General features: G+C 33.7%; 4 protein-coding genes and 1 pseudogene across 5 annotated transcripts; 1 reads left to right on the top strand and 4 right to left on the bottom strand.

Annotated features, from left to right (window-relative positions):
- Positions 1–31082: 31082 nt before the first annotated feature.
- On the bottom strand, positions 31083–35785 carry LOC129887909 (type IV inositol polyphosphate 5-phosphatase 9). Its single transcript, XM_055963150.1, has 8 exons — positions 35735–35785; positions 34987–35171; positions 34628–34738; positions 34270–34558; positions 33465–33652; positions 32399–32507; positions 31714–31865; positions 31083–31392 (listed from the first exon to the last, which is right to left on the bottom strand). Exons 1-8 carry the CDS (start codon positions 35744–35746, stop codon positions 31161–31163), a joined length of 1278 nt encoding a protein of 425 aa, XP_055819125.1. The 5' UTR covers positions 35747–35785; the 3' UTR covers positions 31083–31160.
- Positions 35786–39460: 3675 nt separating this feature from the next.
- Positions 39461–47755, bottom strand: LOC129887910 (uncharacterized). The gene is made up of 8 exons (XM_055963151.1): positions 47627–47755; positions 47403–47529; positions 46803–46878; positions 46034–46106; positions 43155–43250; positions 42403–42453; positions 40752–41138; positions 39461–40075 (listed from the first exon to the last, which is right to left on the bottom strand). The coding sequence occupies exons 1-8, from the start codon at positions 47687–47689 to the stop codon at positions 39737–39739; spliced, it is 1212 nt and encodes a 403-aa protein (XP_055819126.1). The 5' UTR covers positions 47690–47755; the 3' UTR covers positions 39461–39736.
- A 287-nt stretch (positions 47756–48042) lies between these two features.
- LOC129887908 (dolichol-phosphate mannose synthase subunit 3) lies at positions 48043–54817 on the top strand. Of its 2 annotated transcripts, none has more exons than XM_055963149.1 (4): positions 48043–48148; positions 53045–53151; positions 53258–53365; positions 54536–54817. In XM_055963149.1, exons 2-4 carry the CDS (start codon positions 53050–53052, stop codon positions 54566–54568), a joined length of 243 nt encoding a protein of 80 aa, XP_055819124.1. In that variant the 5' UTR covers positions 48043–48148; positions 53045–53049; the 3' UTR covers positions 54569–54817. The 2 variants fall into 2 exon arrangements, with proteins under 2 accessions (XP_055819124.1, XP_055819123.1); XM_055963148.1 differs by lacking the exon at positions 54536–54817 and adding an exon at positions 53698–54189 and having other exon boundaries at positions 48044–48148.
- LOC129887907 (EP1-like glycoprotein 2) lies at positions 50545–51977 on the bottom strand (annotated as a pseudogene).
- Positions 54818–55899: 1082 nt separating the features above from the next.
- Positions 55900–59492, bottom strand: LOC129887906 (probable xyloglucan endotransglucosylase/hydrolase protein 28). Its single transcript, XM_055963147.1, has 4 exons — positions 59049–59492; positions 58864–58964; positions 57897–58105; positions 55900–56710 (listed from the first exon to the last, which is right to left on the bottom strand). Exons 1-4 carry the CDS (start codon positions 59230–59232, stop codon positions 56197–56199), a joined length of 1008 nt encoding a protein of 335 aa, XP_055819122.1. The 5' UTR covers positions 59233–59492; the 3' UTR covers positions 55900–56196.
- Positions 59493–72089: the final 12597 nt, after the last annotated feature.

Raw genomic sequence — 72089 nt, 5'->3', positions numbered from 1 at the left:
ACCATGAAAGACTATCCACGGCTGGAAAATATGAAATTAGCTATAAAATTTATTGATAATTTTCAGTTAATTCATAGCTAAATATTTTTTAGATAAATCAAATTTTATTATAATTTATTGTTAATTCATAACTAAATAAGATCAACCTTAGATTTTTATTGTTAACTACAAAATTTTATGTGCACTAATTTCTTGTTTTCTACTAGTGATCTATGTGATTCCTATACTATGTTATTCATGATTCGAAAATCTCCACTTCTATTTCTTTCATATTAGATAAAAGATGTGGGGGAATATACGTAAGTAATTAAAAGTAAATAACATAAGTTTTTGAATAAGATAGTCACACACTTTAACATGATATCCGAGCAAACAAAGGTTCTAAAATCGAATTTCACCCTCGCTCATTATTTAAAAAGATTTTTCACCTATTTAATCATGACAAAAAAAAATTTGTGTAATACGCGAAGCAGCTGAGCCATAGTTCTTCGATCGGTCCGTCCAACGCCTCTGACCTTGTTCCAAGAAGATCTCATTTCACCCTTTGCGAGACAAAGATCTCGAACATCGTAGAAAAAATTTGGCGAGATATACCCCATCTAGAGCATAGATGGGTAGAGTTTCTTAGATAAAGTGCTCCAGGTCCAGATATCTCCCTTCGAGATCGCCAGCATCAGTCTAAGTAGCTTAAGTTTTTGAAGAAAAAGGTAGAGAAGGAAGGGTGGTGAATTAAGGAAGCAGTAGCACTCCCTCCCGATGTTTTGCCAGAAGCGAAGCTCATTTTCCGACAGAAAGAGAAAACTGCAGCCCCGGACCGAAAGGTAGGCGTCTCAATCTAAACCAGCCTTGTCTACCAAGAATCGATACATCGAGAGGGCTGAAAAGGAAGCTCGACCTACAGGGAGAGGGAGGTCATTCAGAACCCGCTGGCTCCAGAACGGGGGGGGCGGCTCCAGAGGCGCTGCCGCAGGCGCCAGCACCGACATAAATTGCCCACCCCGCTCCCGATCAAAAAGAGCGTGCGAGACTTCGAAGGGACATTCACATTCTCCTTTAATAGCAAAGGCCTTTTCACGAGCTGGGCTCGAACCTGCGCTTCCCTGTCTAGGAGTGCATTCCGGAAATATAGTTGGAGATGAGTCTGTCGACCAGTGCTTGAACTAAGATTGTTTCAAAAGAGAAAGGGAATGAGTCTGAAAAGACAGGTCGAGAAGGGTTGCGAGCTCAAACGTGTCGGGTTAAGGCTCCACCTCATCTTGGGTTAAGGGCTTAGTTGAACCTAATTTCTTCACTTGTAGTCTAGGGCTTTGCTTGGCATTGGGCTTCGATATAACTTGCTTTCCTGGTCTTCCTTGCACCTCTATTGAGTAATGCCTGAGTCGCAGCATCAAGGTCTGAGCCAATCACGTCAGGATCCGTTGCTCAAACCGAATCACGCCAACGTTATGGAAGTTCCTGGCCTGCATGTGAAAGGGGGTGTTGAAAAAACAAACACATAAATAAAAATGTGTTATTTCCAGTCGTTTAAACTTTTAAATGAAATTGTCATACACTTTTACAAAAAAATGTGATTAGAATGACTTTTAAAATGTTAAACGAGTACAAAGTTACATGTGGTGGACGAGTGTGTCGCAAAAATTTGATCTTACGCTCTATTTGTTGAACGACAAAGAAATAAATATCAATTGAGATCAAATTTAAAAATATATTTATGTATTATGAATCTAAAATTTGTTGCTATAGTATGAAGATAAATATTTTGATGAGATTGAGATGATTATAGAGTACAAGCTGGAAAAGAATGAAGGAACACCATTTTCAATTACAAATAATAAAAATAAAGGTGGGCTGAGGTGGGCATTCTCACCTACTGTACCAAATAATCATTATCAATCATATTGACTAACCAATAGTAGTTCATTTATATATTTTGGACTCGATTAATTTAAATTTACTTTAAAAAAAATATTCTGAAGTATAGTTATCTTTTATAAGAGATGATTTTATTTTCAGAGTTGAAATTCAAAATTTATAACTAGAATAAAAGAATATTGATCGCCCCATTATGATTTTTCATAGTTATCCTTATATTTGGTCACTCAATATATATGAATATAAAAAATCTTGCATTATCAACTAAAATAATTGTTATAGTTATGTTTAGGATTCGATTAATTTGAAATCCATGTCAGAAGTTCCACTTTAAAAGTATAATATATCCTACCAAAATTGATTTTATTATCAAAATTTGATATGAAACTTCTGATTAAACATGACTCGATAGCTTTTTCTTTCACCGCAATCCCTTCTTCACAGACACAAGTCTAATGTTCACACTATATGTGCATTGTTTGACTCTTTCTTTTTCCAATGTTTGACTAAACTAGTTCATTTTTTCAACTATAATACGGGAGACAATTTATGAGATCTACTAACTATTTAGTATACAATATAAAAACAAATTCAGAATTTAAATTTATATTTACTAATTTTTAAAGGTTTTAGCATTAATTAATTATTATCTTTCTAAAATTACGTAGTATGAAAACTTCAATAACTTTTTATATACATAAATATTTTTTGGTCAATAAAAAATATTGAGTTAAAGATAAACTTATCTAATACAAGTTGGGTTCTAATGGGACTGGACTATAATATTATATTTATACCGAGCTAATATTAAAATTCCTATATCATTTACTTACTGTACTTTAGTTTTCTTGTTTCTTATTTCTATTAAAAAATCTTAATCTAGCAAATTAAGTGTGCAAAATTATCTCTACAAACTCAATCGAATAATATATGTGAAGGATATATAAAGTGTATATGAAGTGTATGTTGCATGTATAGTAATTCCAAACCTAAAATGTAACTTTAATGTGTATGTCTAAGCTCAATATTAAAAGTAATAGATTCAGTTGAACCCCTTATTTGTTAGCTATATTTGCCATCAAAAGTGAACCCATCATAACGAGATACAAGCCAAATATATGTTAAGTGTAGGTTGCATGTATGGTAAATCCTACACCTAAAATGTAACTTTTACGTGTATATCTAAACTCAATTTTAAAAGTAATGGATTCAATTGTACCCCTAATTTGTTAGCTACATTCGCCATCGAAAGCGAACCCATCACAATGAGATACAAGCCAAGTGTAGGGTGGAGCTACCCCTTTTCAAGGAAAGTTAATTGACATTACTTTGAGTAATTAAGTCAATCTTTTTATAAATACTATTTTTTAAATTTTCTTGATTTCTTCGTATTTTTTTTTTATATAAACTTTTTCTAAATAAAAATTTTGGATACATCGATAAGTTGACCAATGATATAGGAAGCCCATGGACCATGATATGAATGGCCCATTTCAAATATTTATGAGATTACATTTGGTACTTTTACAATAGGAAAAATTACGCGGATAAACAAATATATACTAGTTAATTAGCTAACATATTTATAGTTTGAATTAATTATGGCTCGGGGTAAACTTCTAGCTGTAATTACAGTTTGAATTTTGTATAATTCGCATGATTATACAATTGAGTTTTGTATAATTCGCGCGATTTATACAAACGTTGTGCGCGAATCGAATTGTATAGCGAAATATACAAACACTACAAATTGTATAGCGAATTATACAAACGTTGTGCATGAATTGTATAGTGAAATATACAAACGTTAGACAAAAACTGCGAATTGTATAGCGAATTATACAAACGTATACAAATGTTGCGCGAATACAAACACTGCTACAACTATAGCTACGAATTATAATTAACAAACTATAGTTATGTAGCATAATTAAGATATTTTTGAGTGGTTATATGCGAAAATTCCCCTTTACAATATATTGACCTTTAAATTGATAAAAAGATAATAAATATATCCAAGAAAAGTACTTCAAAGTAAAGACAGCCAAATGAAAAGTAATAATGTAAGAAAAAAAAATTCTAAGTTAAGTTTTTCATGTTTGGTTGATCAAAATATCAAAATATTTTTCTAGGAAAACGAGTTCTATATATAACTGACATTCCAATTTCCACGCACCTGCCCCATCCCCTTGACTATTCCACCTCCGAACCCCACTCCCCATTTCACTCCATCGATTCCATAGTGCAGGGGAGACGAATAACTAATCTAATACAGTATAACTATGATCGGGAAATAGAGTTTTGCACGATTATATATAAATATTTTTTGAGATAATACACTCTTTTTTTATATACATACTAAATGCTTATTTTTCAAAAAAAATATTTTTGATGAAAAACATTTTCCGTCCTACCATATACACCCTTCTAACTAGTGTCTTTTTAATTAACAGTACAATTATAATTGTCTTTCTGGACAAACTAACCCCATAATTTCGATGGGACACTTTTGTCATAAACTTATATTCTTAAATGAATTCCACCATTTTCACTTATATATTAGCAATACATGAATAAAAATAAATAAAAACAAAACAAAAGCCCTTAAAGTGATAAGCAGTTTCTACATGAAAATCACCACATTATTATCATAGAATAACAACAACAATAACATATTCAGTGTAATTCCATCAGTGAGGTGGGGTCTAGAGAGAGGGTGGTGTATACACAACCTTATCCTTACCTGGTAAAGGTCAAGAGATTGTTTTTGATAGACCATCGACTCTAAGTAAAACATATCAAAAATCAAGTATATATGTAAAACAGATACAATAGTGAAGAAGTCACGCAAAAAACAATGAAAAGGAGACAACAACATCAATAACAAATAATACAGTAGTCGAAGCAAAGAAAACAACAAGTAATATTAAACTCAAATAATAAGATAATAGGAGAGTAATAATAACAATACATATATGTTAACCAGACATCACTCGACTACTTACTAACCTTCTTATCCTCAACCTTCATATCTACCTATCTATGCTAAGTTGCTTAATTCCTCTTGTGTGGCCCCTAAATGCTATGAACGCACTGTAGATCATGCCAGGCTCCACGAGCCACATCGCCTTAATAGAATTAAGGAGCCGCACAAGAGAAATTAAGCGATTTTGCCATATTTTCATTTGTGTTAGCCTATGCATATTTTTGATGAACTGGCTTCCGGTGGATTTTTCTTAGAAATCGATATGGGACCCTCCATAGGTACCCGATGGATCATTACGCGCAACGTCAATACGATCGAAAACGCATGCAAAGCATTAATGGGCCGCACAAGCGAAATTAGGCGATTTCGCCATATTTTCGTGTGTATTAGCCCATGCATATTTTTGGTCAACTGACTTTCGATGGACTTTTCTTGGAAACTGCTATGGGACCCTCCGTAGGTACCCAAGGTATCAGTATGTGTGGCTTCGGCATAATCCACGGCACGTTCATAACATTTAGAGGCCGTATAAGCGGAATTAGGCGATTTCTCCATTTTTTCGTGGGTGTTAGCCGATTATTTTTTGGTAAACTTGCTTCTGGTGGATTTTTCTTCAAACCCTCTATGGGACCCTCATAGGTAATCGGGGGATCACTACGTGCAGCCTCGACACGATCCACAACGTGTTCATAGCATTTAGAGGCCGCACAAGCTGAATTAGGCGATTTTGTCATTTTTTCATGTGTGTTAGCCCATGAATATTTTTGGTGAACTGGCTTCCAGTAACTTTTTCTTGAAAACCTCTTCAGGACCCTCCAGAGGTACCCGAGGGATCAGTACATGCGGCCTCATCACAATTCATGGGGCATTCATAGCATTTAGGGCGCACAAGCTTTTAAGGTAAAATAGATGTGGATACAAACTTAGTATATATGAATATACACATACTATACATAAAGAGTATGCTTGAAATGAAGAAAAAAAATAATGTCAAGAGAATTTATATGTAATTTAACAAAATAATGTTAATTTTCGTAGATAAATTCTTATATAGTATTATATTTTGAGATACATATTATAATATTTATGTTGGACTGTATATTTTTGAAAATCACAAAATTTGTTCATAAATCGCATTCAGTGAATGCGATTTATGCCTTATTTTTCATCTTTTCATTTTTTCCTCCATTTGTTGATATTTAAACCGAGATTAAAGTAGAGTTTGGAATATTGGATTAAAAGACTTCATAATTAATCATAAAAATATTTTTCGGAAGCATTTAGGGGCCACACAAGCTGAATCTGGCGGTTTCACCATTTTTTCATGGATATTTTTGATGAATTGGCTTTCGGTGGATTTTTCTCAAAAACCTTTATGGAACCCTCTGTAGGTACCAGAGGGATCAGAACGTGCGGCCTCGGCATGATTCACAATGTGTTCATAGCATTTAGGGGGTCGCACAAGCGGAATTAGGCGATTTTGTCATATTTTCGTGTGTTAGCCATTTTTGGTGAACAGGCTTTCGGTGGATTTTTCTTCAAAACCACTATGGCACCCTCCGTAGGTACCCGGGGGATTCGTGCGTAGGGGTGGGCATAAAATACCGAAAACCGAATTATCGAACCGAATCGGCTATTTCGGTATTTCGGTATTCGGTATTCGGTACTTCGGTTCGGTATTCGGTATCGAAATTTAACATTTCGATATTTCGGTTTCGGTTTCGGTATTTATAATTTTCCCGTTCGGTATTCGGTATTTACCGAGTACCGAAATTATTTCTGTTAGGCCTCCTAAAAAATGCCTTTTAAACATAAAAGGCTATAGGCCCATTCCTATAATTTACCTATTGAAGTCCAGCCCAATTGTCTAACATACCCTAAGTCCCTAAAAACCTAATTAACCTATTCAGATTTCATTTCAATATTCACCCCTATACTTCACGACTTCAATCTTCAGTTCTGAGTTCAGTTCACCGCTTCAGTCTTCACGCCGCCTTCATCGCTTCACACCGCCTTCACCGCTTCATGCCGCCATCAAATATATCTATACACCACGATTTTTGACTTGTGTGTTCTAAAATCTGCAGCGACACGAATCACGTGTTCTCACCGTGTGCCGATGCAAAAGTACAGAGATCGGATGGATTCAGCTTTGGAATAGCATTTTCTTCAAGAACAACATTCTTCGTCAACAACTCAGTTCAGTTGTCTCCTTGTGATAAGAGGCCATCTCTTTCGTTGCAAAATTCTCAACTTGCTGTGTTCAGACCTAAAGTCGATGAGATCTCTCTTCTTACAATTAACACTTCCAGTTTCTTCCCTGCATGATCTTAAACCAATTTTGACTTTGTCTTTGTTCTCCCGCTTATATTTGAGTTATACTGTTAATTGTTTGTTTAAGGCTAAAAATTGAGATTTTCCTTTTGTTTACTCGGAGAAATATGGTGTAATGGGGTTAGATCTGAAATGGGTTTGTTCTAATTTTAGGTTTGGTTGAGATTTTTGGTTTTGGGGTGGGAGGGGGGGCTAAGGACGAATGCAAAGGGTATAAGGCTGAAAGTTAAAGTTTTTATTGATTAATTGGGGAAATATGTCAAGTGGGGTTAGATTTGAAATTGGGTTGTTTTGTTTTATGTTTAGTTTGGGTGGGGTGGGGGTGGAAGCTAAGTGAAAATGAAAATGGTTGGAATTGTTCTTGATTTTGACCCTTGATTATGTCTTTTGAAGACAGCCACAGTTATTTGGACATTGTAATTCTGCATATTATTTGTGTGTTTTGAATGATTGTTAATTCATGTCTTATAACATTTGTAATCTCTTTTATGTTTAGATGGAAGATGAAATCTTCACATCTTTTATTATCTTTTATTGTTGGTAATGTGAATATGATGTACTAACATATTCCGTGTGTACTTCGACTTCAATATGGGATTACCGAATACCGTAACGAACCGAATTTTAATTTATCGATTACCGAATTACCGAACCGAAGTTTGAAAGTTCGGTATTTGGTATATATTTTGAATTACCGATTACCGAATTATCGAACCCAAACTTTGAAAATACCGAACCGAATACCGAATGCCCAACCCTATTCGTGCGTGCAACATCAAAATGATCCACAATACGTTCATAGCATTTAAGGGCCACACAAGCGAAATAAGGCGATTTAGCCATATTTTCGTATGTGTTAGCACATGGATATTTTGGTGAAATGACTTCCGATGGATTTTTCTCCTAAACCACTATGGGACCCTCTGTAGGTACCCGTGGGATCAGTATGTCTAGCCTCGACACGTATTCATAGCAATTAGAGGTCGCATAAGCAGAATTAGGCGATTTTATCATTTTTCGTGGCTGTCAGCCTATGGATATTTTTGGTGAACTGGATTTCAATGAATTTTTCTAAAAACTGCTATGGAATCCACAGTAGGTATCCAGAAGATCAATACGTGCGGCCTAGGTATGATCCACGGTGCGTTAATATCATATAGGGGCTGCACAAGTGGAATTAGGTGATTTGCCATTTTTTCGTGTGTTACCCCATGAATATTTTTTGTGAACTGGCTTCTAGTGGATTTTTCTTCGAAACCACTATGGTACCCTCCATAGGTACCCAGTTTATTAGTACGTGCAGTTTTGGAATGATCCACAATGCGTTTATAATATTTAGGGACCGCACAAGCGAAATTAGGTAATTTTGCCATTTTTTCGTGTATGCTAGCCCATGAATATTTTTGGTGAACTGGATTTTGGTAGATTTTTATTCGAAAACACTATCGGACCCAACATAGGTACATAGGGGATTAGTACGTGTGGTGTTGGAACTATCCACAATGTGTTCATAGTATTAAGGGGCGCACAAGTGGAATTGGGCGATTTCGCCATATTTTCGTTTGTGTTAGTCCATGGATAATTTTAGTAAACTGACTTCCGATGGTTTTTTCTTAAAACCTATATGGGACCCTCCGTAGGTACCCGAGGGATCAGTACGTGTAGACTCGCCATGATCCACATTGCGTTCATAGCATTCAGAGGCCGCACAAGCGGAATTAGGCAATTTTACCATTTTTTGTGTGAGTCCATTAATATTTTTGGTGAACTGGCTTTAGGTGGATTTTTCTTGGAAACCACTATGGGATCCTCCGTATGTACCAGAGGCATCAGTATGTGTTGCCTCGGCACGATCCATGTTGCGTTCATAGCAATTACAGGACGCACGAGCACAATTAGGCAATTTCGCCATTTTTAGTGGTTGTTAGCCCATGGATATTTTTGTGAACTGGATTTCGATGAAATTTTCTAAAACCTATTATAGGACCCTCCGTAGGTACCTGGGAGATCAGTACGTGCGGCCTTGGTATGATCTAAGGTGAGTTAATAGCATTTAAGGGGCCCACAAGTAGAATTAGGCAATTTTTATGTTTTCGTGTCTATTTACCTATAGATATTTTTGGTGAACTGGATTTTGGTGGGGTTTTTATATGGGACCCTCTATAGGTACCTTGGTGATCAATATGTGTGACATCGGCATGATCCATTGCGCGTTCATAGAATTTAAGGGTCGCACAAGCAAGATTAGGCACTTTTGCCATTTTTCGTGTGTGTTAGCCCTTGGATATATCGGTGAACTAGCTTCCGATAAATTTTTCTTTGAAACCATTATGGGACCCTCCGTAGGTACCCGGGGATCAGTATGTGCAGCGTTGGCGTGAGCCACAGCGCGTTAATAGCATTAAGGGGCCGCACAACTGGAATTAGGCGATTTCACTATATTTTTATTTGTGTTTGCATATGCATATTTTTGCTGATCTAGATTCTGGTGAATTTTTCTTGGAAACCAATATGGGACCCTCCATAGTTACCCAGTGGATCTGTACGTACATCGTCGGCACGATCCAAAGCACGATCAAAGCATTAATGGGCCGCACAAGCCCATGCATATTTTTGATGAATTGGATTTCAGTGGATTTTTCTTGAAAATTGCTATGGGACCCTCCGTAGGTGCCCAGGGGATCAATACGTATGGCATCGATATGATCCACTGTGAGTTCATAGTATTTAGGGGTTGCACAAGCGAAATTAAGCAATTTCACCATTTTTTCGTGGGTGTTAGCCTATGGATATTTTTGGTGAACTTGCTTCCAGTGGATTGTTCTCCAAAACTGTTATGGGAACCCACCGTAGATATCAGGGGGATCACTACGTGCGGCCTCAATACAATCCACGATGAGTTCACAACATTTAGGGGCCGCACAAGCGGAATTAGGCGATTTTGCCATTTTTCCGTATGTGTTAGTCCATGGATATGTTTGGTGAACTGGTTTTCGGTGGATTTTCTTGAAAATCGCCTTAAGACCCTTCGTAGGTACCCGGGAGATCAGTACGTGCAGCCTGCACAATCCATGGGGCATTTAGGGCCACAGTTTAAGGTAAAATAAATGTAGATACAAAAGGTAAAATAGATGTAGATACAAACTTATTATATTCATACACATACTATACATAAAAAGTGTGCTTGAAATAAAGAAAAACAATCATGTTAAGAGTATTTATATGTAATTTAAGAAAAGAATGTTAATTTTCGTAGATAAATTCTTTTGTAGTATTATTTTTGAGATACATATCATAATATTCATGTTGGACTGTATATTTCTAAAAATGACTAAATTTGTTCATACATCACATGCAGTGAATGTGATTTATGCCTTATTTTTCATCTTTTCATTTTTTCTTCCATTTATTGATATTTGAGCCGAGATTAAAGTAGAGTTTGGAATATTGGATTAAAAGCCTTCATAATTAATCATAAAAATATTTTTCGTAAGCATTTAGGGGCCACACAAGCGAGATTAGACAATTTTTTCATTTTTTCGGTGTGTTAGCTCATGGATATTTTTGGTGAATTGACTTTCGATTAATTTTTTCTCGGAAACCACTATGGAACCCTCCGTAGGTACCAGATGGATCAGTACGTGCGGTGTTGGCATGATCCATATCGCGTTCATAGTATTTAGGGGCCGCACAAGAGGAATTAGGCGATTTTGCCATTTTTTGTGGGTGCTAGCCCATGGATATTTGTAGTGAAATGACTTTCGGTGGATTTTTCTTCGAAACCACTATGGGACCCTCCGTAGGTATCTAGGGGATCAGTCTGTGCGGCCTCGACATGATCCACTGTGAGTTCATAGCATTTAGGGGTAGCACAAGCTTTTAAAATGGCGAAACTTCAAACTTTCATAAATTTGGCCATGAATGTCCGTTTTATGTGATTTTTTTTGTTTTGTGTATTATTTTTGACATCTATTTGGACAAACTGCTGCAAGGCGGTTTGGCCAAGCCATATTTCTTAAAACTGCATTTATCTCATTAATTTAAATATTCCCTAATTTGTAGAATATTTTTATTAATTTTTAGTAAAAAATTGATTAAATAAAACCTATTTTGATTTCTAAATACATTGGAAATGTGGGGTTGGCATGATACCTGGTTGTTCTTGTTCTATGGTGCCCAGGGTTACTTGTGCCATTGTGCCCAGTTGCCGGTTCCATGGTACCGGTTGCTCCGATGCACTGATCCCTTGGTGCCTTGGTACTCTGGTTTCCGTGCCATGCTTCCCAGATGTACACGGTGACATAGTTCCATTGTTCCGAGGTGCACACGGTGCAGTGGTGCCATTGTACCTTGGTGACCGGTTGAACACATTGCCATGGTGCCTTGGTGGCCAGTGCATTGGTGTCGTGGTGCCCGAGCGCATCGGTGCCCGGATGCACTGGTGCCATGGTGTTCGGGTGCACCAGTGCCGTGAAGAACTGGTTCTGGGGTGCATGACTGTCGGGGTGATGTCGCCTTGGCGTTAGGCTTTGCTGACGTTGCATGTCACCTGGACGCATTAATAGCATTTAGGGGCTGTACAAGCGGAATTAGTTAATCTTTTTCATATGTGTTATCCCATTAAGATTTTTGGTCAACTGTCTTTCAGACGATTTTTCTCTAAAACTATTATGGGACCCCCTTAGGTATCCAAAGGATCAGTGCGGTGGCCTCAGCACGATCCATAGAGCATTCATAGCATTTAGGGTCGCACAAGCTTATAAGGTAAAATAGATGTGGATACAAAGTTATTATATATGAATATACACATACTATACATAAAGGGTGTGTTTGAAAGAAAAAAATAATGTTAAGAGAATTTATATGTAATTTAACAAAACAATGTTAATTTTCGTAGATAAATTTTTATATAGTATTATATTTTGAAATACATATCATAATATTTATGTTGGACTGTATATTTTTGAAAATCATAAAATTTGTTCATAAATCGCATTCAGTGAATGCGATTTATGCCTTATTTTTCATCTTTTCATTTTTTCCTCCATTTGTTGATATTTAAGCCGAGATTAAAGTAGAGTTTGGAATATTGGATTAAAATCCTTCATAATTAATCATAAAAATATTTTTCGTAAGCATTTAGGGATCACACAAGCTGAATCAGGCGATTTCGCTATTTTTTCGTGAATATTTTTGGTGAACTGGCTTCCAATGAATTTTTCTCGAAAACCTTTTTGGGTACCTTGGTAGGTACCAGAGAGATCAATACGTGCGGTGTCGACATAATCCACGATGCATAAATATAATTTAGGGGCCGCATAAGCGAAATCATTCGATTTTGCCATTTTCTCGCGTGTGTTAGCCATAAATATTTTTGGTACCCTCCTTAGAACCTGGGGTTTTAGAACGTGTCGCTCACATGATCTACGATGCATTGATAGCATTTACGGGTCTTACAAACGAAATTAAACGATTTTTCCCTTTTTTCATGTGTGTTATCCCATTGATATTTTCGGTGAACTGACTTCCGATGTATTTTTTCTTCAAAATGCTATGAGACACTTTGTGGGTACCCAGGGGATTAATACGTGCGACTTCAACATGACCCACGATGCATAATAACAATTAGGGTCCGCACAAGTAAAATTAGGCGATTTTGTTAATTTTCCGTGTGTGTTAGCCCAACGATATTTTGATAAACTGTCTTCTAGTGTATTTTTTTTCGAAGCGGATATGGTACCTTCCATAGGTATCCAAGAGATGAGTACGTGCATCTTCGACATGATTCACGATGTGTTCATAGCAATTAGAGGCCGCACAAGCGGAATTAGGCAATTTTTCCATTTTTCGTGGATCCTCCGTAGGTACCAGGGGAACTGGCTTCTGGTGGATATTTATTCAAAACCACTATAGGATCCTCCGTAGGTATCCGGGATATTAGTACGTGCAACTTCAGAATGATCCACGGCGCGTTCATTACATTTAGGGCCGCACAAGCAGAAATAGGCAATTTCGCCATTTTTTCGTGTGTTAGCCCATTGATATTTTTGGTGAACTGGCTTCCGATAGATTTTTCTTCGAAACCATTATCTAACCCTCTGTAGGTATCTGAGGAATTATTACGTATGGCGTCGTAATGATTCATAGGGCGTTTATAGTATTAAGGGGCCACATTAGCGGAATTAGGCGATTTTGCCATATTTTTGTGTGTGTTAGCGCATGGATATTTTTTGTGAACTGGGTTTCGATGAATTTTTCTCAAAAACTGTTATGGTACCCTCCGTAGGTACCTGGGGGTTTAGTACGTATGTCCTCAGCATATCTAGAGGTTTTATAACATTTAGGGCCACACAAGTGAAATTAGGCGATTTTGCCATTTTCTCGTGTGTGGTGACGCATGGATATTTTTGATGAACTAGTTTACGATGGATTTTTCTTCGAAATAGTTATGGGACCCTTTGTAGGTACCCAGGGGATCAGTATGTGCGGCGTCAGTACAATTAACGGCATGTTCATAGCAATTAGGGGCAGCACCAACAGAATTAGAAGATTTTGCCATTTTTTTCTTGTGTGTTAACCCATGAATATTTTTGGTGAACTGATTTAGGTGGATTTTTCTCAAAAATGCTATAGGATGCTCCATAATTACCCAGGTAATTAGTACGTGCGGCCTCCGCATGATCTATAATGCGTTAATAACATTTAGGGCCGCACAAGCAGAACTAGGCGATTTCACCATTTTTTCGTGTGTTAGCCTATGAATATTTTTGGTAAGTTGGCTTTTGGTAGATTTTTCTTGGAAACCACTATGATACCCACCGTAGGTGCCCGAGGGAACATTACGTGGGGCTTGGCACGATTCACGGCTCGTTCATCGTATTTAGGGGCCACACAGGCAGAATTAGGCGATTTCACCATTTTTTTGTGTGTGTTAGCTCATAGATATTTTTGGTGAACTGGCTACTGATAGATTTTTCTCTAAAACCACTATGGGAACTTCTCTAGGCAACCGAGATCAGTATATATGGCGTCGGAATGATCCACAGTGCGTTAATAGTATTAAGGGGTCGCACAAGCGGAATTCGATAATTTTTCCATATTTTCATGTGTGTTAGTCCATTGATATTTTGGTGAAATGACTTTTGATGGATGTTTCTTCAAAACCACTATGAGACCCTCCATAGGTAACCGCGGGATTAGTATGTGCGCTCATGGCACGATCCATGCCGTTTTCATAGCAATTAGAGGCCGTACGAGCAGAATTAGGCAATTTCTCTATTTTTTTCGTGGGTGTTAGCCCATTGATATTTTTTGTGGACTGTCTTTTGGTGGATTTTTCTTGAAAACTGCTATGGTACCCCCCGTAGGTACCCGGGATATCAATACGTGTGGCCTCAACACTATCCATAGCGCGTTCATACTATTTAGGGGCCACACAAGTAGAAATATGCGATTTCAGCATATTTTCGTGTGTGTTAGCCCATAAATTTTTTTGTTTAACTGGCTTCTGGTGGGTTTTCCTCTGAAAATAATATGGGATCCTCTGTAATTACCCAAGTGATAAGTATATCTGGCGTCGGCATGATTCACTACGCATTCGTAGAACTTTGAGGTCGCACAAGAAAGTTTAGGCAATTTCGCCTTTTTTCGTGTGTGTTAGCTTATAAATATTTTTGGTAAACTAGCTTTCAGTAAATTTTTCTTCGAAACCACTATGGGACCCTCTATAAATATCTGGGGGATCAGTACGTGCGGCGTTGGCATGAGCCACAGCGCATTAATAACATTAAGGGGCTGCACAAGCGAAATTAGGCAATTCCACCATATTTTCGTATGTGTTAGCCCATGCATATTTTTGGTGACCTGGATTTCGGTGGATTTTCTTGAAAATTTATGTGGAACCCTCCGTAGGTATCCGGTGGATCAGTATATACAACGTCAGCATAATCTAAAGCGCGTTCAAAGCATTAATGGGCCGCACAAGCATAATTAGGCGATTTCGCCATATTTTCTTGTGTGTTAGCCTATGCATAATTTTGATGAACTGGCTTCCGATGAATGTTTCATGGAAACTGTAGTGGGACCCTTTGTAGGTACCTAGGGTATCGGTACGTGTGGTGTCTATATGATCCACGACACGTTCATAGCATATAGGGCCGCACAAACGGAAATAGGCAATTTCGGCATTTTTCCGTGGGTGTTAGCCCATGAATTTTTTGGTGAACTTACTTCTGGTGGATTTTTATCCAAAACCATTGCGGGAGACTTCGTAAGTACCCAGGGGATAGCTAGGTGCGGCCTCGACATGATCCACGACGCGTTTATAGCATTTAGGGTCCACACAAGCGGAATTAGGAAATTTAACCATTTTTTCATCTATGTCAGCCTATGGATGTTTTGGTGAACTGGCTTCCAGTGAATTTTTCTTATAAACCACTTTAGGACCCTCTGTAAGAATCTGAGGCAGTGGCGGAACCAGGATTTTCTTCAAAAAAATAAGTAAGCACGCTAATAGTATTTACAAATAAGCGGGTCGGATCGGGTCATATATGAATGGGTGGATTAAATATAAGCAACTAGATAAAATTCAATTTTAGCTCAACACTAACAATAAAATAGAGAAAGTACGCATTTGACATAATATTAAATTCAATATGAGAAAATATATTTTTAAAATTTTAATTATTGGTTCTGTCGCCGTCATTGTTGTATATATACATTATTCAATTTTTGAAACTAAATAAGGAACTCAAAAGATTATACTATCCAAAAAAATATATTAAAATAAGATAAATAATTAAATGAAAGTTTAATAATGAGGATTTTCTTAATTCTTGATTTGTACATTAAAGGCATATTTTCTCTTAAGTTGTGGTCACTAATCTGTAGTAAAAGAATAAGAGAATACTTTCAAAATCCAATCCTATTTATTTAATCTTACTTATAATCATATTATTCCTTAATCAAATAAAAATTAAATTTTTGACTTAAAATGAGTATGAGGTTTTTTTTAATTTTAAATATGAAAACTCAAAAAAAGTTATAACTTTTACTTAATTTTATAAAAATAGAAAAATAATTAATGTAAAGTGTAATTCATTTTATGTTGTGCTCTAAAATATATATGTAAAATAATTAACATATAATACAGTTTAATATTACAATATTGGGGTTGGAAGTTTCATTTATTAAGCAAAGAAAAATGAAAATTGGCTGAAACTAAAATATGAAAAATAATGATGTTACCCAGGCTCGAACCCGCAGAGTTAGCTCCAAAATTTGCAATTTCGTGAACCCCTTTACCGTTGAACTAAGTCTTTGGCTTCTGTTCAGGGGGTTCATTATTAAATATATAGTCATAAACCAACAAATTGATTCTATACATATGGTGTAATTTTTCGACGAAGGGGGTTCGGATGAACCCCTAAGCTGCATGTAGGTCGACCCTGATCTAAGGGATTACTACGTGCGGCCTCGGCACGTTCCATGGGGCATTCATAGCATTTAAGGACACATTTGATTTTACAATAAAATAGATATACATACAAACTTATTATATATGAATATACACACACGAAAACACGATAAAATGATATAATTCATGTTGCGTCGCCCCTAAAATACCCATAAATGCCATAGAATCCCGTCAGGGCTACAAGAGTCGTTCCACCAGGTCGTTATGGATGTTCCTAAAGAAGAATTCAAGAAAATTTGACCCGTACCCTCGGTACCTAGAAAATCCGTGGGCTAACTCATACGAAAAACTTGCAAAATCCACTAATTCCTGTTGCGTCAGCCATAAAATGCTCCTAAACGCCGTAAAAGCACCACCGGGGCTAATAGAGCTGTTTCCTAGATTGTTACAGATGCTACTAAAGAAAAATCTAAGAAAATTCGACCTGGACCCTAGCACCTTAAAAAACCATGGGCTAATACACATGAAAAACTAGCAAAATCATCGAATTTTCGTTGCATCGCCTCTAAAATGACCCTAAACGCTATAGAAGCCAAGTTGGGGCTACTGAAGTCATTCTCTAGGTCATTACGGATGCTACTAAAGAAGAATCCAAGAAAATTCAATTCAAACCCCATCACCTAAAAAAATTCATGGGCTAACACACACGAAAAACCAACAAAATAGTTAATTCATGTTGCATCACCCCAGAAATTCTCCTAAACGTCGTAGACGCCCCACTAGGGCTACTGGAGTCGTTCCCTAAGTTGTTACAGATTCTACTAAAAAAGAACCTTAGAACTTTCGATGCGGACCCCTGGCAGCTAAAAAATTCGTGGGCTAAGACAAATGAAAAATTGGGTAAATCACTTAATTCCTGTTTTTTTCCCTCTAAAATGATCTTAAACACCGTAGAAGCCCCACCGGAGCTACTGGAGTCATTCTCCAGGTCATTAGGGACGCTACTAAAGAAGAATCTAAGAAAATTCGACCCAAACCCCCGACACCTTAAAAATCTGTGGGCTAATATAAATGAAAAATTGATAAAATTGCCTAATTCTTGTTGCGTCGCCCCTAAAATGCTCTTAAATTCTCTAGAAGCCCCTGGAGTTGTTCCTTAGGTATTTACAGACACTACTGAAGAAGAATCCAAGAAATTTGACCTGGACTCCAGCACCCAAAAAATACCTGGGCTAACAAACACGAAAAACTAGCAAAAAAACCAAATTTCTGTTGTGTCGCCCTAAAATGCTCCTAAATGCCTAGAAGACCAGCCGGGGCTACTGTAATCATTTTCTAGGTCATTACAGATGCTAGTAAAGAAGAATACAATCATATTCGAGCATGTCACTGGCAACTAAAAAATCCGTGGCTAACATACACGAAAAACTGGCAAAATCACCTAATTTTTGTTGCATCGCCTCTAAAATGCTCCAAAATCCTAAAGAAGCCACACCGAAGCTACTGGAGTTGTTCCACAGGTCGTTACAGATGTCACTAAAGAAGAATCCAATAAAATTCGATTCGGACCACGGCACCCAAAAAATATGTGGACTAACACACACGAAAAACTGGCAAAATCGCCTAATTCTTATTGCGTCGCCCCTAAAATGCTCCTAAATACCATAGAAACCCCACCGGGGATACTAGAGTCACTTCCACGTCGTTAGGATGCTACTAAAGAATAATCTAAGAAAATTTGACCCAGACACCCGACAACTAAAAAATTGGTGTGCTAACACACAAAAAATGTAACACCCCTCAAAAATTTTCTCCTAAGATTCGGGCCTTCCTTGTACACGTGTGGGGCCCATCGTATTTAGTTCGAAATATGTGCTGGAGTTAAGATGAGTCCCTGAGAAACTAAAGAGCGTTGGAGGTGATGTGGGGTCATAAATGACCCCTAGGACCGAGCTAAGTCTCAAAAGGGTTCGTCTTGGCTAAGTTAGGATGAGTCGTGTATGGGGTCGACTTCTAATGGCCCTATCTTTTGAAAGATGGAAATCTAGGTGGACCACGACTTATTAAATTAAAGGTCGTCGAGTCTTCTTTCCAACGCCACTAAGAATGTGAATTTTGGAGTTCGGAGTTTGAAGATATGACGATCCTAAGACGAGCTAGCACGGCAGGAATTTCATTTTTGGCCTGGGTTGCAACTGCTGGGGAAACGGCCTTGGCGCTGTAAGGGCGTGACGCGCCACTATCGCGCCAGAAACATGCCTCAGTAGTTTGGTCCTTGGCGCGACGCGCCACTAAAAGTTGTGCAGGGTTTTTTAGGCTAAATTTCCAGAACCCAGAAAATATGGCCTTGGCGCTGTAAGGGTGCGACGCGCCACTATCGTGCCAGAAATATGCCTCAGTAGTTTGGTCTCTGGCGCGGCGCGCCACTACGAGGTGTGTAGGTTTTAGGCGTATTCAGCCTGGCGCTGCAATGGCGCAACGCGTCACTATCGCGCCAGGTGCGTTTTTAGCCTATTTTCAGAACTTTTTGAGGAGGGGTAATTTGGGAACTTACCCAAATTATATATATGTTACCCTTGGTCTTTTGGGAACCCATTCTTGCAGCCTCACTCTCTCTCTAAAAAGCCCTAGGAGCTTCTCTCCCTCTCTCTTCTTCTTCTTCTCCATTTCCAACAAAAAGAGTCTAAGAGCTTCAAGATTTGAGTCTTCCATTGAAGACCCAACCACAAGGTTTTCTTCAAGTCTTCACTAAGGTATGTAAGGCTATCCAAAACATAGGCTAAGTCCACCCATGTGCCCTACTCTTGCTTTGAGGTTAGATATCTATGAAAAATGTAGTTTCTTGGTATGATTCATGTTTGAATGAGTTTTGTCCCCTATTTATTTAATGCCATATGCGTTGATGTTGTTGAGCTAAGAAACTCCTAAAACCTTCATGTTAGTATGAGTTGATGGAGATGACTTGTTATTATGTTTTGTTGATCTCTTTAGCCAAGTGATTATGTTGCTTAAGTCATTTTTCCTTAAATGTGTTATTCTACTTAAATTGTTGAGCTAAGGTCATAGAGTTGTGATGAGTCTTGAGGAGATGTCATAAATGCTTACCTAAATGAGGCTTGATTGATTTAATTAGAGGATAGAATTGACGAGTAGACAAGGTCCTAAATGAGACTTGCCATTATGACTTAAATTGAGTTAAGAATGAGGATAGAGTTGATGAGGGGGAAATGTTCCACATGAAACTAGCCGTGAGGGCTTGTTTGAGATGATTGGAGGAAGTCTTATGAGCATAGAGTCATGGGAGGAGTATCGAGCACCGAAGCGGGTAAGAGTATAGTCCATACTCGAACCCCAGAAACTACGCCGCCAACGTACGTAGGGATAGAACCGTTAAAGTCGGATGCTTCCCATGGGATCGAACCGTTAAAGTCGGATGTTTCCCATTTTACTGTCCTGAAATGATAGGACTTGACTAATCGATGGTATCCATGATTAGGGAGGCGTTCATGCCCTAGCAAGGTATGGAAGGACGTGGCAACAACGTCTGATTGTTGTACTATCACCGGCTCATAGGTGATGGTTGTCAGTTAAGAGAAACTCCCATTAGGCCTTGATAGTGCTCCGAGTCAGTTGAGTTAAGTGGCTTATGAGTTAGTCCTGTCTAAACTATTCTTGTTGGACTTAGGACATTTGAGTGAGTTGTCATGTATATATGTATGAGTTGAGATCCTGAGTTGATATTGATATTTTCTTAATGTGGTTTCATCCGGCCATTTTACATACTCGTACATTCCATGTACTGACGCCATTTGGCCTGCATCGTTTCATGATGTAGAGACAGGTACTAGAGATCATCAACCAGCGCTCCGTTGAAGATCCACATACACTTCCAGCTAGTTGGTGGGTCCTCCTAGTTCCCGGAGGATATTGAGCCTTCTTGTACAGTTTTGTTGTCATTTCTTTTATTTTGATTGTTGGTAGCCATGGACTTGTCATTGGCACCTTTTAGACTTGGATAGAGGCTTCACAGACTGGAGTGTGGGGAGGTTGAATGGTTAATTTAAGGAGTCTTATTATATTTGTTGTTGAGTTGATGAATGCTTGGCCTTCGGCCCTCATATTGCGAATAATATTTCATTAATTGAGTTTCCGCTAAGAGAATGTGATTGAATAAATGTGTGACTGGACCAGGTGGTTCGCTCGATGGTCAGAAATGGCCTTCAGGTGCCGGTTACGTCTAGGGTACCCTCCCGGGGCGTGACAAAAAACTAGCAAAATCTCCTAAGTTTTATTGTGTTTCCCTAAAATACTCATAAACGCCATATATAAATGAATCCATGAAAATTCTACCCGAACTCCGACACCTAAAAAATTTGTCGGCTAACACACATAAAATATTGGCAAAATTACCTAATTTCTGTTGCGTCGCCCCTAAAATACACCTAAACGACATAGAAGCCCAGTTGGGGTAACTGCAGTCATTTCCTAGGTTGTTATTGACACTATTAGAAAAGAAACCAATAAAATTCGCACCAAACCCCCGACATCCAAAAACAATCATGGCTAACACACACAAAAAACTTGCAAAATTGCCTAATTCCTTTTGCGTGACCCTTAAAATCTATTAAACATCGTAGAAGCCCCTGCGGAGCTACTAAAGATGTTTTCCAGGTCGTTATGGACGCTACAAAAGAAGAATTCAAGAAAATTCGACTTAGACCCCCGGCACCTAAAATATTTGTGCACTAACACACACAAAAATGGCAAAATCGCCTCTAAAATACTCTTTAAATTCGTAGAAGCCCCACTGGGGCTATTGGAATCGTTACATCGGTCGTTACGGATACTAAAAAAGAATAATCAAGGAAAATTTAACAAATTTAACTCAGACCCCCGGCAGCTAAAAAATTCGTGTACTAACATACTAGAAAAATTGGCAAAATCACTTAATTCCTGTTGTGTTGCCTCTGAAATGATCTTAAATGCCGTAGAAACCCCACCGAAGCTACTGGAGTGGTTCTTTAGGTCATTACAAGCGCTATTAAAGAAGAATAAAAGAAAATTCAAGTCGAACCCCGGCACCTAATTCCTATTACGTCGCCCCTAAAATGTTCCTCAACGCCATAAAAGCGTCGTTGGGCTACTAGAGTAGTTCTCCAGGTCGTTACGAATGCTACTAAAGAAGAATCCAAGAAAATTCAACTCAGAACCTTGACACCCAAAAAATCTGTGTTAACACACACGAAAAACTAGAAAATCACGTAATTTCTGTTGTGTCGACCCTAAAATTCTCCAAAACACCGTAAAAGCCCATCGAGGTTACTGAAGTCGTTCCCCAACGCATTATGTATGCTACAAAATAATAATCCAAGAAAATTTGACCTGTACCCCTGGCACCTAAAAAGTTTGTGGGCTAACACACACGAAAAACTGGCAAAATCGCCTAATTTCTATTGCGTCAACCGTAAAATGCTCCTCAACACTGTAGAAGCCCTGATGGGGCCACTGGAGTAGTACCCTAGGTTCTTGCGAATCTTACTAAAGAAGAATATAAGAAAATTCAACTCAGACCCTTGATAACAAAAATATCTGTGAGTTAACACACAAAAAGTTAGCCAAATCGCCTAATTCCAATTTTGTCAATACTAAAATGCTCTAAAACATCGTAGAAGCCCCGCCAGGGCTACTGGAATCTTTCCTCAGATGCTATGAAAGAAGAATCCAAAAAAATTCTATCCGTAGCCCCGGTACCTAAAAAGTACATGGGCTAACACACACGGAAAACAGGCAAAATCGCTTAATTCCTGTTGCGCTCCTAAATATCGTAGAAGCCTCACCTAGGCTACTAGGGCGGTTCTCCAAGTCGTTACGGACGCTACTAAATAAGAATCTATTAAAATTCGATCCAAACCTCAACACCTAAACAATCTGTGGCTAACCCAGATGTACAAAAAACTAGCATAATTGTCTAATTCCTATTGCATCGCGCCTAAAATTCTCCTAACTGTTGTTGAAGCTCTGCCAGTGCTACAGGAGTCATTGTCCAGATCTTCACGGATGCTACTAATGAAGAATCCAATAAAATTTGCCTCAAAACCCCGGCACCTAAAAAATCTGTGGGCTAATACCAACAAAAAATTGATAAAATCGCTCAATTCTTATTGTGTCGCCCCTAAATTGCTTTTAAATGTTGTAGAAGCCCCTGGAGTTGTTCCTTAGGTCTTTACAGACACTACTAAAGAAGAATCCAAGAAAATTTGACCCAGACCCCGGCACCTAAAAAATATGTGAGCTAACAGACACGGAAAACTGGTAAAATCACCAAATTCCTGTTGTGTCACCCTTAAAATTTTTCTAAATGCCGTAGAAGACCAGCCGGGGCTACTGTAATCATTCCCTAGGTCATTACGGATGCTAGTAAAGAATAATCCAAGAAAATTTGAGCAGGTCTCCAATAGCTAAAAAATTCGTGGGCTAACACACATGAAAAACTGACAAAATCTCCTAAATCCTGCTGCATCGCCCCTAAAATGCTCCAAAATCCCGTAGAAGCCACACTGAAGCTACTAGAGTTGTTCTCTAGATCATTACAAATTCCACTAAAGAAAAATCCAAGAAAATTCGATTCAGACCTCCGGCGCCAAAAAAATCTGTGGACTTAACACAAATAAAAAATTGGCAAAATCGCCTATTTCCTGTTGTGTCGCCTCTAAAATGCTCCTAAATGCCGTAGAAGCCCAACCAGGGCTACTGGAGTCCCTCCCCACATCGTTACAGAAGCTACTCAAAAAGAATTCAAGAAAATTCAACCTAGACACCCAACACCTGAAATGCCTAATTTCTGTTGCATCACCCCTAAAATGCACCTAAATAACATAGATGCCCAACTGGGGTAACATCAGTCGTTCCCTAGATCGTTATGGATGCTATTAGAGAAGAAACTAAGAAATTTTGCACCAGACCCCTGGCACCTAAAAAAAATTGTGGCTAACACATACAAAAAACTGAAACAATTGCCTAATTTCTTTTGCGTGGCCCTTAAAATGCTACTAAACATCGTAGAAGCCCCGCCGGGGCTATTGAAGTCATTTTTTAGGCCGCTACGGATGCTACTAAAGAAGAATTCACAAAAATTCAACCCAAACTCCCGGCACATAAAAAAATCCGTGCACCAACACACATAAAAAACTGGCAAAAATTGCCCTTAAAATGCACCTGAATGCCTTAGAAGCCCCACCGGGGACACTGGATCATTTCCTCGGTCGTTATAGATACTAAAAAAGAAGAACCAAAGAAAATTTGACGCGTACCCCTAGCAGCTAAAAAATTCGTGGGCTAACACACACGTAAAACTGACAAAATCACCTAATTGTTGTTATGTTGCCTCTGAAATGATCTTAAACGTTGTATAAGCCCCACCGGAGCTACTTGAGTCGTTCCCCATGACATTACAGACGCTACTAAAGAAGAATCCAAGAAATTTCAACCCGAACCCCAGCACCTAAAAAATCTGTGGGCTAAAACACATGAAAAACTAGCAAAATTGCCTAATTCCTATTGTGTCACCCATAAAATGCTAATAAACCCTGTAGAAGCCCTGTCGGGGCTACTAAAGTTGTTCTCCAGGTCATTATAGATGCTACTAAATAAGAATCCAAGAAATTTCAACCTGAATCCCTGGCACCTAAATAATTTGTGGGCTAACACACACGAAAAATAGGCAAAATCACTTAATTCTCGTTGCGTCGACCCTAAAATGCTCCTAAACTCTGTAGAAGCCCCATCGGGGCTACTAGAGACATTCTCCAGATCATTACGGACACTACTATAGAATAATCTAAGAAAATTTGAACCGAACACCTAAAAAAATTATGGTATAAAACACATGAAAATTTGGCAAAATTGCCTAATTCCCATTGTGTAGCCCCTAAAATGCTCATAATCATCGTAGAAGAACCTTCGGGTCTACTAGAGTCAATCACTAAGTCTTTACGGACTCTATTAAAGAAGAATGTAAGAAAATTCGACCCGGACCCCTGGCACCTTAAAAGTCTACGGGCTAATACATGAAAAACTGCCAAGATCGTCTAATTTATGTTGTGTCGCCCCTAAAATGCTCATAAACTTCGTACAAGCCTCGCCGGAGTTACTAGATTCGTTCACCTTGTCGTTACGAATGCTACTAAAGAATAATCCAAGAAAATTCGACCTGAACCCCCGACACTCAAAAAATTTATAGACAAACACACACGAAAAACTGGCAAAATTGCCAAATTTCTGTTGCGTTGACCCTAAAATGCTTTTTGATACTGTAGAATCCCCGCTGGAGCTACTGGAGTCGTTCTCAAGGTTCTTAAGGATGCTACTAAAAACAAATCCAAGAAAATTCGACCCAAAAATCCGACACCCAAAAAATCTGAAAAACTAACAAAATCATCTAATTCTTGTTGCGTCGCCCCAAAATGCTCCTAAATACGGTAGAAGCCCCGCCGGGGCTACTAGGGTCGTTCTACAAGTCATTTCGAACGCTACTAAAGAAGAATTCAAAAAAAATTGACATGTACCCCCGGCACCTAAAAAATCTGTGGGCTAACACACACGAAAAACTAGCAAAATCGCCTAATTCCTGTTGTATCGACCCTAAAATTCTCCTGTAGGGGCGATGCAACAAGAATTAGGCGATTTTGCCAATTTTTCATATGTATTAGCCCACGGATTTTTTAGGTGTCAGGGGACCTGATCGAATTTTCTTTGATTCTTCTTTATTAGCGTTCGTAATGACTTGGAGAATGACTCCAGTATCCCCAGTGGGCTTCTGTGCATTTAGGCACATTTTAGGGCGACCCAACATAAATTAACCGATTTTGCTAGTATTTCGTGTATGTTAGCCCATGAATTTATAGGTGGTGGGGGTCCGAGTCGAATATTCTTGGATTTTTCTTTAGTAGCATCCGTAACTACCTGGAGAACGATTCCAGTAGCCTCAGCGAGACTTCTACGACGTTTAGGAGCATTTTAGGAGTGATGCAATAGGATTTATGAGATTTTGCCAGTTTTTCGTGTATGTTAGCCCACAAATATTTTTGATGAACTGCCTTCCGATAGGTTTTTCTCGAAAACACTATGGTATCCTCTATAGGTACCCGTAGGATTAGTACATGCAGTGTCGGAAAAATCCACAGCGTGATCATAGTATTAATGAGCCACACAACAGGAATTAGGAAATTTTGCTATTTTTTCGTATGTGTATTCTTCGAAACGACTATGGGACCCTCCGTAGGTATCCGAGGATTAGTACGTGTAGCATCGGAACGATCCACAACGCGTTCATAGTATTAAGGGGACGCACAAGCGGAATTAGGTGATTTTGCAATATTTTTGTGTGTTTGTTAGCCCATGGATATTTTGGTGAAATGACTTCTAGTGGATTTTTCTCCAAAAATGCTATGGGACCCTCTGTAGGTACTCGAGGGATCAGTATGTGTGGCCTCAGTATGATCCACGCCGCACGAGCAAAATTAGGGGCCGCACGAGCAAAATTAGCGATTTTGTCATTTTTTTCACGAGTGTTAAGCCCATGAATATTTTTGGTGAATTGGCTTCTAGTGGATATTTCTAAAAACTGCTATGGGACCCTCCGTAGTCACCCGGAGATTTAGTATGTGTGTCATTGTCATGATCCACGGCGCCTTCATAGCATTAAGGGGCCGCACAATCGGAATTAAGCGATTTCGCCATTTTTTGTGTTTTGGCCCATGGATATTTTTCGTGAGCTGGCTTACGGTGGATTTTTCTTGGAAACAACTATGAGACCCTCCGTAGGTAACTGTGGGGTCATTACGTCCAGCCTCGTCATGATCCACGAGGCGTTCATAGCATTTAGGGTCGCACAAGAAGAATTAAGCGATTTCGTCATTTTTTCGTGTGTTAGCCTATAGATATTTTGGGTGAACTGACTTCTAGTGGATTTTTCTCTAAAACCACTATAGGAACCTCTGTAGGTACCGGAGTGATTAGTACGTGCAGTGTCAGCACGATTCATTGAGCGTTCATAGAATTTAGGGGTAGCAAAAGCGAGATTAGGTAATTTTGTCATTTTTCATGTGTGTTAGTCCATAGATATTTTTGGTGAACTAGCTTCTAGTGGATTTTTCTTCGAAACCACTATGAGACTCTCTGTAGGTACCCGTGGGATCAGTACGTGTGGCGTTGGCACAAACAACACGTACTGATCCCCGAGTACCTACGAAGGGTCCCATAGTGATTTCAAAGAAAAATCTACCAGAAGTCAGTTTACCAAAAATATCAATAGGCTAATACACACGTAAAAATGGAGAAATATATCTTACCAAGTAAAACATATCTTACCAAAGTTGATTTATTATTAAAATTTAATACAAAACTTCTAATTAAACATTAATATTTTTTATATTTGTATTTTGGGCTTAATTAATTTATCCTTTTTTCCAAGGCCTAAGTCTAATGTTCACACTAGATGCGCAATCTCTTTTTCTTTCTCCAATGTTTGACTAAACTAGTTCCATTTTTTCAACTAAAAGACAGGAGACAATCCACAATTTACTGACTCATATATGATAGATAGACGCAGACTCAAAATTTAAATTTATATTTAATAATTTTTTAAGAATTTTGTATTAGCTCATTATTATATTTTTAAAATTATGCATTATCAAAATTTCAATAACTTTTTGAATACATATATTATTTTCTTAGGGACATGATAGCGGAACATGATAGTATAATAGGAACAAATTACTTGATTGAAAAAAAGAACATAACATTGATAGTCTACTATTATTATGCTTCAGATTGAAATAGCTTGGTGTCGACTATATAAATTTTACATATTTCATACGATCGATGTGTAAATAAAAGTGAAAAGACCTAAAGAGAACCTTGTTGCAATCTAATGCGACTGAACTATAATATTATATTGATTCTGAGCTAATATTAAAATTATTTCTGGTATTATTTACTTAATGCACTATAATTTTCTTCTTTATTATTTCTATTAAAAAATCTTTGATCTAGCAAATTAAGTGTGCAAAACTATCTCATTTCAAACTCAATGGAATTGACATATTTTCCAACGGAGATCGTTTTGTTGAAATATTGACCAAAGTCAACACTTTCCAAAGAAAGCTTTCAATAACGCACAAACGGCGTAAAACTCATTTCGAGCATCTCGAAAACCAAATCAGAGGTCGTTCAAATGACTAATATATGTGAAGTGCATGTTATATGTAGGGTAAATCCTACACCTAAAATAACTTTTACATATAATCTGTGAAGTTCATGAGATTACATTTGGTACTTTTACAATATATATATATATATATATATATATATATATATATATTGACCTTTAAATTGATAAAAAGATAATAAATATATCTAAGAAAAGTACTTCAAGTAAAGACAGCCAAAAGAAAAGAAAAAAAGCAAGAAAAAAATTCTAAGTTAAGTTTTTCATGTCTCGTTGATTAAAATATCAAAATATTTTTTAAGAAAACAAGTTCGATATATAACTGACATTCCAATTCTCACCCACCCAATGTGCCCCCACCCCTTGACTATTCCACCTCCAGGCCCCGCTATCTCCGAACCCCCGCTCCCCATTTCACCCCATCAATTTAATAGTGTTTTGCAACATTACATATAAATATTTTTTGAGATAATATACTCCTTTTTTATATACATATTAGACACTTATTTTCCGGAAAAAATATTTTTGATGAAAAACATATTCCGTCCTAACAAACACACCCTTCTAACTAGTGTCCTTTTAATTAACAGTACAATTATAATTATATTTCTGGACAAACTAAGCCCATAATTTCGATGAGTCACTTCTCGTCATAAACTTATATTCTTAAATGAATTCCACCATTTTCACTTATATATTAGCAATACATGAATAAAAATAAATAAAAACAAAACAAAATCCCTTAAAATGATAAGCAGTTTCTGCATGAAAATCACCACATTATTATCATAGTATAACGAAAACAACAATAATATATTTAGTATAATTTTATTAGTGAAGTCTAGAGAGAGTAGTGTATACGCAACCTTACCCCTACCTTGTAAAGATAGAGAGGTTGTTTTCGATAGACCATCGACTCTAAGTAAAACATATCAAAAACCAGATATATATGTAAAACAAATACAATAGTGAAAAAGCCATGCTGAAAAATAATAAAGGAGAGAACAATATCAACATCAAATAATATAGTAACTGAAGCAAAGGAAACAACAAGTAATACTAAAATCGAAGAGAGTAATAATAGCAATATTGATACATTAACCAGATATCACTCGACTACTTACTAATGTTCTACCCTTATCCTCGATCTTCATATCTTCTTATCTATGGTCATGTCCTCGGTAAACTGCAGTTATGTCATATCTTGTCTAATCATCTCTCTTCAACACTTATTATCATAATATAAGAATCCCCGTATTATTATTTTTGCATAAACAACTTCTACATAATAATTCATGCATTTTTAGTACATGAACCAAATACTTCTTTATGTAACAAATCCACAATTAAAATTGTCTCAATACTGGACAAACTAAGCCCATAATTTCAATGGGCCAGTCCATGTCATTAACTTATATAATCCTCTTAATTTTTCAAATTAAAGCATAATCCACTTGAGGGAACATTGAGGATAATGTCTCTATACATCATCAAACACTTTGAAAATCACAAGTCTAAATTATTTGGCTGAAAAAGAACAAACATATACAAACAAATAATTAATTTTTTTAAAAAAAGGATGAATATTAAGTAAATGGGTGGTAAATTGGAGCTAGTTCTCAATATTCTTTTTTTTTTGGGAATGCTATAAATACTCATGCTTCTAGTGCTCAATTATCAGACTTTAGTTACTACTCATTTAGTTCCAATTTATATAGCATAGTTTGACATAATACAATTTATTTATTTTTTAAAAAGAATTTTTCTAAATTTTGTGGTCTTGAACTAAATATGTGTAATATACCAAAATATCATTTAATCTTGTAATTTTAAACATGTCATGTGAGATATTGAAATTAAAGAGTTATCAAATTAATAAAGAGATAGATACATTTTTTTACAAAAAATAAGGTAAATAAATTAAAATAACATCAAAATGTTTTTTCAAACCAACAACCAAGTATTCCGTACATAAAAATAAAACTAAATTATAAAAATTAAGTGCTGTATATTTTTCTTGAATAAAGAAATTGTAATTGTGACTGTGTGTACATCCAAAGTAATCAAATTCTGTTAATTGATATGTATGAATTTCTTCACTCTAATTGGTTAATTATGTCCAATCAAATTGCTTGAAAGATTCTACCAATCATTTGTAAGTCATTCAATTTGTTTACCAAAAATATTTAATAAATAAAAACAAAAAAAAAAGATGGCCCATTTTTTAATTGAGTAGAAAACAATAGTAAATACGCAAAATCCATAGATAGAGAAAGCATTGATTTGGACACATATTGGTCACTGATAATAACATTGTGAAATAAAATATTCCAACTTACAATATACTACTGATTATCTTGTGCTTTCACTTCAAAATTTTACTACTACTTTAAGTTCTGACATTTTTAGATAAATATTTAGTTTATGAGTTTTTTTATTCTACGACTTACCGAAAATATCCCTAAATAAAAGGATACAGAGGTCGAAGATTAAAATAGAAGGTTAGTAGGTATAAGAGCATTATCTAGTTCTCCTTATCAATATTATTATTATTATTATTTTTATTATTATTATTATTACTTCCTACTATCTTATTTTTTTTATTACTTGTTGATCTTCCTTTGCTTCGATTATCATATTATTTATTGTTGCGTGCTACTCTCCGTTTCTCCATTATTTTTTACGTGATTTCTTTACTATTGCATTTCCTTTTCTGCTTTACTTGAGCCGAAGGTCTATCGAAAACAACATCCTCATCTTCATAAGGTAGGGGTAACACTACATACACACCAACCTTCATATTTTTTTTTGTAGTATCCTCATACCTCAATTTGTGAGATTACGTTGAATATGTTGTTGTTGTGCACTATATTATTTGCGTCCTTGAAAAAAATTATACAAGAAAAAACGTATATCGTCGTAACATGAACTTTGTCAATAGATTCCTAATTTACCATCGATATTGATTAATTATACCTTTTTTTGGTTGAGAGTTATTTTAGGACTGGACGACTAATTTTCTTGTTAATTTGTGTCTCAATCAACTTTTTTCATGTATTACGAAATGCTCTTTTGGCTTTTGAAACTTCGATTTGTGATAATGCTATTTAGAGCTAAAACACTGTAAAAGACACTCGATAATTTAGATATCTCATTTTATATATATATATATATATATATATATATATATATATAATTATGTATAAGCTTCAATTTTTTAATACCCTTATTAAAATTTCTGGCGCGAATCGATATATATATATTATACTACAAAAGTGATCATCAAGATGAGATAATAATATTATTATACATTTATTAATGTGCCACTATACATATGGAAAATCATCATGATCATCTTTTGGTGAGTGAATCTCTAAGTGGCTTGTGATTTTCTCAAATCTTTCTGATAAAAAGAAACTTTGCAATCTCAACTTTCTTGAAACTCTTACTTGTGTGCTGAAAATTGCCTTCACTGGTTTATGATCTGATAATTTTGATTCACCTCTATCATATAATTGTTGTTTTAACCCTTCTCCATACCAAATTATCCTATCACACCTAAAATATAATGTAGTTCCATAAAATAAAAGAAAAAAGTAAGCATTTATCAAACATTTTTTTTTGTCTAGGACAAATGAACAACATATACATACACACGCTACAATAAAAAAGATATTTATTGGCAATAGATTTTTCTTTTAGCAGTTGAGTTAATGTCATTGCATTCAGAATCGCTGAAGCCTTTAGCGACATTTATACAAAGTGTTGATTATAAATACTTATATTTAATTATTATAATTGTCACTAAATCCTTTATTTGTCATAGGTATATGATTTTGTTAGTGTATTACTTGAATTACAAGTAAATAACAAACTTACCATGCAGGAGAGCGTTTCTTTTCCCCTTTTTTCACCTCTGATCTACCATAATAATCACTTGAATTTGGATAATATTTGTATGTAGGGGCAAAATTGATTATTCCTTCTTGCCAACCTTCAAACACTTGTCCATCCATGAGCTCCATCCTCAACTATATTTTATCATGAGAGACATTTTTAAAGTATTAGTTCAATTGGCTTTAAGTAGAGGATAGCTCAGTATACAAAGTATTTTACGTTTACGTTACATATAAGGAAGAGTTGTATTCCAAGAAGGTGTGATGTAGGAAGCCTACCCTGATGCAGACATCAGTGGCTGATCTTCTACGTATTATATCCCTGACTTATAAGTCACATAGAGACAACTTTATCGTTGCTCCAGTGGGCTCATTTTTTTGCTTTCGAACCTAATTAAAAGGCATTCTCGTGCATAAAGAATCACGCGTTCATGCATTGTCTGAGGAATGACTGCACTGTCCGCACACCAAGAAGGTGTCACGTAGGCAGCTGATAACCTACTCTAATGCAAGCATCAGTGTCTGATTCCAATATTTATAGATCACACAGAGAAAACTAGACCATCGCTCGAATGTTGCTCTTTTGACTTCGAATTTCATAATATATTGTGTAATTTACAAAACAATAATTTTTTATTATTATTCAATTCTAATAATAAATAAGGTACCTGGTCATTTTCCAAGAGTGCATTCCATTCTCCTTTTTCCACTAACAATCTTGTAGTTGATTCTTGTAAAGAAATCCTGTAATTCAAATCTCCAAGAAATATCACACGGCTGCAACCAATCAATTCAAAAATTAGGTTAAAATTAATGTCATATATATTTACTTTTAAAAATGAATATACTTGTTTTCATCATGTACAACTAGTTGTGATTTCATGCAGATATTTACTTTTTAAAATGATATTTTGATTATTAATGTAAAAATAATCAACTATTCTACCATTAGTACAGAAAAAAAAAGTATTTTTTTATATACAACTTGTTGTAGGTCAATTCATATGCGATTGACAAATTGCTCAAGTGGGAAATTATTGTCTTTTCTTTTGTATTCTTTTCATTGTTTAGCTACTTATTCAAGACTATTACTATAAAACAAAATTATACTATGTTTAAAGTGTGATTAAATTAATTAAGAATGAAAAGTTCAATTGTGATTCGATTGACGGCTATAACTAATTACAAAAAAATGTTTAACTCTTCAACAACCAATAATTAGTTGGTTGTTAAGCTTAATTTTCTGGACTTAACCCATGTCTTATTACCACAAAATATCTGTCAATTGATTAGAAATTTAACCAATAAAAATTGATTAATCAAAGTAATCGTTAACATATCGTTTCAAACATTTTTTTAAAAATTAAATTAACAATCAAGGGTTGTGGTGCATGTAACATAATTTATCCCTCCACCCTTTACCGGAATCAGAATTATCTAAGTTCGAACTCTAAAAATTAAAAAAAAATCTTGTTAAGAACTGCTTCCCCCTTGAACGGGGCCTTATGCAGCTCGAATCACTACTAAAAAATCGTTAATTTTCGACTGTCGGAGGCTCATTAGTATAGGGTTTCTGACCGAAAAGACAAATCCTTTACTGACGAGCCAATTTTCGACAGATTTCATCTGAAATTTCGTTAAAATTAGTAATTTTTTAGTAGTATGAATTTAAATTTATCGAGAGGAGTATCAAACATCGGGTGAAAAATGAAAATAAAAGATTAAATGACATACTCATGATCAAGAATCTTTCTTGGCAATTGAAGTGAAGAATGGCCTTTTGGAAAAGTTGTTCTTGAAAATATTTCACCAACATTTGAATTTCTATTTTTCTCATCTCCTTCTCTACCACCAGAAGCTAAATGGCAACACACAAAGCATAAACTTGTTTGATGTAATTGAAATCTAACTGATACTGCACCCTGCATGCAAAAATGATAACTTTAAACATAATTAATTACCAAATTAAAAGATCATATTAAGAATATTTTCTCAAGAAAATCAAAAGAATAAACTTTCATTAAAATGTAATATTATTATTATTATTATTATTAAATATGCTAAGGTTAGCCATTTTTCATAATAACACTCCTTCTGTCTCAATTTATGTGATCATGTTTGACAGAACGCGAGCTTTAAGAAAGAAAAAAGACTTTAAAATTTGTCATTAAGAATAAAATGAAAAATTTATAAAGTGAAGTTCTTTCCAAATATAAAAAAATATATCCCTTTTTTTAGGACAAAATTATATGACAACATAAAACGAGATAGAACAAGTAGAAGTTAAAAATTAACTCATTAAACGTAAGATATTTTATAAAACTGCTAAAAATGTGAATTTTTGAGTGACATCTTGTCGAAAATTGGTTCATCAGGAAGGGATTTTTGATGAAAAAATGTATCAAAAATTCGTGTTTTTTAAGTAGTGATCATAGAACTATTTCTTTATTGGAAAGTTGGATTTAATTTGATGATAAAAAACAATATTATTGAATAAAATTTAATTTGGAAATGGAATATAACTAATATTAATACTTACCTTGTTCCCTAAGCAACCCATGATACCACATCCAACACAAGAAACACTAGGGTTTTTAATAAATGAGCATAAATCATTTCTAATCCAAACTGAAATCAATATTCCCACCATTTGTTTACTAATAATACAACTGAATTCTTGTGGAAATAATTTCCTATTATTTCCAATATTATTTTCCTTTCCTTTCTTGTTCAAAGCTTGTCTTATTAATGAATTCCACTTTGCTGAAATCCTTCCACTTTCTGATCCAAGAACATTTGTTGCTCTTAGTGGTACAACTTCTTGAAACCTAAAAAAAAAAAAATATTTTTGAAATTTAAAGAATTATATATTTTGAGAATTTTATAAAAATAAATACCCGAAAACATAGATGTCACATGATGAGGTGTGACACGTGTTGAGCAGATCATCTACGTTGAAGTCATCGGTTGGTACAACTCCTCCAACGTTCCATGTATTAACGAAAACCCTGTGAACCATTCAGTATCATCATGATTTATTTATTTATTTTCGCTCAAATCTGAGACTCTGATTATTCGTAGAAAGATATTCTATATTCATTCCGGAATCATGCTCTTTTTTTAATATGAATTTAAGTAAAAACAATAGAATACATTTGTTTCAAGAATATAATTTTATTTGTTGAGTTCTAACCACTAATATCTAAATTAGTGGTTAAGATGTTGAGCTCTCTACTAATTAATAATAATTAATTACCTGTAGTCTTGAGTTTCTTGGAGATTATGGTTGAAAATAATGTCATCAGAACTTAGGGATCTTTTATCAAAATGATGGGGAATTTCCAATAAATATTCTGAATTATCACTTGGAAAATCTGCAACAAAATTTGTGCTCCCCAATCTCTTTAGGACCTTACTAGCTACCAATCTTGGCCACATAACCTTGAACAAAAAATAGTGAAAAATAAAAATTAGATATTAGTAATAAATATATACAAGAAGAACAAATAATATATTTCAATTATCATATTACTTCCAACATATAATTATAGAAAACATCCTCCACCACACACACACCCCATCCTCTATATCTACAACAATAACAACATACACAATATGATTCCACAAGTAGGGTTTGGAAAAGAAAGAATATTGTACACAGAGAAAGGGTGTTTTCGATTAACCTTCGATAGAAATAGAATTGAAGGTACATATTCAATAAAATTCTATAACTGTTTATTCTTACCTTGTATTGCCTTTGAAAAACATACTATTAATTTAGAATTCAGTAACTTAAAAAAAAAACTTGAATCGAATCCTAAAATCACAAACTTCAAATTTTGAATCCGCCGTCGTTATTAGAGGCTCACAAAGAGAATGCATAAGTAGTGTTAAATGTTGAACTTGTATATATAGGGAGATAGAGAGATATACATATACTGAAAAAATACACACAAATTAATATCCACACACACATAGAGAGATGAGAGAGAGAGAGAACATACTTCTCCTTTCATTCTTGAGAAATGGTATTGTAAGTAATCTGTTGAAGAGAGTGGACTATATAGAGAGAGAGACTATAGTAAAAGAATAAAAAGGGACTAATAAATAATGTACAAGATTAGGACTAAGGAGTAGAGGCAATAGTATCATGACGTTATGATGATGATAATAGATACCACCCTTTTTTTTTCCTTCTCGGTGTTCGGTATCTGCATTAATAGGACTTGGGTCGTAGAATTCCCAGGATAGTATAACTTGACGTTATGACGATGATATCGCTTCTTTGTTTATTTATTTTTGGTTTTTTATTCAATATTTGATATCTAAGTTAGGGCTAGGCTTTTAATATGATTTTTTTTCATTTCAGAGATTTAAGCTTGAGAAAGAAAAGGAACCATCCCTCCACAATTTCACATTACCTACCTACATATATAAATAAAATTAAGTTTTACCAATAAATAAATAGACAAAATTAATACTTCTATATTTTTTTATCTCAATTTATATGATGTATTTTATGGATCACAAAATTTGAAGTTTCTATTTTATAAAAACAATTATGGTCTAAAACACATTATTGATAGGGACAATTATTGTTATACCCCAAAAAAAGAAAACTATTTACCATTGCATATCTCATTACTTTCATACCCCTTATTTTTAACTATTTCACGCATTTGATACCATGAGAATATATAACATACTCTCATGGTATCAAACAGTTTTGCTAAAGCACTGTCTCTTCCTTCTTGATACCATCAGAGTGTAATATACTCTGATGGTATCAAGAAGAAACTGTTTGATAAATTGCTTGATACCATGAAAGTATATATATATATTCTGATGATATCAAGAAGGAAGAGACAATGCTTCAGCGAAATTGTTTGATACATCTGATGGTATCAAAGAGGAGCAGTAATGCTGACGTCAAATGACGTCATGCACAAAATTAAAAGAAAAAAAATGGGGTAAGAGGGTAAATATTTTGGGTCATGAGTCTATTAAGGGTAAATAGTTTGGATTGGGTTCAATTTGGGTAAATTATTTCACAAATGATCTATTAGATGTAATTTTCCCTTATTGATATTTGTTTGATTATAAATTATTTAATTAATTAAGTATAATGAAAATTTTAAAATTAAATTAGTTAAATTAAAATAATCACATAAATTGAAATATAGAGATTTAAATTGTTAACTAAACAAAAAAAAGAAAGAAATAAGACAAGAATTTCAATGCGTAAGTTTAGTGTGAAAGAATCTAAACATCAATTCCAAAATCTCAATTAAGGTTCTTGAGTTTACATGTGAACTGAAGATTTATTTTCTTGAAAATAGAAGAGACTAAAGATGAAAATCTGTAATTCAAGTTAATTAGTTAAAGTATGTTTAAATTAGTATAGAAAAAAATATAGGAATGAAGAAGTCATATTGAAAATAATAATAATAATAATAATAATAATAATAATAATAATAATAAAAAATAATAATAATAATAATAATAATAAATAAAAAAAAAATTATATGATATATAATAAAATTGAAGAATAAGATAACAGGAGAGTGATCTTAATAATAATGATTAGAAAAATTAGACGACACTCATCTACCTGTTAATCTTTTACCCTAATCTTCTACCTTCATATCCTCCTATCTAAAATTATATCGTCCTATAATCACCTCTCATTAATACTTCTTCGGGCTATCTCTACCTCTTCTCAAACCCAAATAGTTAACTTCTCACACTTTCTTACTAGGACATCTGTGCATGTTATTTTTGCATGTCCGAATCATCTGAGCTTGGGCTCCTTAATTTTGTCCATCACAAACATCAATCCCACCTTTTTTCTGAATATCTTCATTTCAAATTTTATCTCTCTTATTATGTCTACATATCCATCTCGACATCTTCATTTTCATTCTACTTTCATTTTCTAGACGTGTGAGTTCTAGACCAGTCAATACCATTATCGTTTATGTTTATTCAACATAGCCTTAAACATTATATTGTTTTCTTGTTTATTTAATTTATGATAGGGCTCCACAACCTTAAATCCTTGTGTTTGTTAGCTGATTTGAAAGGTTTTCTCATGTTTTTTTTTTAATTACTTAGTAAAGCAAGTGGGATGGGGCCTTTTTTTTCTTAATGTATTGTAGGAAATTTTGAAGAAAAAAAACCCATCAAGAACCGTTATGCCCAAATAATAGGAAACACAATTATGCTGACGTGTCAAGACAATATTTGTTGGTAAACACTAGTAAACTATTTGTGCCTTGATAATGTTTAATATTCTAATTAAGCTGAACCAAATGTCCTTTTGCTGTTTTGCTTCATTTTATTAACTCCTAAGTCCTAATTATGGTTTTTAATTAGTTTGTTCCAAAATAATAGTAAGTATTTATATTTAAAAATAATTTAACTTTAAAATTATTTTGTTTTTCTCTTTAAAATTATGATTTTACAGTCTCATATATTTCATATCATATTTGAAATCACATATTTAAAAATTCTTTTATCATTATTTTTTAAATTATATGTCGGATCAAAATACACCACATGAATTAAAAGAGGGGAGTAACTTATGAACCAAGTCCTTTGCAGATGACTGAAAAGTTAAATTTACTCCTAAACTATGCGAAAGAAATTCAATTTACCCTCTGATTCAAAACTAAATAATCTTAATTATAAGAAATGTGGCATCATCGTATGTTAAGCTTTGACGATTTAAAAATAAAGGCAAATTGAAGAATTCCCTGAAATAAATAAAAACTTAAGATCAAGAATCTTTTGTGTTAATTTTGCATGATAGTGGATTATAATTTGAATAGTATTGTCTCTTACTTTGGAATTGTATCACCAAACTTCAAGTACTATAAAATTCACAGAATAATTATTATTTTTTAAATGTAAAACTTACGTGTACATGGAAATATCTGATTTTTTTTCCAACTATTTGTATTTATTTAATAAATCGTGACTTGTATGATAATATTATATTTTCCATAAAACATGCAACCTCCATTATTATCTCCAGAATTTTACAACTTGCTTGGGATTTGTTGACATGGAGGAATATCAACCACATGAACCAAATCTCAAATCTAAATTTTATATTAATTTGGGGTGAAGGGGTGAAGAACACTATAATCCAATTATATTCAACCTTATCACAAATTACCTTTTATTCAGATATTTTCTATTGGAAATCTAAAAGACAGTATACAAGTAGGTAAAATAATAATAATAATAATAATAATAATAATAATAATAATAATAATAATAATAATAATAATAATTAAAAAAATAAAAAAAAATAAAAAAAAATAATGCAGGGTAAAAAGGATAAGTTTGCTTCTGTCCACCCCTATTTTGGCAAATAACAATTTTTAGGTTTTGGTTAAATGTGCTTTTATTGATAAATCATAAATTTAAGTGAAATAGTTTCAGAAATGAACATCATCATTATTTAACATGATGTTTTTAAAACACAAAAAAACCTATCAAAAAGAAAACATTGTAGTGTAATCCTTAGGCACTACTAAAAAAACACAGCGTTTAGCAGCAATAAATATACCCAGTAACAAAGAGTGCTAAAGCTTTTACCGACATTAATTTATTGTCATTAGATCTAATATCGCTATAAGCTTTAGTAGCATTTACGAAGAGTGCTAACATGTAATAGAAAAACATATTTAGCGGCAATTAATTAATGGCAAAGCTTTACAAGTTTTTCCCAAGACAAGAAGTTAGCTAGCACATTCTTTTTATAACCGCAGTGTCTGGGTCAAAAATGTGCATGCCTCAGATAATTCCACAGGTTACCTACTACCTTCTACCAGCACAGATATCGAATAACTCTATCTACCAAAGTTTGGTCAGATGAAAGAAATTACAGTAATATTTCGAAGTAACTCGAATCACTCAATTTCTTGGCTACTATTATATATTAGATAGCGTGCAAATCCTTGAAATATATATATATGAAGCAAGACCAAATAACATATTCAGTCCTCAAGATCTCCTCCTAATGTAACACAAAAGATAGATTGATTAGTTTTCCAATGAGGTAAATGAAGGACCAGTTCCTTATTCAATTTCAAAACATAACATTCCCATTCAAGAACTGCAGCTGAAAAAGTATCCCAATCAAAGTCATACTCCATGTCCATGATAGGTCTCGAATGGCCAAAGAAATGTTCCGCGAGTTGAATATCCTTCAGAAACACGGATTTCAGACGATCTATTTCTGTTTTTTGTGTTTTGGAAGTCGGAGTTACATTTGGAGTCGTTCCTTCGACTTTTGTCTTTAAACTGGAGAACCTCCAGAGATAGAACTGCACCATCTGCCACACAAAGAAGTCGAATATGAAATCAAGGTGTTTGTGTTTCCTACCTAAACTATCACCAACTATTTATCCAAACACACCTCAAAGTTGACCAAACCAAGTATTTGAATACAATCACCAAAAGGTGCGTGACAATTTAATTTGCCCATAAAATTTTGTCCACTTGGCAGTTGACTCATTAATATCCTACCCTCTGGCCTCTGCTACCCTTTCCCTTTCGGGATGAGGAACTAATTACTATAATTATGAAACCCATATGAGAGACAAAGGAATACGCTATTCTTTTTTATAACTGCATTGGCCAAGAGGTGTTGAAGCTGCATAGATTTCAAGTCGTGTTTTGATAAATATTTAGAAAACACAAACACCTGATAGTCTAGGTAGAAAACTCCCCAAAAAAATGATACTTCAGGAGTGATTTTAACCATTATCTCATTAATTAAATCCTAGTATATATGTTTCGAATGAGACATTGGAAACTTCGACTTCAAAAACCCTCCCTATCAGAATCAAAGAATTGATGCAAAACTCAGTAGGATTTTTGAAGAATGACTAAACATTTCACAATTTCATAAAGTTGACTCCGAATTACGAATATTTTTTATGATTTTAGATGATATAATATTGAAAAAGCTATACTAATCATTTCGAGGATAAGATTAAAGGAAGGTACCTGAAGTGCATGCATTAGATTAAGAAATTGGGTCTCGAACATTTTGCTTTCTCGTGCTAAAAGTAGTGGCCCTGACAGTAACTCCAGTAAGTTATAAGATGAATCTAATGCTGATAGATGGCAAATCTCCTGAAACGGATAGATATTGAATCCAAGAACATGCAATCTTCCGCAGCGTATATCAAATCCGGACAAGAAACTTGAAGCTTCGTCCGGTGGAAACCAGTACATATTGATGGATCCTGGCAATGGTATATATGAATGCAACTTGTTTTCCGCAACATCAAATAAATCTGGTGAGAGAGATGAGATGAGTTTAGGATCTTCATCATAAGACGCATCACGGCTGAACCATAAAGTAAGTGTAATTCGCTCCCCTTCAGTAATCTGTAAGGAAGAACCAGTGAATTAGACAGAGACAGGAAGCAAAGAAAGAGGGAAACTGAATCCTACTTACATAATAGGTTGCAGAAAACCATATCGATGTTTTCCAGATATCGACGAGAAAGCTAATATGGAGAAGTACTAAAGAAGATGAAGATTCTTAAATTAAAGAGAGATACATTGAGATGATTCATCAAGGAGAAAGTTGATCTAGTTACAATGAGTATGGAAAAAAGTAATGTCCATTTTATCTAAGGAAATGATCATTGCACACTCTGTAGTTGTTGTCGGCTAACCTGTTAACCATGCTTAAACAAAGTATGGCACGATGACAAGATTACTGCTTGTGTCTGTATCTGTCCAGCATGTCTGTAGTGCCAATTAAAGGCACAATGTATTTGTACAAAATTAGGAAGAGAATTTCTTTATCCAGAAAAAGGAAAAAACAAATGGACACACTGTAAGGAAGTGCAAAAGCCCCTCGAGTCTACTGTCTTTAGTGTGCTTAGGACTACTATGAAACTAGAGATTTAAGTTTGTTTTCCCTGCACAGGAAATTGTGGCCTGTGGCAACTATGTAATAGACTAGTGTTCTAAATGAATGAAATTTCCGTACCGACTTTAAGCTCCTCCATCAAAAATTAAGTAATAACTAAATGCCTAAATAGTTATGATTGTGAGCTCAAAATGATCAGACAAGGCATAAGATTAGGCGGGTCATCTACATTGAGATCAAGGAGTCTGGCAAAACTGATGCAGCACATAGCTGGCAGAGTATTCAGCTCTTTGGTTTGTATAAGCCATAACTTCACCTGTGTGAGCTCGTTCACATTGCCGGTACCAATCCCGGAAAAAGGAGGAGGGTTGCCAAGGGTCGATCAGAAACAGCCTCTCTACCCCATAAAGGTAGGGGTAAGGTTGCCTACACCTTACCCTCCCCAAACCCCACTTGTGGGATTATACTGAGTTTGTTGTTGTTGTTGGTTTGTATCAGCCATAATGGCAGGGCATTAACAATGAATACAAACTAATGCTAACTTGAGGTAACAAGATCATCTTACAATCCACCCCAACACAATAAGACAGGTGCGACCATTTACTTAAAGTGAGAAACAGATTTAAGCAGGCCATCCAGATTGGAGGGTTAAGCTACGGAGCGTACAACATAACAAGCTGAAATCAGGTCCCTAACAAAATAAGAGGAATTGGAGTGAAGTGAAAGACACACAAAAAGGTTCTATCTTTTCTAATAGAAGAGAGAGGATACCTCATCAACAGAATGTATATTCCGGTCATCAGCCGTGTACATGATAACATCCTAATGAGAAAGAATTATCATCAGTAAGGAGGAGCAGTTAAAAGGGCAAAAAAAGTTAAAATGAAAATTGCATGAAAGACCAGAATCAACAACAACACCATACCCATGGGAATCTTAGTAGCTCAATTGGTTGGCTACTTGAACTTTTACCTTGTTGGCGAGGGTTCCATTCTCCACCTAGTAATCCCTTACCCCATTTCCCCCTCCCCTACCCCCCCATTTACAAAAAAAACAAAAAAAAAAAAACATATCCAGTGTTATCCCACAAAGTGGGGTCTGGGGAGGGTAGAGCGTACGTAGACCCTTACCCCTACCTTGGGAGGTAGAGAGGTTGTTTCCGTTAGACCTGCTCAAGAAAAAACAGTACAAACCAGTCCAACGAAAGAAGTAACAGAAGTACAAGAAACAACAGATAATAACAAAAACTGCAGATAACAATAGAACAGAAACTACAAAGATTAATGTAATATCTATAATTAACATATCGATCTTCACTATAGAGCAATACACTATAGGCAGCTAGCAAATTATAACTTGCATCAGAAGCAGACAGAATTAAAAGGCTTGCTCAAGATTTACATTACATTGGAACGGGAAAAGGATTTACACTGCAAGCAACCATACAAAATGCAAGAGAATGTTACATATTCCAGATGTAAATTAAGTAGTCAAATGCACCATCAAGTCCACAACTCACTTACACCAGCCCTGGGCACAATGTCTGCAGGTTCCCCATCCTTGAAGTGAAAGATACCACCTTTGAAATCCGCTTCACAGCTATTTAAATAACACACTGCCTTCAACAAAAGAATTAAAAATTATCAATGGAGTAGATGAATAAGGACCTCAAGATTTCTGGCGTAGCCATGATAAAACATTGTGATTTTTGCACCTCTCGTTACTTAAGTGTTCTGCAAATATCAAAATATCTAAACACCCACTAACAGACCAATATCCATAATGGTTCCCATTTGATTAATAGACTCTGTTACCACATTTTGACCTAATGTAAAGCATATCTTGTAAGAGATTTAAAAAACATATATACGGTATGCCAAAAGTGCAATAAAAATATATTGGAACTCGTTACACTCCAAAATGACCTTTTAATGTCTTGACATTCCCATCTATTTCTCTCAAATCAGTCCCAAAAGGGCAAAGTGGAAGAAAATCATCGTTAACACCTACCTTGCCCAAGTATCAACCACTATTTATTTTAGTAACCATGCACCGTTTCACCGTCAAACAAAGGAGAAAATGAAAGCTCAGAAGTCCGACAAAGGTTGCAACATAGAAACAACAGACACATCTGAACAAATATTTTAACCATAAAACACAAACTTACAACAATCCGTTATCTACTCATAAGATTATTGCTGCTAGGATAGCATTCTAGGTCGCATACCAAGTAAAGAAAGCTAATATATTTGGTGCACACATTTTCAAGACGTGCTTCCTAAGCATTACGTACCACATCCATTTAAAAGAACTAATGAGAAATGCTTCATGTTTGACATCTTCCTAAGCGTCCAATCATCTTATTAACAAAGTAAGAACAGACGGAAATTTTCTGGAAATACTTTATCAGTTCATCCCATTCCTAATCTTGAAGAAACACAACAAAATCATATATTCTAGGACATCTCAAAATTGTTCATCATAAAAAGATTAGCCACCATGACATTTCAGTGATTTCAGAATGCAGACATCACACGTTACACATCTCTAAGAGCCCGTTTGGATGGGCTTAAAAAAAGTAACTTTTATGTATGAAGTGCTTTTAGAATTTTGAAGTACTGAAAGTTATTTTTATAAATAAGCAGTTGAGTGTTTGGATAAAAGTGTTTATGACGAAGAAATGAGGAAAATAATGTGAATTTTAGGGTTAAAAGAATAAAAAGGGTAGTTTGGGAATTTAGTTAAAATATAAGGGATATAAAAGTAATTTCCATGGTCAAAGAAAATGGCTTTAAGCACTTAGAAAAAAAAAGTTAGGAATCCTAACTTTTCATTTTTGGCTGACTTTAAGAACTTTATGGATTAAAGTTAGCATTAGGCAAACACCACAATAAGCTAAAAAGGGCTTATAAGTTGGTCAAACCAACTTATAAGCCCATCCAAACGGGCTCTAAATGCTGGATTCTCAGAGAAGACATCACAACATAATCGAATATTGGTTACTCCCAACTACAAAGACCAACTAATATTGGAACTCTTTCCTTTCGTAATCCCCTTCCACTAACTCACACTAAGTGGGTCTGCCACTTCCTGCAAGAACCATAATCAACAATCCATACTTTGCAACTATAACCTATTTTCATCAAGAATCATCTGCAAAAGCGAGTCTTTATAACCAATTATCCAACTATTCATGGTTTAAAAGTGAGCTTTTGAAAGCCGAAACTATACAGAGGAACCATCTTTTTCACTATACAAGATGATATTTTTCGTCTCCATTTGTTCAATATTCCTACTAGTATCTCCCATTTGTAGAAAATTGATGATAGGATCTAGAATAAGGAGGATTATATGGGTATACTAGAAAGAGAAGACTGGTCGGCACATCCCCTCAAAGTGACTATGGTTTCTTTCTTCCATCCAATATCTCTCAAATTTCTCAATCGCCGCTTGCCATAATTCAATCTCTCTAAATTCTCACCAGAAGGCATCCTCAAATATCTGTTACGTAGTCAACCTACCATGCACCCAAGCATCTGATTCATTCAAACTATGAACATCACGAACTAACCCAACTAGAATGAACTCTTAACTTTTCCATGTTTGATATGAAGTCCATATACTGCTTCAAACCACACAAAGTTTCTGAGGAAGCAAAACTGTCTGGATTATCATACAAAAAAATGAGTTTATACATCCGCAAGTAATAAGTACGAAACTGACACATGGTGTCCCTACCTGTTATCCAACTTAAATCCACTTGTGGAGCTACTCGTACAGGTCCGTCACTACTTTACTGTAAGATTCCCATGATGAAATCATACAGAACGGGGAGAGATGATCCCCTTGCCTAATCCCCCGCCCAAAAGTCAACTAGTGCTTCATTAATCATGAAAAACAGAAATAAACCTAAGTGAAGAGTTTAACTATATAACTTTGTTGTCAACTGCAGGGCCTTTTGGTCTTCATCTCAAGGAAGATACGACACAGCTAGATAATATACATCATATTACTACGTTATACTGGATGAATATGGGGGCAAGCCAACTTTTGTTCTCCAAACCAAATGTGAATAGTGGCTGTCTGCTGTTATATGCCCTGCGTATTCAACAACCAGAGGAAAGGGAAGGGTGTATTTTCTACATTTATTGGCAAACAATTCAAAATCAATAAACAAGTATGCATCACTAAGCATCATGTACAGCTGGCATGAAAATGTTGTTGGTCATGTACAGCTGGCATGAAAATGTTGTTGGTTTTATCAACAAAAACAATTTTGAGAAACATGAAAACTTAATAACAGCGAGCTGCAAGACGAAGCAATACATTGTTGATAACATAAAACTAACAATATGTAGCAAATAACAACGACAGAAGATACAACAACAAGTAAAGAACGCACCGCAAAATCCCGTTGTTTAAGGTAAGGTCTATTATCATCACTGTGCCAACCGATGCTTGCTCCTCTACACCAGCTGTAATTCATACGGAACATTAGACAAATAGCTCCATAACAATGAAGATTTTTATTTCACTACGATCAAAAACAGGAAGGATAAAATCCTGAAGGAGAAATAATGCAATTGATGATACACTGGGGAAATATATCTTCTACTGCGACAAGAAATGTCTTAAAGTTCAAGAAACTCATGTTCTATTACGGTATTACCAAACTGACCCAAAGTCTTTTTTCTAGTTGGACGGGTCATCTCTCTTTATTCTAATGAATTCTCTCGATTATCAACTCTAGAAATTGAAAAGGCATATACAACGATATCAGCTAGTCCTCATTTCAAAATAGCTGCAAAAGCCTGTATACGAATCCTATAAATTCGTTCCCCTTGATCCAAGTCCATTCAGTAGTTAGAGGTAGAGAAAGTTTACAGCCTACCTAATCCTTCTCCTCAGGATTTTAGATCATGGGTTTTGAAACACAATTTACTTTGCTTACCGAATTCTAGATAGATTATTTATACATATGAAATGACTTTTTTTAATACAATACAGAGTCTAAGCCTAAGCTACTCGATTCTGTCAAACCCGTAACCACAATGTTGTCTCTGCAAAGGCTTGAGACGGACTATGCTTTACCAAGCTTAGCTAGGCAGAGTTCATTATAAAAAGGATATCATCATAAATAAGTTTAGAAGGGAAAGAAGTAGAGTCTCAACCTGATTAGACCAGTGAATTCAACAAACAATTCATACTGGCATCCAAAATACTCTTCTGCTTTCTCCCTTAGCCTCTCTACCGCACACCCATAAAGCAAAAATCAAAGATTAAGTAAAAATAACAAAAATATCACCTTGTAAGCAGAAACTACAACAACAACATATGTAATCCCACAAGTAAGGTCTAGGGAGGTTAGAGTATACGCATACATTCCCCTACCTTTGTGGGGCTAGTAAAGGATTGATTTCTCAAATGGTGACTCAACTAATACTCACTCTATTTCGATTTATTTGTCCTACTTACTTTTTTAGTCGGCTTCAAAAAGAACATATTTTTATTTAAGACTACAAGATTCAAACTTTACTCTCTTAAACTTCTTGTCAAGTCAAGATAGACAAACAAATTGAAACCGATGGAATAGTTATTATCTCAAAAAGTAATATATTTTTTTAATTCCAATTTTCTTCAAAAAAAGATAGTGACTTTATAAGATACTAATAACATTAACTCGAGCGACCATCTAAGAAATCAACTCGCCAATAAACATAAATAAGAAAAATTAGAATTTCAAGAATAGCAAAATTAGAGCAAAAAAAAACCTCTGATTGGAATGATGGGCATGATGAAATGAGCAGAATTAGTAGCAATAAGATGAGATAATGTTGTAGAGAACACATTTGGCCTGTACCCTACTGTACAACAACTCTTGTGTATAAACTCTAACTCCTGCAATTAACCCAAAAAAAACTGTAAAATTATCAAAAGAATGAATTTTTTAAACCATTTTTTTACTTTTTTGAGTTTCTAAATCTGGGAAATTGACCTTGCAAAGATGTAGAGGAAGAAAGTTATGGAGAATTAGACGGGGGTGCTTGCTATCTGCCATTGTTGGAACTTCAAGAACAGCTTATTTTAGGGCCATTTCTTAACTTCCCCAAAACTTGTATTTTTGTTTTTTTTTCTTTTAGGGTAAATATTATATTGAAACACCACTAATTCAAATTCTTACTAAGCATTTTATTTTTAATTTTTATTTTTAATTTTTAAATTGTGCACTGTAAAATTCATTCGGAGGTAGCATTTTATGTTATTATTTATGTTAATAATTTTTATATAGTATTAATTAAATAATTTTAATTTTTAAAAAAAATTATACATTAATTAAATTTTTTTTAAAATAAAATAAAAAACATTTTTTTTCCTGAAAATAGGCTCCCCAGACACTACAGTTGGTTGATAAGCTCACCTTAAAATAGTTTAAAAAAAAAAAAAAAAACTGCAAAACCTGTTGGGTGCACAATATCAGCAGTGGGAAATCGGAGCAGGCTTCAATATTCAATATCAGGTTTGTTTTGTGATTGTTCACTATATGTTTTCTTTGTTTCAAACAAAAGATTAGATTTTTATCATCTGGGTGTGATCAAATTGGCTAAAATTGAATTGGGGTTTCTTTAAAAGTTTATGGAATTAGAGTTATTGGTGGATTTTTAGAAGATTTGATGAAAATATTAGATTTTTATCATCTAGGTGTGATCAAATTACCTAAATTGGCATTGGGGTTTCTGTAAATGTTTATGGGATTAGAGTTATTGGTGGATTTTTAGGAGATTTGGTGAAAAGATTTGATTTTTATCATATGGGTGTGATCAAATTACCTAAAATTGGTATTGGGGTTTCTGTAAAAGTTTATGGGATTAGTGTTATTGGTGGGTTTTTAGGAGATTTGGTGAAAATATTAGATTTTTAGCATATGGATGTTATCAAATTACCTAAAATTGGTGTTGGGTTTCTGTAAATGTTTATGGGATTAGAGTTGTTGGTGGACTTTTAGGAGATTTGGTGAAAATATTAGATTTTTATCATCTGGGTCTGATCAAATGTATTGGGGTTTCTGTAAAAGTTAATGGGATTAGTGTTATTGTGGATTTTTAGGAGATTTGGTGAAAAGATTAGATTTTTATCATCTGGGTGGTGATCAAATTACCTAAACTTTGTGAGGAGGTTAACCAAGAAGAAGTCCTTGTGAAGCTGACCGAAAAAGCTCTTAAGATTTCAATCAAAAGAGGAGGAAGAAGATCAAGAAAATCTTGAGGGAAAAGAAGATGAATATCTTGCTTTATTATCCACTTTAAGGAGAAATGAGAAAAGGAAGGGTGTGTTTTAGAGCGACGTAGACATGGAGGATGTGTTATATCAAAGCTTAAATTGTGCGCAAAGTGAGTTAGGGGGTTAGATTTCCGCACAAGAATTCAAGAATGGACAACGAGACAAGTTGTTTTTATCGACTATGAATGAACAACAAACTATTGACAACAAGGGAGAGGACTAGTCACTTAATCTGTTCATCAACAATTTTACTAGCTTGATTGGAGCACAACCGATACCACCCGAAGAAATAATGAGTGGCGATCATCATGGCGAAACATGATTGGATGAACATGGAGATAAAAAGGAGCTTGGAAAACTACCATATTGCACAAAATGCTAATGGAGGATCAGTTGAGGAGAATTTCGAAGGATTTCGGGGAGGCAATGTCCTTGAACAACTTCATTATGGAAACATGAACTTGAATGATACCCCGAAATGAACATCATCAATCTCCACTTTCTGTTGGGGATTTGGCATACGAGGATAGATCGGAATTAAGCTAGATATAGCTAAAACAAATAATTCATGTTCTTTTTCCCTTTCGCGAAGAGTTCATTATATGCCTTGATTACTCGCATTTCATGTTTTAGGCACAGTTTATCGATAAATATAAATAAATAAACTACTATTGTCATTATCTTTTTCTTCTTTGCTCATTTTTTCCCCTTTGATGTTACCATGTGCTTTATTGATCATTTTAGGCCTGGGTTGAAATTTTAGGGCAAACAAAAGCTAGTGTAACTTGATGGATAATAGGGGGAATCCATCTTTGTCCCTCAAGTTACAACATACAACATACCCAGTGAAATCCCGAGGTCTAGGAAGTGGATGTGTACTACTTTGTGAGGATATATAGAGGTTGTTTCCGATAATGTCCCTAGCTCAAGTTACACAAGAAGATTTTTAGAGTTAGTTAGAGTTTGTGTCTCAATAATCATAAAAGCTGTGTCTCTGGAATTTTATCAAATGGAATTTGTTGTCATCTATGATCTGTACCAGTTAGTCTCTTGGGATTAATCAGTGACGTTGCATTTGCAATTTTTGATTACTAGTCTATAGTAGTTTTCATAGTTTATGTTCATGTTTTTGTTCTTAGACTGATTTACTGTAGTTATACATCTTCTTACCTTGATTCTTGTCTCTGATTCATATGGGAATGTGTGAATGACACAGGAAAGAATATATGACTTTAGTCATGTTGTTTTTATTTTTGTGTGTTTCCATTTACTCATATGTAATTACTTTAGTTTAACACTCTGTACCAAATGCTTGCGTTTGAGTTGTGATTGCAATATTTTTCTTTTTCAATGTGGAGTTTGTGTTGCTTGAAATTTTCCAACTGCTTCTGATATATTAGGATCGAGATTCTCTGCTGGTGCAACCACTTGTCCGGTGCAGATATTTTCAATTACTTCTATTGTTTCTTCTATTCAGTATATGCTTTGTCTTTCTGCTTGTGCCTTGTTTTATTTCTTCATGTCAGTACTGCACAATTCCTTTTATTTGGTCATAATGAGTTACAACATTCCAGCCTTATCTACTGGTGTCATTGCTATCTTAATTGCGTCCGACGTTGCCAGTTCTACTCCTTGATTACTAGAAATATTATTTGCTTAAGGAATGTGAGCTCTAGATTGTTCCAGTTTCCTGGTAGTGGAGTTCAATGGTAACATTTCAGCCTCGGAATAGTCCCCATCTTCAACTTCCAAAAGTCTATGGTTCTTTGAATTGTTACAAGTCAGCCTTGTGACCTCAGAACAACCAAGATTAGGCAGCCTAACATTTATCGGTCTGAAAGAGGTAGTTGAATTGGAGCTTATGGGACAATGTAGTTGTCCCATTGTGCAAATGCCATATCTTACAGAGACTGGGGGGTAATTTCATTCCCCACGAAAGTCTGTCAAGAGATCATCCACCTCTCTCCACCGACTTTGCCATCGTACACTTTCAAGTGTCCATTGGACTCGAGTTTCATATATTGAGAAGAGGATGCTGGAGTAATAGAAACCAGAATCCACTCGGTGGTATCACTCGAATTTGTGAATAATTAAGCTTCCATCCAAATGCATAACATAATTGGAGCCTCCACTAGGATTCAATCCATCAACAGATGCTTCATTTATTTTTTTTTAATTTTTTTTATGACAAGGGAAACCCGCAACCGCTGGTAAAAAACACCACTCCTATGCAATAGCTTGCAAACCACACAGGAGAGGTAACCCGCACGCTCGACCCAGAAGGCAAACCCCTTGCTTTCGCTGGCTAGGGGTTTCGAACTTGAGACCACCAACATGGAAATCCCAAGTCCAAACCACTGGGCCACCCCGAAGGGTATCAGATGCTTCATTTTTGTGGAGGATTTGACTCTACGAAAGCAACTAAACCACTATCAGTAGCAGAGAAAGAAAACAAACCTCTTTAAGTCCAGTTTGTTGTTGAAACACTTGCTGTTAGTTTCATCCCGGATACTAACTTCTGCCATGGAACTAAAGCATCAGTTGGGTGATCGAAAGATTGCCAAAAAGTTGTGTTCTTGGAATCAAACAGAACAAGATTCCCCTCATTGGTCAAGCTTAAGCCAACAACAGATTTGCCAGCAGTGTTTGTTGACCAAGACAAAGTACCATCAGCATTTCTGAGCACTAATCCTTCTGCTGTAAGTTGCAAAGTAGAAATGTTCTTAACCGGATTGTTCCGGTTAGCAGACCAAACAGTTTGTGGGAATCTAATCCCGGGAGAAGTAATTTGGGAAGCGCTGTTGGTTTGCACAATGAATATCGCAAAGAGGTAACTATCACAATTATCATTACAGTAGAAACCACAAGCATATTTTAGACTAAAAGTTCCTCTGAGTAGTATGGCCCTTATTCTTGAGCCATCAGTGAAATCCGCTGAATGGGGTGCAGAAACACTGTTGACCCAAGTTGTAGAAAGATTTGCAGTGGGTAATCGAAACTTTGGCCGGATATTAGATAAAAAGAACAACAAAGGATGAAGGCAAAAGGAAAATCTTGAATAAAGCCATTAAGAACACTGGATGATGATGATTTATAATTTAATACCAAACAAAGTGCCTTTGATGAATTGCATTTTCTAATGCAAAATGCAAAATCTATATATAATATGATCAAGAAAGAAAAAAGCACCTAGTTTTCACAACTTGGATAACTGGAAATTGACTAGTAAAAACTAAGCCAGATGGAAGTTTGTTGTATAGAATATGAAATTCAATTTGCAGGTGAGAAAGAACTCAAGATGTTGTCTTTGTCAATGGGTTTGAAGAACATTGCTAGATGGGGTTGACAGTAGGTTTTAGTTCTTCATCTTTTTATCTGATCTTCTGTAACCATACCGGATTTTAGTTGTTGGCTTTCATATAGTGCTCCAGAATTTTGTTAGTTTTTGCATCATCCAGTATTTTCTTAGTCTGGATTTTAAGCTTTTATAACTTTTTGAAAAATAATATGGTGGTCTTTGCTTTCTGTTTTCTTGCGTTGGATTTGATTCTGACAAAGATAAGTAGTTTACTCCCGAAGGAATGATCATAATCAACTAACATTGGACATCCACGTAGGCCGTGAAGTTTAACGTTAACAATGCATTTATTTGTGGCTTTCTACACATTTGGCCGCTTGGCCAAAAATATTTAAAATCCCTAGCCGATCTACATAAATTATACACGGCTACTCACGTATATACATATATTATACATTTGTCGGCTACTTTTTTGTGTGCCGGTTATACTGTGTAATAATCCCTTTTTTGTTTTATAGACGTAGATCAATTTGTCTAGGATGGGGATGCATGGGGGATGAGGGGTGGGGGTGAAAGAATAGGACAGGAAGCTATTTTTGTAGTATTAACAGCAAAGTAACTTTCTCCTTACAACCAAAGAATGGTAAATATTTCACTCACCCCCCAAACAACGGAAAATAAGTAAGAAAACCTCTTATTTTCCTTCATACCAAACATACCCTGAAAGTTTATTTAGTTGGCTTCTTAATGTTTCAGTCGTTGACTTCTATTATATGTTAGTCAATGGAAAGCTTTAGTCTCCTCTAGTACTCACATCAAAGTAACGCATCGCCGCAGATCCAATGAAACATATCGTGAAGATTTTGGCGTTCTTGCTTGCAGTAACTGCTGTTTGGATAGGCTTGTTGCAGACATCAACTATTCCGGAGAGCTATACCTGGCTGGTGAGCTCTAATTGACTGACCATCTTTCTTTTACCTTTGGCAATGGCATTTGGTTAAAGTTTCTTACTTTTCAATGATTCTTAATTTTTTGCGGTCGTTGTTGCAGTTGCCTCTATACCTCATTGTGTCCCTTGGTTGCTATGGTCTGTTAATGGTTGGTGTTGGTCTAATGAATTTTCCCACATGTCCTCAAGAGGCTCTTTTCTTACAGCAGGTACAGTTGCACATTTCATTCAATTGCCTACCTATGTTGCTCAGACTCTTCAAAAATGTTGACGGGCTGGTGCCGGATCCTCCAAAAGTGGAGGAGGGCAGTAACATTTTTAGAGAATCTGAGCAACATAGTTGCATACTATACTGCTAGCTGACAGGGTTATTGTTAGCCAAGATAGTGCCGGGAAAACAAGGGATTCGGCTTCTTGGCATTTCATTGTGAATTAAAGGATCATATAATTGGAAAAAGGGTCCAGAAAAGGATGACGGAATTTGATGGAAACATAACTAGAAGCATATATCATCATTGTTCATTTGTTGTTTCTTCTGTAGGATATTGTTGAAGCCAGGGAATTCTTGAAGAAAAAAGGGGTAGACGTCGGTTCTGATTGAATGTTGTTTAAGTCGCGATCACGGTTATTTAACATATGGAGAAACACAGTTACTGAAGATGAAAAATACAGTCAGTAGTATGCTTCAAGTAGAGGAACATAACTCTCAATCTTCTGATGCCCCATCTACGCCAGTCGACAACTAACTTCCCAAGTTATCACCCGACTCGAAAATGTTTCTTTTTTGTTCAAAATTTTTTCATAACAATATTACTTTTGGGGTTCTGTTTTGAGATAGAACATTTACATCATGATCATGATGGGGGTACCTTTTGAGCCATTAAGGCTTCAAGCTAGTAGTTGAAGTCAAGACCAAGAGAACAAGAGGCATTGATTTTTCTTGGCTCTTTTTTGGTTGTTTTACCAGTCTTTAAGCTTCTATTTTTAGCACTTATGTTTTGGTTAATCCTTTGATTGAAATCCTTGAGCCGAGGATCTATTGGAAACAGTATCTCTACCTATGAGGTAGGGGTAAGGACGTGAGGATCTCACTTTGTGGGACTATACTGAGTATGTTATCGTTGTTATGGTTGAAAGCCAAGTTATTGTGGGAGAGTTACCCTCTCTTTTCTTCTCGTTAGGTGATATATTTCACCTGCTCAACTTAAGGTGGTGCAAATTAACGGTTAAACCAATAACTCGAATCAATTATTGAGTTATTGGGTTAATTGTTTGGATATCGGATGCAGATTTAAATTACTGGTTTCATCTGAACTCAGTACTTTCAACATGTAAAAATCTTCTAAATTACAACAAAATACTAAGCATCTCGCATGCAGGCAGGGTTTGAGGAAGGGTTGCATGTGATGTAGATAACCTACCCTTATGCAAGCATCAGTTGATAGTTCCACGGCTCGAACTTGTCATCAGTTGTTGATTTCATGGCTTAAATATGTGACCTATAAGTTACGTGGCGACAAAAATATTTGCTCCATGGCTCCCCTTCAACTATGGGACTAGAACTAAGTTATATCCAAATGGAATAGCTATGTTATTTGTTTTGTTTCCCTATTTTGTGAGAAATCATATTCTAAAATCTAAATTACCCACTCGTATTGTTATCACATAAAAGTATTGAAGCTTTTTTTTCATTTGGTGTTCAAAATTTATTTTGGGGATTAACTAATTCAAATTCGCGTCAAAAAGGAGCAAGTGCACAAACAAGACACTTTGGACCATTTTTAAGCTTAGTCATGACATAAAAATTTGCAAGCTTAGCCATTTCAGAACTAATTTCAGGCATACGCGATTGAAGTAATTCATGTATTAAGTTTGGTAGCAAATCTCCCACATTTTTACTTGAGTTTTGCTTGTCAAAGACCTAACATCAAACATGTATTTTTGAAGTTCCAAACATATATATTCAAAATTGTAAGTAATTTTTCTGAATCTTGAACTACCAATCTTTATCACTGCAAGTATTTTCAAGTTTTTTTGGCTACACCCACTTAATTTAAACAATTTTCATATTTGTGACTCCAGACACATTTATTCGAGCTTGCAACCATGATAAATTCAAATGTTTGAAGTGGATGTAAAATGTTAAAAGATGACCTTAAATGGCAGTGTGCAAATAGGCTACATGGTGAAATTACTTCAACAAAAAGTTCCGCTTTTGGAGGTAAAATGTTACTCCGAAAGGTGACTCCATTCTCAAAGCTTGAATTCAAGACCTCTTTAAGAATAAAATTTCATTCCTAATGTTAGAATTCAAGACTTCTGATTAAGAATAAATGTGTACTTACTATGCCACCCAACTTTTGGAAGTAAACTATTGAAGCTCACTTTTAAAGGTAAACCGCTAGTCTAAAAAACGACTTCATTTTCAAAACTTGATTTCAAAACCTCTTTAAGAATAAAATTTCATTCTTAATATTACCGCACCACCCAACTTTTGGAGGTAAACTATTGAAGCTCACTTGGCAAAACAAATGACCAAACTTCAAATCCTAATATTCTTCCTTGAAGAATATAAAAATAATAATATGGTCTTTAGATTTCCAGCAGTTAAAATCAGACACTTTGGATTCTTGTAGCCAACCATTTGACAAATGGTCCTCGCAACATGCCAAGAGAGGCCCAAAAAACTTATAATAAGACATCATGAATAGAAACAAACATGCTTAAAGAACACACAAAAGTATAATAAATAATCTTTGTACTATGCATTCATTTATTATAAAGTGTCACAGAAAAAAAGTACACAAAATCACCAACAAGTTGAATTTATAAAATTAAAGGCCCACACAACAAAAAACATCAACTAGAACATGGCTTGGGACCTCTAAATAGGTATGACTTATATACATACCCCCAACAATATATTGAAATCTTCTCCTTTTTATATATCCTCTATTCACATGTGAATATAACAAAACCTCAAATGATCACTCATCATCATGTGACAATATAGAGAAAAACTTATGGCATTGGTTTTTTTTTACCTAAAGGATACATCATCATCATCCTTCAACTTTGATCTGCTCCGACGGTGTCGTTTCCCGTGATGGTGGTGGGATCCTCCAAATGTAATGGGGTCAAATGATCGGAGTCGTTCGGCTTCCTTAGGGTCAATCACACACTCGGGAGGAGGGACCTTATATCGAGTCCTGTCGTAGCAGTAGGAATATTGCATTTGCATCTTTCTGAAGTTCTCCATTTTTCGTCTTTGGTCAGGGGTGATACCGGTAGGGATCGATGGAGTTTTTGGCGTAGTATCGTGACATTTGGATGATAGTTCGATTGGATCGACCGCACATCCGTGGAGGATGAAATCGGAGAACTCAGCAATATACGGGGCGTATTTGTAATTGACTTTGTATTTTCCACCATTTGTAGCCCAATCAGAACCATCCCATATTGTAGCTATCAAAGACATTGGCTTAGACGGGAAGTCCCCACCCATGGCTTGTGTCCTCTTGATCTCTCTTATGGGGACATTATCTACATTAAAGCTGCAACAAGATGCAAAACAACACAAATACAAACAAAAACAGAATCAGGGCCTTGTTTACCAAATACCACAAGTACGTGATGCCGTTCGGTAAGGCACCAGCCACGTTTTGCACTCTTATGAATTAAGATTTTATGATAGCTATGTTGCTCGGACTCTCCAAAAATGTTGCCACACCTGTGTCTGATCCTTTAAAAAATACACTACTTTTGGAGGATCCGACAAGCACCAGGTGGTATTTTTGAAGAGTCCGAGCAATATTACATGATAGTATCCACAAGAAATTTAGCAAGGATAGTGTGTACGCAGACATTATCCCCTACCTTGAAAAGGTAGGGATTCCTCATTGAGGTCGGGGTCGCATGAGCCTGACCAGCCCAAAAGGGCATGGCCAGATCCAAGACGAACACAACCGTCGTCATAATAGGGAATTTCCAGTCCTAAGCAAAATAATAAAAAGAAACAAAACAAAAGATTCCCATAGTCTTATGCCAACAAAAGGGTATGTTGAGAAAGGCCTCGTCACTCTTGTACACTCATTGACACAACATAGCAATCAAAACTCCCTGTCAAAATCTTGTCACACATTGTTCTTATAATTTGGTTCTTAAGCTTAACTATGAAAAACAAATAAATCAAGAAAGATTGGTAAAGACAGTTGAACTTATTACATAATTAGTTAAAAACAAAAACATGTGTATCACATAACACAGACAACCTTACTCATAAAGGAAACCAATTTGACATCATATCAGTAAAAACAGCTCAGAGGACAAAAGATTATTGAGGCTAATAGCTGGATGTGAAAGTAACTCATGGTATGAGAAGCAAAAAAATTGTTACAGCTTAAGTTGCTCGGACTCTCTAAAAACGTTATCGCACTCGTACCCCTGTCGGATCCTCCAAAAATCCACTACTTTTCGAGGATACACTCACCTGATGGCATTAATAAGAGTCCAAGCAACATAGGTTACAAACTATAACAGTGTCAGAACCAAGATTATCATCAAGGGGATTCTAAATATGAAGAAGTAAACACAGGAAGAAGCCAATGGGGTTCAACATCTTCTAGCTCCGCCCATATATAGTGTAATTTTTCGACCTAGCTCAGCCCGTAGACCATACATGATCAAAAATTGGATGCAAACATTAAAAAGGCAGAGATACTAACTACTAGTGTTACTTACATGATTAAATTCTCAGTCCAAAGGATACTGTATTGATGAAAATCTTCAGAAGGATCAAACCAAAGTCCATATCTTTCTTCTCTGCCAACATCTGTGCTACCATTCCCATAGATATTTGTCTGAATTCTCCAGTCTTTGCCTCTAATATTTCCCAAGAACTCAAAATCAATTTCATCATGGTTCTTCTCAAACATGTCCCCATTAGACATCTGCCATCAACCAAATTAAGAAAAAATCAAGATTTTAGTTTAGAGAAATCTCAAAGAATTAACTCTTGGTTCATCATTTACACAATTTGAAAATTACCAATTTCCATTAGTTGGTTAAAAAGCCATTCTTTAAAGGTAAAAATAATTTTAAAATAACTAAGAAAAAAGGTGATAAATTTACAAAAATCTACTAGCATTTAAAAAATCATCAAGAATCCATATGGGTGTGAAAGAAAAGTCTTTAAAGATCAAAACTTTCATCCATGGAAAGCAAAAACTACTAGTAATTTATATAATGAAAAATAAAACTTTTGGCTCATTTCACTAACACAGTCTGAAAATTTACACCATTGGGAGGTTAAAAACCCAATCTTTATAAAAGAAAATTCTACAAATAAATTTAGCATGTGAAAAATCATCAAAAATCCATACGGGTGTGAAAGAAAAATCGAAAAAGATCAAAACTTTTTCACCCATGAGAAGCAAAAACTGCTAATAATAAAAAATTTGGCTCATTTTTAACATAGTATGAAAATTTACTAATTAACACCATTGGGGGGTTAAAAAAATCCAATCTTTACACAAGAAAATTCTACAAAATAAATTTAGCATGTGAAAAATCATCAAGAATTCATATGGGTGTGAAAAAAAAAACTGAAAAGATCAAAACTTTTTCATCCATGAGAAGCAAAAACTTCAAATTTATACAATAAAAAAACAAAAAAAAAATATCATTAGTCAGTTAATAATAAACTTACATAAAATGCAACAACAACACCAGCAGTGTAATCTGCAGGTAACTTAATAGAAGCACTAAAATATCCATGAAGATAAAGATCTTGAGATACAAATCCAGCCCCTGTAAAATAACTCATCCATTAAAACAAAGAATTAAATAAATAAATAAATAAATAAATAAAAATAATATTTCAAAAAAAAAAACCTGTTCTTTTATCAAGAGAAATATGAACTGATTTTCCATCTTTAAGGATCATAAGATTATTATCACCAAATAAATGAGAGTATCCTTCATCAAAAGCTAAAATTGACATATTTCTTGAAAACCCAGAAACCAAAACAAGAATACAAGACAAAAATATGAAAAAAAACAGATGATAGTTCACCATTTTAAAAAAAAAAATTGCGTATTTTTATTTTTTGCCCCTTTTATCAGTTATGGGCACCCAAAGAGTAGTTTTTTGTTGTATTTTTTTCTAGAGTTGTAATGCATGAGAAAATGAGAAGTGAAAAAAGAAAAGTGAGATTTTTCAGTCTCTACAGAGAAGAGTGGAAGAAGAAGAAGAAGAAGAGAGAAAGGGGTAATTTTGATTGAGAAGAACGGCAAAAAGGGGAAGAGAGGCTGCATTTTATGGGGTGGTGAGACTTTTAGGTGCGACGGAATCGCATTTATCTTTATTAGAGAGCGTTTTACCTTTTAAATAACAGTGGAGTCATTTTATAGTAAGGTGGTTTTGTTTGAATTTTTTTTGATGGAAAATTATATTATTTATATATGATTAAAATAAGTTTTTATGTATATATAGTAGATGTCGAATCCCTTTAACTAATTTGTATGTCTAGTTCTTTAGATTTTAAATGCTCTTAGTTAAAATTTTGGCTCCAACATCACTTTCAACGTAAAATATTTTAACATAAATTTAAATTTAGTCAAATTCTAATATGAATACTCAATATAGGATGGCAAAAAAAAAGTATGAGGTGTTCACAACATTTTTGACAAAAAAAAATTAGCAATCAAAAAAGTTTTGGAATTTGAGTTTTGGGTAAAAGAACCAAAAAAAAAAATGTTTGAAAGTGTTTTACTTTTAAATGGAGTTTAATAGATATATGAAGTGTGTTTAATTATATATTATTATTATTTATCGATAAATTTTTAGTAGCTCAATTAATTAATTATTTGAATTTTTTACTTTGGCCGTTCACTTCTCAAACTTTGTAAATTCTTTCCTCCGTTTCTCCTTTACATACTCTTAATTTAATTATTTTTAAAAAAAAAACACTATCATTAGATGATTGATGAGATAATAGTCATAAATTTGGATTATTATTTTTTTTAGCAAGTTTTTCATATTCTACTCATCATTGTTTGTTTTATATATTTGAATTATCACTATTTATATATTTTTACCTAACTGAGTAAGTGAGATGGTTTAGATAGAAAAAAGGAATGATTGAGAGTTGATTTAATCAACTTTAAGGTGTATTTTAATACATATATGATGGTAATTCAAGTAGAAAAAGAGAACATTTGTTCAATTAACTTATGAAACTGGAAAAAAAATTGTTCTAATGTGCTTTTGATCATTAACGCATAATTAATTAACAATTATTCAGCTTCATCAAATTACTCTTAAATGGTAAGTTGAATTGATTGGTATAATATCTGATATGGATAACTATTAATTGGCTTTAAATGAATTTTACATGATATAAATCTAAATTAGTTGGAGTTCTAATATGCGTACGAGGAAAAAAAATAGACAAATGTCATCTGGAATTTTTAAATATAAACTTATCTTTTATAAAAATATCCCTTTTTTAGTGTTTAGTAGATTCCTATGTAAAATGTTTTTTTTTTCTGGCTATGAAAATTAGATTAATTTTCTTTTGTTGGTTCTCTTTGTATTTTTAAAATTTAAGTGTCTATAAGAAAAAGAGATTTTTATTAAATTAATTTTAAAAAATAAGCAGAGGCAAGAAGTTTGGGGGAAAGGAAAATTGACTCATCCTTTTGGGGCTTTTACAACTAATTTGACAAACAACTACTACAAGCAATTAATTATTCTGAACTTTTTCTTTTTTTTTTCTTTTTTGGGGGTTGTATTTTCAAAACATACTAGGGTAACAAATTATAAAATTAAAAAAAATATTGTTTTTATTTATTCTATAATAGTTGGCAAATTTTCATAATAGATTTGTGGAAAAAAAGTGGTTTAAAAATGCACAGCAAGAAAAGCATGAGAATATAGCATATAGAATTTTGGAAGACGTAATTAGTACTAAAATGAAATGTATGGTTTTTTTTTCTTTCCTAATTTTTATAAATTGTAAGAAGCTTTGAACTTTGCATATTAATTTCTCTCCATTCTCAAAAGCGAATTCAGAATTTAAAGTTCATGAGTTTTTATAACAATCTCAAATTAATATATAACAATAATTGAATTTACAGTTAAATACTTATAGATTATAAATAAGGTTTTATATATAAAATAAATAAAATTATTTAATTCGCCTAAATGATGCTCTAAATTCGCCTACCTTCCCAAATAAAGAAAAATGAAAAAAAGTTTGGTGAAATGAGGGAAAAGAGAGAAAGAAAATAGGGAAAAGGTAAACTTGGATTCTGCAAATAAATTTTATTACTAGCCTAACTTGGAATATTTAAACATAGAAATAAATAATTATTTAATCAAAATCACATGTTGTTTGCTGACTCATTAGATGTTTGTTCCTCTAATTAAAGTGATGTTAGGAGAATGTCTTTTAGCCTAATTTTAATAATGAGAAGAGAGTGGTATTTGAATAATAGATAATAATTAAAGCTTTTCTCATAAGTACTTTGAAGAAGAAACTAAATAACTAATAATACTTGAGATTAGTCATAATACCTCATTAAGTTCTTGAGAGACTATTTTTTTCTTGTGGCCAATCAATTTGTGCCTAGTTCATTTTTGGTAGTTAACTCTCTTAATCACATCCAAGAGGTAAAGTGACTCCAATTAAGCATAGAAAATTGTAGTTTGTTTTATACAACAAAATAACATATTCAGGATAATCTGATAAGTGCGAACAGAATAGAATACGTGCATATCATATATTTATTTTTATAAAATAGAAAAAACATTTTTGAAGGACCTTCGATTTAAAAGAAAAAATTTGATCAAATACAGTATTATAAAAAAAAAGACAACAAAAGAGTAAAATATAAAATAAATGCAGCAACAAATATCAATACATATTAAAAAATAAAGTACGTGATAACTAAATAATATTATTAAAAGGACAAGAGAAGAGAAGAAGGTTACTCCACTCTCTCTCTCCCACTCATGTTTGTTAAAATAACTATTATGAAAAAAAAAATCATTCTATTTTATACCTTAAAATATGATGTTAAAAATAAATGATTTGTACAAGTTATTCGTTTTGTTATCACTTTGTAAAAAAAAAAAAGTTTTGAAATGTTAGAACATGTGACTCGATTGATGAAATAATATTTAATTTTTTTCGAAAAAACATGTTGCTTGATTGATTTTTCGTGTGCCTAATTCATATTTGATAGTGGTCACACTTAATCATATTCTAGAGTTAATATGGAATAGAGAAAGTAATAAATAAGCCTAAACTTAATTGAATGATTCTTACTATAACAACTTTTTGAACTTTTCTTATAATTTTATTGTTATTCCCAGCATGATAATACTATTGCAACTGTGATTATTTCTTTACACAAAACATGACATTAATTAAGGGGCCACTTGATTCATATAACAATAGGACGATTGTAACTTCAAGTAAAAGCTACAATTTTGCTAAGACTATAAAATGGGCATTTATCGACTCTAGTGTCTGTTCTTGAATTTGAAATATTTGATTAAAAATTAAAAGATTAAATTTTGCTAGCTATCAAATCAAGAGTGCATTTATCCCTTTTATTGTAATCAAATTAAATAGAGTTATGAGGTAATCAATTATTGGTATAATGAGGTCTCATTTTTGAGTCATGAGAATCTTTTGGTATGAAGTGATTATCCTCTTAATTGGCTAAAGTTTTCGGGTTAATTATTTCAGTAATTTTTAATAGCAAATGTTTAAGTAAAAACAATTTCATGGGAACAATGCTATTATAATTCCTTACCTTTTAAATAGAGATTTTGGATTTACGTTTGGAGGGTAAAAAATCTTAGTATGAGCTTTTTCCTCTTTAATGGTTATTTTGTGCAAATTTAAATTAATCACGGTTTCAAAACGAGTATTTGCTACCGAATGAGAAACTAAAAACATTACCATGACACTATCGAGAATAGTTTTGGAGGATTTGATATGAATTGACTCATCCACTCTTATCGTGGTACATAGGAAATATTTTCTATTTTAATAAAATTTACGTGACATGAATCTGAATTAATCAAGATCCCAAAATGAATTATATGAGATGGATGAAAAAAAGGTCACGAGATATCCTATTCCTAGCATTAGAACATAAAATCAAGAGACTCTTTAGCCATAATTGAAATGTTAAAAGTCAAAAGTAATTAACCATAATTACTAATTAGCATCCATTAACTAATATTGAATGAAGATCATAATATTGCAATTTGTTAGTCAATAATTGAACCTTTTTTTTCCTTTTTGACCATATTTTACTCTAAAAACATTTAAATTTTGTCCACTTTGTCCCTCTAAGAAGTCTTTGACAAAAGTGCTAAAATTACCACAAACGCAAAGGTAACCCCTTTTAAAAAAATAAAATAAAAATTCTCACGCAAAGGATTAAGAAGTGGGGCCATCATATGATTATTATTTTTTTATAATAAGGTTGAATCATTAACTTTAAAAATAATGATGGATAATGCCTTTTGGATTAGAAAGTGGTTTCCCTTTCCCCCCTCAACTTATAATTTATTTATCAGCAAATGTGGTTAATGCCTTTTTTTAAAAACAAATATGACTAAATAATAATTCTCTAATATTTTTAAATTTTGTATTTTTGAATTTTCCATCTGACTTTTATATTGCCTCTCATTTAAATTTAAATTTGCGTCAAGAAATTTCATATATGAAATAAACACTTTTTAACAAATACAATTATGTATCTAACATACTCAAATTGCGATTATCTCTAATAGTAATTGCAAAACAAATACAAACTTTTTAATTATTTGATCAAACTTTTAAAATTTATTTAATTTATTCTCTTATGCTTCTATACTAGTTGTCGTAATATTATTTTTGTATTTTTTATTTCAATTCTTATTTATTATATTTTAGTTATCATATTATTTTATTATAATTATTCTTTTTTATTTCAAATTACTTTATTTTGTCTATATTTCATATTTAGCCTTAGTTTCTTCACTCGTATTATTGTTTTCCTATATAAAATTGGACAGCTTTGTCTGCAGTGTTCATCAGGTAGCCGCCCCACGCGCCGACCTTTTCGGTTATGTGTTTACTTTCCATAAGTACCCCTGAAAGTGTAATAGAATTTCGGTTTTACCCTTATAAATATGGAGAAGGATTTTGTATTGGTTGGTTCCGTTCGATTTTGAAGTTTATCAATTCGACTTTTAATTATCAATTTGTAGACACATTAAATAGTTATAGAATCATTAGATATTAGCTTATAGGTTATCGATTTAACCGTTAAGAATTGTCACCCAAAATTATACAAGTTTAAGTGTCTGTTTGTGCACACCCAAAATTAGATAACATAGATAGATATCAATTGAGGTCAAGTTAAAGGACACGTTATGTATTATGCCTTAAAAAATTGAGCTTCTGATAATTTTTATTTATCCAACATATGAAAAATTATATTTTCATTTGGTTATCACTTTTAATCTATTATAATTTTTTTTATTTTATTCATAACATTGATCACTTAATACTTAATATTTCTAGTATTAATTATTTGAAGGAGCGTATAAAATTAAAAGTAGACAAATAAAAGCGAACAGTAAATACGGATGCATGTCCATGTCAGCACCACTAGACGTTTGCAACGTGGGCCCTATAGAAAATTCTCACGGCCCATAACAAAAAATTGTGATGGATCGATAAATATAACATCATTTTTTCAATACAAATCAAAATTAATCGAATAAGACTATGCAAAAGAAAATCGAGTATGTCACTAGAGAGGAGCGAAAATCATGGGGCCTTATTTTTCAGACCGAAGTTAACGGCGTCAATTTTGGGGTCAATTCTGTTAAAAGTGTGTAAGCTTTAATTAAGTTGGATTTAGATGATGTTTTTTTTTATTTGTCTAAGTTTCAATAGATAGAATTAATTGGTACGACGATACTTGTGTTGGTGCGTTATAATAGAAGATTTGTGAAATTAGTTGAGATCTGTGTAAGTTGGTTCATATGATTCTTGAATTCATAATTAGATTTCGGTTGAATTTCTTAGACTTCTAGTCATACCTTGAAGTTTTGAAAGAACTCACTAGCTAGAAAACATGTCCTACACAAAAAACAAATATAATAAGTATCGAATGGTAAAGATTATTCTCAAATGACAGCAAAAGAACCCAAATGTGAACAACTAAATACATGTATTTTATGCTAAACATCACCTTGCATAGATATACCATACACGTATTTTTGAAATTTGTATCAAACATGTAATAACCCAAATGCTAACAACTAAATACATATATTTTGCCCCAAACATCACCTTGCATGAATGTATGTACTTCTGAAACTTATATCAAATATGTCATAACTCAAATATGAACAACTAAATACATGTATTTTATGCTAAACATCACCTTGCATAGATATACTTACTTTTAAAACTTGTATTGAACATGTCATAACATTTGAATATTATACAACTCTCATTAAGAAAATATTGAAATGTATCATTTTATTTTATTTTATAGATAAATTTACTAGGTTTTTTTGTGTGAAATATTTGTTGGCTTCTATTTGTTTTCTTCTTTTTGTAATTGTTCAAGAATTTGCAGCCTTAGGGAACAAGAGGATCCCAAATGCATTGCATTGTAAATGATGCTAATTTTAATCTCTCTTTTTTGATAGTGCACACGTGAGAGTTTGTATGTCCAATGTCAGAAAATGGTTTTTATATACTTTTATTCTTTTTATAAATTAAAACTCAACTGACTTAAAAGTAGAAAAAGCTTTTTATGTATTGGATATCCCAATGTTTAGTGTATAATCCCATGCATGTCCCAAAAATCTTATTTTATTATTTTTTTACTTAGACATCATACATAAACATGTTCAATCTTTAGCTTAATTATGTTATTCAATTTTGAATGCTAATAAATAGATCGTTAAAATTATATAAAGTTAAATAAATAGACATATATTTCTTACGTGGCATAATATATGTGGAACATAAATTATCACATAGGACTCACATATTTAGTTGTTTAATTTTATACAAATTTAAGCGTCTACTTATGCACATTCAAAATTGGAGGGTATAAATGTTAGTTGAGGCCAAGTTACTTTTTACGTGGCACCTTTCCTCCTCAGTTAGTCCCAAAATAAAATGACACATTTTTGAAATTATAAATAATTTAAGTTTTTTTTTACATTTAATGAAATGATTTATAATCATACAACTGTCTAAGGGTCGTTTGATATATGTGCGGAGATAAGATTGTATATAAGATTAAATCTAGATTAAAATTATACTACATTTAATTAACGATATAAATTTATCATAGAATAATTTTTTTTCTCAAACTTAATCATGGGATATTCACTTTATCCCATATAATTTGGAATTATTTTATTCATCTCCTAGGTAAAATAAATTAATCCAAAAATTATAATCACAAAATATTTTGATCTATAAATCAAATAACCTTAAAACTTTAATTAAGGATAAATGAATAGTATCTAATATCCGTCACAATTATCTTGTTGGTGAACTTACATTTACTTGGTTGATCTTGTCAATATATATAATATCTTTGTTTTGGGCGATAATTATTTTTTTATATATTCTTAATTTTTAATTATGATTTTAAATAAGAGAATGCCATTGTTTTTAGTAAATAGTATCTTGCTTTAATAATAGAACTTTTCGATACGAATTTAAATTACTTTCAACCTAAAACAGATACTAAACACCGATAGAATTTTTTTATACTTTAATTCTAATTAACATTTAATTTTAAAATTTTATTAAAATATGATGCCTTTCGATGTACATTTTCTACCGTTATAAAGAGCCGACAACAAAATCTCAAAGAAATGATTATTCACACTAAAAAACAACTTAGTAGTTAGAAGATTGTCACTTCAAATATCAATTCACAAATAAATTTGAAACAGAATTTATTAATAAATAATTAGCATGTTCAATTTTTTTTGTTGAAATATAAAATAATTAAAAGTTATGTTTTACAAAAAGTACCATTAAAATTATATAAAGGACACTTAGAAGCTTCGAGTGACTTTTAAATCTTAATATTTTTAAATGGTTTTAGCTTATGAGTAATTTTTGTATTTTATTTTTGAGAATCGATTTAGATTCATGTTGTGGTATTTTACTTTAAAAGTTATTCATCCCGTGAAGTGAAATAGTATAAAAAGAGAAAGTAAGACTTATAAATAGTGTTCATTGACCTAAAAAGAACATACGATAAAGTTCTAATTAGGGAGGTTATATGAAAATGTTTGGAGGTTAGAGAGGTTCATGTGTCATACACTAGGAGCGATTAAGATCATGTATGATGGAGTCACAGACTCAAACAAAAATAATTGAAGAAAACTCAGAGCACTTCTTAATTATTATGGGACTGCACTAAAGATCGACTCCTTGTTTTCTGAATGTTACGTATGCTTTTCTTGTCCTATAACTTGCTATGTCTTTTTATTTATGTAATTTTTTAACCTTTTATTGTGTGTTACTTAAGTCGGAGGTGTTTTAAAAATTAGAGATGTACAAAAATTGAACCGATCGATAAATTGAATCGAAAAAAGTGTTATTAATTTATTGCTATTGATTTATTAGGTTAACGGTTATTTAATAATTTTATAAAAAATAATTATTGGGTTATCGGTTCGGTATTGATTTCTTAATATTGAGTTATTGGGTAAACCATAACTCATTAAGACTAAAATAATTTACTATTTTAATTTTTACTCATACATAAATATCAAAGTGTCAAACAAAAAATATTAATATAATCATTATATTAGATTGTGAGTACCTTTCAAAATTCACATTTCGCAATACTTCAGAGTTCACACTATATTTATCCTTTAGGCGTTATTATTAATTTAGATTCACAATGTCAAAATCTAAAGAACTAAGAACGGCGGCATCTATGGTTTATAACGACAACGGCAGGGGTTAGGCGATGGCTAGGGTTGTGGATTGTGAGTATTCACAACAAGAACGTCTGATTTGTTTGTTTCGTTATATGTCTATATCGCGTCAAATTGTTGGAGAGTTGTATATTTGTTTTGAAAGCATTTCTTATTAGTTAAATCAAAAAAGACGTTAAAGACCAAAAATAGATAAACCGAAAACCAATAACAAATATCTTATTGATTTTGTTATTGATTTAGCATATTTAAAAATCGAAAACTGATAAATCAAACCAATAATACTTAAAATCGAACCGACCGATATACACATCTCTCTGCCTCTACGAGATAAGAATGAGGTCTATTTTTGTATACTCTATTCTCCGAGACCCAAAACCTTATATAGAATTACATTAGGTAGATAGGTTGTTGTAAGTAATTTTCGTGTTTATGAAACACATAAATAATTTCTTCTTAAGAATATTTATAAGCTATCTAAAAATGTGATTTAGTGATCAATAAAGTAGATTAATACTAGATAATTTTTTTCATTTATTCCATCCTTGATAAAGAGAGTTATTTGATTCTTATATTGATTAAAAATAATAAATATATCTGATAAAATTAGTAGAAACACCACAAGTTGATGACGATTATAAAAATAAATTATTCCACCGAAAAGTGCAAAGAAAAAATTAATGTTTTTGTTATAGTGGTGGGGTTCATTGCCTTTCAAAATTTCACCCACTACAATATTTCTTCATGGTTTTCACGAAAATAAAATCTTTTAGTCATTTTCTGGGACCCATAAATTTATATACTCCAGACAAATGTCAAGTGACAAGACAATCTTTAAACTCATAAAATATTTTTTTATTCCCAAAAGAGTACTTGATGAGTTGGCATAAGACAGCTAGGATTTTATAAAAATGAAATTGAAAGATGCTTTAGTTCTCCATATATAGTTGGTGACAGTTAAGTTATTGTTGGACTTACTAAGGTTCTAAATAAGAAGAAACTTCCATAAATATGCTAGAGAAAGTACCAGATAAATATGTTAGGTGATCGAGTTGGTTGAGCAGGTTATATCTTAAGTGAAGAGTAATAAATTCGAAATTCCCTTTATGTATTTATCAGCATAGGATGCCTCGCGGACATCATGATACATAAATTTTGAAGGTGTTCAAATAATCAATAAGTTGAATTCAATTGATATAGTGACGAATTGAGACGATATCTAGATATGAATACTTAAAACTAGAGTGTTTAATTACTTGTCAGTTGTGACCAAATTTAAATGTCTATCTAAGTATTATGCTTTTTTATTTGTTCATTTTCGTATTTCTTTGATAATAGAAGTTGGTTATATCTTTATGATATCAATAGTACAAGTTCGTGAAGAGGACTTGACATAAGTAAAACCAGCTTGATCAACAAAAAGAAGAATAGCCTCACTAGAACTCAACATTAACCTCAAATGAGATTAATAAATAGAGTGATATGATCAATATATATGAATTCATATAGTCGATTCTAACTAGTTCAATATTAACCTCAAATGAGATTAATAAATAGAGTGATATGATTAATATATATGAATTCACATAGTCGATTCTAACTAGTTAAATATTAACCTCAAATGAGATTAATAAATAGAGTGATATGAGCAATATATATGAATTTAAAAACTAGTTTGAATTTGAGACTAAATATAAAACATAATTATTGTTACTGTTGTCAGAATTTGAAGAAATTGATATCATTCATACTCAAAATTAAATGCTTGAATTCCACTACTCTTTTTTGAATAAATTAAGGAGTATAAAACTATGTATAATTTGTGTCTCAAAATTATTTATGAACAATTCTTGAGTAATATATAGCTTTCTAGTTAACTAAATTAAAGTACATTGTGTGCTTTTTTTCATGAATAATCGATATATTGGAGGTTTGAGTCACGTGAACGATAAAGAAAAATCCCTTGATTGTTTCAACATAAAGTGAAGGAAAAAAAAGTTTATCCTTGTTTCATATTGTTATTATTTTAATAATGATTTTTAAAAAATAACTTTACATTGAGTCCCTTATAGAAAAATATTAATACGAGGGAAAGGTTTTTACTAAGTAATCGATTAATCGAATTTTACTATTTTTAAATTTATTTTGACCAGTACTTTTTTTTTCCACTAGAATATTTGTACATCCACATACTTTCTTTATTCCTTTTTCTGATTCTTTTATATTGGCATGAATTCCAAACAAAAAGAAGTGAAAGTTTTAAAATACTTTGATGGAGTTTTACCTTTTTCAAGTTTGAAATTCACGACAATATTAGAATTTTAAAAATTTGACTATTTAGCGACTTTTGAGTTTGTTGCTAATTTCTTAATTACAAGTTCGAAAAATGACTATTTCTGAATCTTGCCCACATTTCTTTTTATGTAACACTAATTCGAATTAATCTGAGTTTCAAAATAAATATCGAATATTGAATGTGAAAAAAATATTTTCTTACATTATTGAATCAATGAAGTTTCTCTTTCTTTGAATTCATCATTGCTTCCCTTTTATCTCCCAACACAAATAAAATGCATCAAACCACAAATAAGTTTCCCTTTCTCTCCACACCTTAAGACTAGAAATCATGGTTTATTTATTATTTATTGTTTTTGTCATCATTACAAATATTTATTTAAACCTATATATATAAATTAATAAAGGAAAAGGAAATGAAATGATCACTACATATATATATAGTGGATGGCAGCTAAGGCATATTATTATTATTATTTTTGTTTACCATGTAGTTCTCAATTTTCATAGCAATCATTTATATCCTCAAATTATTCTTCTTCTTCTAAAATCTCAAAACTTAAGAAGTTGACAGAACAGAATGAGGAAGGGGAAGAGAAGGATGGACCACACAATTATATATATATATATATATATATATATATATATATATATATATATATATATATATATATATTGTAGGAAAAATAATTTCAAATTCAGAGGTCGGTTAAAAATTTCAAATTCATGATTTTTAAATTCTAAAACAATAATTTTAAGCGTCTCTTAGTAATAAGATATTAATTTTTTTAAATATATAATTAGTGAATTGTTGATACATATATAAAGTTTGAGCTAACATTACTGAATTATGCCTTTGGTCTCTTTATATGGATTTTGACAATCCTTCTTTTGCGAGCTAGTTTTTAGGGTATAAATTAAGCTTAATATAAGAGCTAGACTCATCCCAATTCTTGTGCTCGGCCGATGTCGTTCTTCATCCATACACCAGGATTTCAGACTTGGGCGTGATGGAGTGTTAAGTCTCCCACATCGGTGGGGGATGTGTTCTTTGATTTCTTTATATAGAATTGGACAATCCTTCTCCTTTCAAACTAACTTTTGAAGTTAAGTTAGATCCAAGTATTATATTTGTCAGGACTCATTTTAGTATAATCTAGATGTGATCCTATTTTTATCATCATATTAATATTGTTTTGTAATTTATTGCGGATGTAATATCTATTGTTTAATTCATTATTTTTAGTTTGCACTACCAGACTTAAAGGTAAAGTGGTTGTCAGATCAATTATGTTGTATAGCGCGGAGTGTTGACCGATTAAGAACTCGTACATTCAGAAGATGAAAGTAGCGAAAATAAGAATATTTACATAGATGTGCGGATATAGTAGAAGACATAGAATTAGGAACAAGGTGAGAGTGACCTCTTGGTAGATAAGACGAGGGAGGTGAGACAAGGATGGTTCGGACATGTAAAAATGAGATGCATAGATGCTCCAATGAGGAGGTGTGAAAGGTTGGGTATGAAGAGAGATAGAAGTAGGCGGAAGAAGTATTGGTGAGAGATGATTAAACATGACATGACATACTTGCAACTTACCAAGGACATGACCATAGATATGAGGTTATGAAGATCC

Source organism: Solanum dulcamara, chromosome 4 (assembly GCF_947179165.1).
Source record: "Solanum dulcamara chromosome 4, daSolDulc1.2, whole genome shotgun sequence".
NCBI lineage: Eukaryota > Viridiplantae > Streptophyta > Magnoliopsida > Solanales > Solanaceae > Solanum > Solanum dulcamara.
This window is presented reverse-complemented; position numbering and strand designations above follow the sequence as displayed.

What these genes read in the sequence shown, in the direction of transcription:
- LOC129887906 (XM_055963147.1), bottom strand. Translation starts at nt 59,232, where the DNA reads ATGGTGAACTATCATCTGTTTTTTTTCATATTTTTGTCTTGTATTCTT. An exon ending in GTGTTGTTGTTGCATTTTAT is followed by an intron (nt 58,106 to 58,863) that starts GTAAGTTTATTA and finishes GGTTGATGGCAG; the next exon opens with ATGTCTAATGGGGACATGTT. An exon ending in TGGACTGAGAATTTAATCAT is followed by an intron (nt 56,711 to 57,896) that starts GTAAGTAACACT and finishes ATCTTGTTGCAG; the next exon opens with CTTTAATGTAGATAATGTCC.
- LOC129887908 (XM_055963148.1), top strand. Translation starts at nt 53,050, where the DNA reads ATGAAACATATCGTGAAGATTTTGGCGTTCTTGCTTGCAGTAACTGCT. An exon ending in CGGAGAGCTATACCTGGCTG is followed by an intron (nt 53,152 to 53,257) that starts GTGAGCTCTAAT and finishes TCGTTGTTGCAG; the next exon opens with TTGCCTCTATACCTCATTGT. An exon ending in AGGCTCTTTTCTTACAGCAG is followed by an intron (nt 53,366 to 53,697) that starts GTACAGTTGCAC and finishes TTTCTTCTGTAG; the next exon opens with GATATTGTTGAAGCCAGGGA.
- LOC129887910 (XM_055963151.1), bottom strand. Translation starts at nt 47,689, where the DNA reads ATGGCAGATAGCAAGCACCCCCGTCTAATTCTCCATAACTTTCTTCCT. An exon ending in TTCCTCTACATCTTTGCAAG is followed by an intron (nt 47,530 to 47,626) that starts GTCAATTTCCCA and finishes GGTTAATTGCAG; the next exon opens with GAGTTAGAGTTTATACACAA. An exon ending in GAATTCACTGGTCTAATCAG is followed by an intron (nt 46,107 to 46,802) that starts GTTGAGACTCTA and finishes TATGAATTACAG; the next exon opens with CTGGTGTAGAGGAGCAAGCA.
- LOC129887909 (XM_055963150.1), bottom strand. An exon ending in CAAGAAACTCAAGACTACAG is followed by an intron (nt 34,739 to 34,986) that starts GTAATTAATTAT and finishes AATGGTTCACAG; the next exon opens with GGTTTTCGTTAATACATGGA. An exon ending in CACTCTTGGAAAATGACCAG is followed by an intron (nt 31,866 to 32,398) that starts GTACCTTATTTA and finishes GATAAAATATAG; the next exon opens with TTGAGGATGGAGCTCATGGA.